The sequence below is a fragment of the Phyllobates terribilis genome, unplaced genomic scaffold (assembly GCF_046119375.1).
Source record: "Phyllobates terribilis strain yellow unplaced genomic scaffold, ASM4611937v1 Scaffold_99__1_contigs__length_5935540, whole genome shotgun sequence".
Taxonomy (NCBI): domain Eukaryota; kingdom Metazoa; phylum Chordata; class Amphibia; order Anura; family Dendrobatidae; genus Phyllobates; species Phyllobates terribilis.
In genome coordinates, this window is record NW_027362859.1 from 5638394 (window position 1) to 5710482 (window position 72089).

Consider the following 72089-nt stretch of genomic DNA (forward strand, 5'->3'; position numbering starts at 1 on the left):
TCGCTCATCACTATTATTTCATTTTAAATCCAGATTAGTGGCCTGCAGAGCTGAAATCATGAAGATTCACTGTCCAAATATTTCTGGACCTACCTGTATTCATATATTTACACTATATGGACAAATATTGCATCTCTTGCCCCCAAAGCAAATCCCAAAATGTGCTCCTGCCTCTTTTCCTAACTCCCAATCCCAAAATAGACAAGGACATTGGAAGTTTCCAATCCTCCCTCTATTGTAGACTTCTGGAGTTAAAGCATCTTCAGCCCCGACTCTTTACTTCTCCTACAACCAACATGGCGGGAAAACGAAACACTTTCTATAATCGGTTATTTTTTTATCACATTTTTTAAAGGTAAATTACAATAAAATGTCCCCAATCCCTTTTTCCCTTCTCCCAATCCATAATGCTGGGGTAAGATTATCTCTACAGAGACCCTTGTACAGGAATATTAGGGCTACAGCGACATCACATCTATTATACAGAGAATAGCGCTATCTCCATAGCTTTGTACACAAGGACATAGAGATCAGACAAGGTCCTCATATTCAGGCAGCTTCTATTTTACTCCAACCCTCTTTATAAGAACAAGATCAGAGTCTCATTATACCGAGCAGAGAAGCTCCAGGGACAAAGACCCCATCTGGTCCTAACACGGCGGGGGGCCCGGAGTATCCAGCCACGGGGCCCGGATTCTCTCATTTGTGGCCCCAGCATTTCTTGTAGAATAAATCCCTTTCTCATCCAGTCCTGTAGTAATGACTTTGTTATCAGGTTTTGTAGGAGGGTTCGTCTGACTCCATCTTATGTTATCAATATCTGTGCGAGAAACAGGAGACGTCTGAGCGCAGTTTTACCGAGTGTCCAGAGTCAGTTCTTCTACAGTCTGATAAAGAGCCGCATTGTCTCCGACCGAACCTGGGAATATACAGCTGTATACAGCGTACACACACGGCACTGTACACACACTGCTCCGTATGCACACGATGCTGTACACACAGGACTCCGCTTAGAACACACTCTGCTCCGCTCCATACATACATGACTCTGCTCCGTACACCTCGTACACACACGGCTAAGTACACACGAGGCTCCGCTCCGTACACACACCGCTCCGTACGCCTCGCACACGCGCGGCTCCGCTCCGTACGCCTCGCACACGCGCGGCTCCGCTCCGTACGCCTCGCACACGCGCGGCTCCGCTCCGTACGCCTCGCACACGCGCAGCGCGGCTCCGCTCCGTACGCCTCGCACACGCGCGGCTCCGCTCCGTACGCCTCGCACACGCGCGGCTCCGCTCCGTACGCCTCGTACACGCGCGGCTCCGCTCCGTACACCTCGTACACGCGCGGCTCCGCTCCGTACACCTCGTACACGCGCGGCTCCGCTCCGTACACCTCGTACACGCGCGGCTCCGCTCCGTACACCTCGTACACGCGCGGCTCCGCTCCGTACACCTCGTACACGCACGGCTCCGCCCAGTACACCTCGTACACGCACGGCTCCGCCCAGTACACCTCGTACACGCACGGCTCCGCCCAGTACACCTCGTACACGCACGGCTCCGCCCAGTACACCTCGTACACGCACGGCTCCGCCCAGTACACCTCGTACACGCACGGCTCCGCTCAGTACACCTCGTACACGCACGGCTCCGCTCAGTACACCTCGTACACGCACGGCTCCGCTCAGTACACCTCGTACACGCACGGCTCCGCTCAGTACACCTCGTACACACACGGCTCCGCTCCGTACACCTCGTACACACATGGCTCTGCTACATCCACACTGTAAACCCCTCCTGACCCCACACATAAACTTCAGCTCATCCAGCACCATGACAACCAGCACAGCAGAGTCCTGCATCCACTGAGGCCCCTGATCATGTGACCCCTGACTCCTCCCCTCCTGTGACCTCATCACAGCTCCTGTGCGCACAGAGCAGCCATATATGTGGTGGCGGCTCTGCAGGTGGAGGTATGTGGAGACCCCATTACTGGGCGCAGGGGGCATTAACCCCTTCAGCACCGAGACTCTTTTGGGGTCTTGTGTTGCCCCTTTATAAGAATCATAAGGTTTTTGTTCTGTTTCCTGTAATAGATACATACGACCCAACTATGGAGACAGGAAGGGAGGAAACGTATTGTTCTCATAGTACAGGACCCCTTTACTGGCCCCACAGTGTAATGCCCCCATTATGCCCCTTATGCAGGATGTATGATGCCCCCACACAGTGTAATGCCCCCATTATGCCCCTTATGCAGGATGTATGATGCCCCCACACAGTGTAATGCCCCCATTATGCCCCTTATGCAGGATGTATGATGCCCCACACAGTGTAATGCCCCCATTATGCCCCTTATACAGTATGTATGATGCCCCCACACAGTGTAATGCCCCCATTATGCCCCTTATGCAGGATGTATGATGCCCCCACACAGTGTAATGCCCCCATTATGCCCCTTATGCAGGATGTGTAATTCCCCCATTATGCCCTTTATGCAGGATGTGTGATGCCCCCCACACAGTGTAATGCCCCCATTATGCCCCTTATGCATGATGTATGATGCCCCCACACAGTGTAATGCCCCCATTATGCTCCTTATGCAGGATGTATGATGCCCCCACACAGTGTAATGCCCCCATTATGCCCCTTATGCAGGATGTATGATGCCCCCACACAGTGTAATGCCCCCATTATGCCCCTTATGCAGGATGTATGATGCCCCCACACAGTGTAATGCCCCCATTATGCCCCTTATGCAGGATGTATGATGCCCCCACACAGTGTAATGCCCCCATTATGCCCCTTATGCAGGATGTATGATGCCCCCACACAGTGTAATGCCCCCATTATGCCCCTTATGCAGTATGTATCATGCCCCACACAGTGTAATGCCCCCATTATGCCACTTATGCAGGATGTATCATGCCCCCACACAGTATAATGCCCCTTATGCAGTAGCTCTTGAAGCTCATCAAGAGAATGCCAAGAGTGTGCAAAGCAGTCATCAAAGCAAAAGGTGGCTTCTTTGAAGAACCTAGAATATAAGACATATTTTCAGTTGTTTCACACTTTTTTGTTAAGTATATAATTCCACATGTGTTAATTCATAGTTTTGATGCCTTCAGTGTGAATGTGAAATTTTCAGTCACGAAAATACAGAAAATTCTTTAAATTAGAAGGTGTGTCCAAACTTTTGGTCTGGACTGTATATATATTGTAATGCAGCAGCTTGCGGCATTACTGTAATGGTCCAGGGTGTGTTTTGGCCGACCATGTACCTCCCCCAGGTGACTGGTCAAATGACTGACATCGCACAGGTCCTGTGCACACAGAAGGTCTGATCACATGACTGACATCAGCACAGGTCCTGTGTGTGCACTAGAGGATATATAAACCCTGGTGTATTTTAGACAGGTGTGAAAGGCGTGAAGCCTGTTCCCTGTGTGGGACACCGTTAGAGTGTGAGGCCTGGTGAGGCCTGAAAGGCAGAGGCTGGATCGTTATGTGTAAGCAATAGCAGTAGCCTTGGAAGGCAAGAGTCCTGGAAGGCAGAGGCTGGATGTTAGGTGAGAAAACATACCAGTAGCCTTTGAAGGTACGAGGGTTGGAGACCCCCATCTGGGAAGCCATAAAGCCACAGTGGTGGCAAAACAAATCTGACTGAAGCAGCTAAAACCTGGCAAAGGTAAAACACTGCATTATATGGACGTTGATATAAGTGACTTTGTTGAAGGCTGTAACTGGAGCCAAGTGGGCATGACTGCCACTTGAAAGGCTCCTGGACATTATATGTGTATGTCGGCGAGCCACTGAGTTGGACTCGGTGATAAGCAGTAGTGAAGAGTAATAAACTGCTGGATTGTGAAATACTGGAAAACGTGGCTGGTGTGCTTTAATATATATTAGGAAGGCAGCACTAGTCATCATGCTGGGGGGACACTCGCTGCACCGGGTCAATTAAAGCACACTAGCCATGTTTTCCAGTATTTCACAATCCAGCAGTTTATTACTCTTCACTACTGCTTATCACCGAGTCCAACTCAGTGGCTCGCCGACATACACATATAATGTCCAGGAGCCTTTCAAGTGGCAGTCATGCCCACTTGGCTCCAGTTACAGCCTTCAACAAAGTCACTTATATCAACGTCCATATAATGCAGTGTTTTACCTTTGCCGGGTTTTAGCTGCTTCAGTCAGATTTGTTTTGCCACCACTGTGGCTTTATGGCTTCCCAGATGGGGGTCTCCAACCCTCGTACCTTCAAAGGCTACTGGTATGTTTTCTCACCTAACATCCAGCCTCTGCCTTCCAGGACTCTTGCCTTCCAAGCCTCTGGCCCTCCAAGGCTACTGATATTGTTTACACATAACGATCCAGCCTCTGCCTTTCACGCCTCACCAGGCCTCACACTCTAACGGTGTCCCACACGGGGAACAGGCTTCACGCCTTTCACACCTGTCTAAAATATACCAGGGTTTATATATCCTCTAGTGCACACACAGGACCTGTGCTGATGTCACAGTCATGTGATCAGACCTTCTGTGTGCACAGTGTTACGGGTCCAGGAGGTGGAACCTCTGAGCTGCAATACAAGGGGGAAGTCCTTGTAAGGAAGCGGGTGACTCCCAGGGAGGGCAAGCAGGTAGTCACAGCAAGTGACGGGGACAGTCTCTGGGTAAGCGGGCAGGTGTTGACGGGGACAGTCTCTGGGTAAGCGGGCAGGTGTTGACGGGGACAGTCTCTGGGTAGACAGGCAGGTGGTCACGGCAAGTGACCGGGACAGTCTCTGGGTAGACAGGCAGGTGGTCACGGCAAGTGACCGGGACAGTCTCTGGGTAGACAGGCAGGTGGTCACGGCAAGTGACCGGGACAGTCTCTGGGTAGACAGGCGAGGCGGATACCTGACAGGTAACTGGCGGGCGCTCCCAGGTGAGCGGGCTGACGGAGACAGCAGGTAACAAGCAGGTAACTGGTGGCCGCTCCAGGTGAGCGGGCTGACAGACGAGGCTGGAGACAGGCAGGTAACTGGTGGACGCTCCCAGGTGAGCAGTCTGGCAGACGAGGCAGGTAACAGGCAGTAACTGGTGGACGCTCCCAGGTGAGCGGTCTGACTGACGAGGCAGGTAACAGGCAGGTAACTGAAGGACGCTCCCAGGTGAGCGGTCTGGCGGACAAGGCAAGTAACAGGCTGGCAGGCAGGACGAGAAGTCAGGCTAGCAGCGGAACCTGAGGGCTGAAGCACAAGTGAGACACAGTGCAAACAACATTGCTCGGGCACCTCCATTTTGGAGGAGGTGCCTAATATATGGGAGGTCCAACGGCAATTGGCCGGGGACTCCTAAGGACGGCGCGCGCGGTCCCTTTAAGAGAGGGGGAGAGCGCGCGCGCGCGCGTGCCCTAAGCACACTGCTGGGGAGGAGCGCGTGCTGGAAGCAGCGGGGAGAGAAGCGCTGGAGGACGCCACGCCAGAAGCGGGGAGGTGAGAGGGACGGCGTCTCTGCCTAGCAAGGGGCAGAGACGCCGATGCTACACACAGGACCTGTGCGATGTCAGTCATTTGACCAGTCACCTGGGGGAGGTACATGGTCGGCCAAAACACACCCTGGACCATTACAGTAATGCCACAAGCTGCTGCATTACAATATATATATAGTCCAGACCAAAAGTTTGGACACACCTTCTCATTTAAAGATTTTTCTGTATTTTCGTGACTGAAAATTTCACATTCACACTGAAGGCATCAAAACTATGAATTAACACATGTGGAATTATATACAGTGCCTACAAGTAGTATTCAACCCCCTGCAGATTTAGCTGGTTGACACATGCGGAATTAACTTGGCATTGTGACATTTGTACTGTAGATCAGCCTGGAAGTGGGAAATGCACTGCAGCAACTTTTGTTTTTGTTTTTTTTTTTTTTTTTTTTTTTTATAACGTTAAAAGTTAATTCAGAGTGTCATTTATTATTCAACCCCTCAAACCACAAGAATTCTGTTTGGTCCCCCTAAAGTATTAAAAAGTAGTTCAGGCACCAAGAATAATGAGCTTCACATGTGTGGATTAAAGATCTCTTTTGCCAGCCTTTTCTGACTATTTAAGACCCTCCCCAAACTTGTGAACAGCACTCAGACATGGTCAACATGGGAAAGACAAAAGAGCATTCCAAGGCCATCTGAGACAAGATCGTGGAGGGTCACAAGGCTGGCAAAGGGTACAAAACCCTTTCCAAGGAGTTGGGCCTACCTGTCTCCACTGTTGGGAGCATCATCCGTAAGTGGAAGGCTTATGGAACTACTGTTAGCCTTCCACGGCCTGGACAGCCTTTGAAAGTGTCCTCCCGTGCCGAGGCCAGGCTTGTCCGAAGAGTCAAGGCTAACCCAAGGACAACAAGGAAGGAGCTCCGGGAAGATCTCATGGCAGTGGGGACATTGGTTTCAGTCAATACCATAAGTAACGTACTCCACCGCAATGGTCTCCGTTCCAGACGAGCCCGTAAGGTACCTTTACCATCAAAGCGTCATGTCAAGGCTCGTCTACAGTTTGCTCATGATCACTTGGAGGACTCTGAGACAGACTGGTTCAAGGTTCTATGGTCTGATGAGACCAAGATCGAGATCTTTGGTGTCAACCACACACGTGACGTTTGGAGACTGGATGGCACTGCATACGACCCCAAGAATACCATCCCTACAGTCAAGCATGGTGGTGGCAGCATCATGCTGTGGGGCTGTTTCTCTGCCAAGGGGCCTGGCCATCTGGTCCGCATCCATGGGAAGATGGATAGCACGGCCTACCTGGAGATTTTGGCCAAGAACCTCCGCTCCTCCATCAAGGATCTTAAGATGGGTCGTAATTTCATCTTCCAACACGACAACGATGCAAAGCACACAGCCAAGAAAACCAAGGCCTGGTTCAAGAGGGAAAAAGTCAAGGTGTTGGAGTGGCCTAGTCAGTCTCCTGACCTTAACCCAATTGAAAACTTGTGGAAGGAGCTCAAGAATAAAGTCCACATGAGACACCCAAAGAACCTAGATAACTTGGAGAAGATCTGCATGGAGGAGTGGGCCAAGATAACTCCACAGACCTGTGCCGGCCTGATCAGGTCTTATAAAAGACGATTATTAGCTGTAATTGCAAACAAGGGTTATTCCACAAAATATTAAACATAGGGGTTGAATAATAATTGACCCACACTTTTATGTTTAAAATTTAATAAAATTCAACTGAGCAACATAACTTTTTGGTTTGTAAGATTTATACTTCTGTTCATAAAACCTACTCCTGTTTGCAGTTTGAAGGCTCTAACTTATTTGCATCTTATCAAACCAGCTAAATCTGCAGGGGGTTGAATACTACTTGTAGGCACTGTACTTAACAAAAAAGTGTGAAACAACTGAAAATATGTCTTATATTCTAGGTTCTTCAAAGTAGCCACCTTTTGCTTTGATGACTGCTTTGCACACTCTTGGCATTCTCTTGATGAGCTGCAAAAGGTAGTCACCAGAAATGGTTTTCACTTCACAGGTGTGCCCTGTCAGGTTTAATAAGTGGGATTTCTTGCCTTTAAATGGGGTTGGGACCATCAGTTGTGTTGTGCAGAAGTCAGGTGGATACACAGCTGATAGTCCTTTCTGGTGACTACCTCTTGAAGCTCATCAAGAGAATGCCAAGAGTGTGCAAAGCAGTCATCAAAGCAAAAGGTGGCTTCTTTGAAGAACCTAGAATATAAGACATATTTTCAGTTGTTTCACACTTTTTTGTTAAGTATATAATTCCACATGTGTTAATTCATAGTTTTGATGCCTTCAATGTGAATGTACAATTTTCATAGTCATGAAAATACAGAAAAATCTTTAAATGAGAAGGAGTGTCCAAACTTTTGGTCTGTACTGTATATATATATTTATTATGAATTTTTGCCCTTTTGAGGTTGGGGGCCCAAGTACAGCTATTCCTGTGGGACCTGTGATTTCTGTTTACGTCAATGTGTATAGGATAATAGCGTATAATAAAGTTGTTATGGACGAGACTTAACTAAAATTGTGCAGTCAGCTCATTAACAACATTATGACAGCTGACACCCTGCAGTATCGGCCCCAGACGTTTTGGGGGCCAATTAACCCCTTAAATACCGCTGTCAATCGTGACAGCACTATTTAAATTGGTTCAAGGGAGTCACAAGACCCCCTTTGTAACCACCGGACCCCCGCAATGAGAATTGCTGGTCCCGATGGTTACCATGGTACCCTGACTTCATGTGATGACCCCAGGGTACAGTGGCCTGTGAGACCTAGCTATAAGCTGACTATTCTCATACACTGCAGTACACGAGTACTGCAGTGTATGAGACCAGTGATAAAAATAAAAATTATACATGTCCCAGAGTGAAAAAAGGTGAAACTAAGTATGACAAAAACACATCACGAAAAGCCGTTTCGCCATTTAAAACGCAGCGATTGTGATGCAACAAAAATAAACAAAAAAAAAAGTACACACAGTTGGTATCACTGGATCCGGAATGACCCGCTCTATAAAACTGGCATGTTATTTATTCTGTTTAGCGGACACCGTAAAAAAATAAAAATAAATGCACATCAAAACATCGCTTATTGATCATACTGATTAGCGATCAAAAAGTTATGTTAAAAAAAAAAATGGTAAAAATGAAACCACCAAACCGCAAAAAACTAGCCCTAATATAGCTAATAGCCCTAATATAGCTCATTCGGCAAAAAAAAAAAAAAATTTCAACTCTCAGAAAATGGCAATGCCAAAACAAATTCATTTTTGTAAAATATTATTTTTAGTCTGTAAAAATAGCAAAGCACAAAAATTATAAATCTGGTATTGCTGTAATCACACCGACCCGACGAACAAATCGGTCTGATCACTTTTACTGCACAGCGAATGGCGCAAAAAATATAGAAAAAATTACTGTATTGCTGGTTTGTGTTCATTTTATGTCTGAAAAATCTGCATAAAAAGCGATCAAAAAATATATGCAAAATGGTACCAAAAAAATCTGCCACTCGACCTGCAAACAATAATCGATCTTGCAGCTCTGTTTGCCAAAAAATAAAAAAGTTACGTGTGTTTTAGTCTAATGTGTTTGGAGGCGTTAAAAGGTAACTTATTGGACGCTGCCTTTGGCCCGGCCTAATAGACTTTTGTACATTGCAGGCCCAGACACCATTATTAGGCATTTAAGTATCGGAATAACTAGGCAGCCACATACTATCCAGTACTTGGGGGAGAAGGGGCATTGACCGAACTCTGTCAAACCTTCTTAGATGCCATGTTTGCATTTGACAGCAGTAAGTGGTTAGACTGCCAGGGTTGGTGTAGCAGCCGTACCTGTGCCATCCCTGCGGGGTACATCTGTTCTGGTGCTCAAAAGACTTAATTTCTTTTAAAACAAAATGTTTAAGTTGTTAAAAAGTAACAAAATTGTCTTGTGCTTTTTGCAGGTTTTTTTTTCTTATTTCAAGAATTATTGGTGCCAATTTTCTATTGAAACATTTTAATATCTGAGAAAAAAAGGTAAGTAAAGTCCGCTCACCTTTGGGGTGTGGTGCAGTCTCAGCCTCGCGCGGATCCAGCCAGAGCAGCCTGGTTCCTGAATCAGAAAATAGGAACGATCCAGCGTATCAGGGTTTGAACTTGAATAAAACAGAGCTTTTATTGAGCCATTAAAAAATGCTGCTACCACCATAATAAGTCTTAGTGCACACAAGGATCACAGCTGTCTCGACCTATGCGTTTCGATGTGCAGTCTTAATCATGGTCTGTCTGAACTGTGGCCCAGTGAGCATATAAAGGTAGGTTGTAATTAAAGATAATAGTTATCATGTGCTCACTAGTCTCTGTGGTCAGTATGATTAGCATAGACAAAAGTTTAATAAAAACGTTAGTGACACATATTATTACCCTCTAAAATTAATATCATTGACATGTAGAAAAAAATAAAAATATTTGTGATACAAATATAGAATAAATATAGAAACTAGCGATATACCATGTCCAAGGTGTGAACAAAACTGTCACTAATATTGTAGCATTAGATCCAGCCTGAGATTGAAAAATCTCAAGAATTAATAATCTGCTGGGATTTTACAACTCTGGAAATGTATGTGAAAAGGAGATGATACCAAGGGGATTAAGGCTAAAAAAAAAGTGGCCACAGCCCTGTATGATGAGACATTACAAGCAGAGTGGAACTGCATCCTTAACGATTGTTCATTGAAGTTGATGGGATTAATCCTGAAATATGAGGAGCTGGAACTTACAAAAAGTAAAACAGAAATAAAAAGTATCCAATCCTCATTGGAAACGTTTGTGCACAACAAGGATTTCACTAGCCATAATGACAAACTGAAAGCTAGTTTAGCGATGATAGAAGATTTTATTATCAACATTAAAAAAACAAAATTCAAACGTGATAGTGAGGATTACTCACAGAACAAAGTGTATGATTGGAATAAAGGTCCATTTTCTATTCTAAACAAACGTCCCTACAAACGTACAACAAAACCTGCCAAAGTCCGTTTCAATTTGTAAATGTTTTTCCCAGCAATATGCGCTCCTGAAAGATGATGATGGAACTTGATATTCAGATTCAAAGATAATTTTTATTTCAAACTAAAATACAACCGATTTAGACTTCTTTGAGTCTTCCTCAGGTATAATATCATGCATATAAACACACATTTTATAGCAGATATCCCTGCTTGTCATTTTGGGTGGGGACTGAAAGATCTGTTTTTCAGACACACCCAGATACTCAGATATGCAGGATTTTGCACTCTGAGGAATCTAACAAAACCCATATACTAAATGACTTTCATACAGTTTTTTTTCCACAACAAATTTTTTTCACACAGAAAGGCTATGTGCCCATGATGCAGAAATGAAGCAGAAAATTTCTGCAGCATTTCTGCATCTCCCTGGCAGAAAAAAACGCATGCAGATTGTGCATGCGTTTTTCCTGCAGAATACATGCGGATCCACATGCGGGTTCACATGCGTTTCCGCATGCAGATTGACAAGCGCTTTCCAGGCGATAGCATCACTTGGAAAGTGCTTGACAACTAGGTCACACTGTATAAATCCATGCAAACAGCATGGATTTATACAGTGTGAACCGTAAAAATTAAAACAAATAAAGCTATACTCACCCCTGAGGCCCCGGCGTGGCTGCAGCGCTCGTTCCTGTCTGGTTCCCGGCTGCCGGCATATCGCGAGACAGAGCGGTGAAGGGCCTGCGGTCACATGACTGTGACGTCACCGAAGGTCCTTCAGCGCTGCTGGCATTCAGAGAGAAGACGCCGGACAGGTGAGTATAAACTTTATTTGTTATTTTATTCTTTTTTTACAGGTACAATGGTACCCAGGTCTGGATGAGAGTCTCCTCTCCTCCAGAACTGGGTACCATCCGCACATAGAGACGCATAGAAGCTGCTTGTAAAAATGTACAGTCGCGGTTTCTATGCGTCTCAATGCAAGTCAATGGCGGGAGTTCCGCTGCGCTTCCGCAAAATTAAATGACATGCTGCGGATTTTTGTACGTAGCATAAACGCTGCGGAAAAATCCGCAGCATGTGCATAGAACATGCGGAATCCCCTTGGGGACCATGGGGTGCGGATTACCTAGCGTTTCACAAGCGTTTATGCTGCGGAAATTCCGCAGCATAAACGCTTGAAAAACGCTACGTGGGCACACAGCCAAAGTATTTTCTTTTCTAAAAACACTATAAATATAATTTTACCATATATAAAATGTCTTTTAAAATGTTATTAAACATACTAAAAGTGTGATTTCATACAGAAATGGAAAATCCTGCAAACATATACATTATGACAAAAATTAAAAACCCTTTCTTTCTTCATATTCTAGCCATTTTCAAATACAATTTTGTAAAAAAAAAAAAATAATAATAAAAATGTGTATATATATATACATGTCAATATTTATATGCCATATACCCTCTATAATATCATATAATTTAGTCCATCTGGGTATAATGTACCCAGACGGAAGATCCAATATGATTCTTTCCGGTTTAAATTTTGTACCCTATTAGTACAATTCTCAGGTATTTGCTCCAACAGGGTCACGGAAATATTGAATGTTTTATTATGCTTCAAACATAAGTGCCGAGATAAGCTCTGTTTTAAAAAAAAAACATTTTTGGTATTGTGCATGTAGCCATTCATACGGGATCGTAGGGAATGGATGGTCCGACCCACGTATTGCAGGCCACAGGCACAGGAAATGGCATGTATCACAAAATTACTATCACACGTTAATTTTTGTGTGTACGGCGTATACAGTGTTTTTGTGCGTGCGGTGCGTACGGCGTATACAGTGTGTGTCTGTGGTGCGTACGGCGTATACAGTGTGTGTGGTGCGTACTGCATATACAGTGTGTGGTGCTTGTGGTGTGTACGGCGTATACAATGTGTGGTGCGTATGGTGCATATACAGTGTGTGTGTGGCACGTACGGCGTATACAATGTGTGTGTTTCATGCGTATGGTGTATAGTGTGTGTGTTTGTGGTGCGTATGGCGTATACAGTGTGTGTGTCGTGCGTATGGCATATACAGTGTGTGTCGTGCGTACGGCGTATACAGTGTGTGTCGTACGTACGGCGTATAAAGTGTGTGTTTGGTGTGTAGAGCGTATACAGTGTGTGTGTCTGGTGCATACGTCTTATACAGTGTGTGTGTCGTGCGTACGCCGTATACAGTGTGTGTGTGTGTGTGTGTGTGTGTGGTGCGTCCGGCTTATACAATGTGTGTGTGGTGCGTATGGCGTATATAGTGTGGTGCGTACAGCGTATACAGTGTGGTGCGTACGGCGTATACAGTGTGCGTGTGGTGCGTACGGCGAATACAGTGTGTGTGTGGTGCTTACGGCGTATACAGTGTGTGTGTGGTGCGTACTGCGTATAAAGTGTGTGTGTGTGGTGCATACAGCGTATACAGTGTGTGTGTGGTGCATACGACATATACAGTCTATATGTATGGTGCGTACGGCATATACAGTGTGTGTGTTGTTTGTACGGCATATACAGTGTGTGTGTGGTGCGTACGGTGTATACAGTGTGTGTTGTGTATGCCGTATACAGTGTGTGTGGTGCGTACTGCATATACAGTGTGTGTATGTAATGCTTACTGCTTATACAGTGTCTGTGTATGTCGTATACAGTGTGTGGTGTGTACGGCGTATACAGTGTGTGTGTGGTGCGTACGGCGTTTACTGTGTGTGTGTGGTGCGTACGGCGTATACTGTGTGTATGGCGTATACAGTGTGTGTGCGGTGCATACGGCGTATACAGTGTGTGTGTATGTGGTGCGTACGGCGTATACAGTGTGTGTATGTGGTGCGCTTGGCATATACAGTGTGTGGTGTATACAGTGTGTGTGTATGTGGTGCATAGGGTGTATACAGTGTGTATGTGGTGTGTAGGGCATATACAGTGTGTGTGGTGCGTACGGCGTTTACAGTGTGTGTGGTGCATATGGCGTATACAGTGTGTGTGGTGCGTACGGAGTATACAGTGTGTGTGGTGCGTACGGCGTATACAGTGTGTGTGTGGTACATATGGCGTATACAGTGTGTGTGGTGCGTATGGAGTATACAGTGTGTGTGTGGTGCATATGGCGTATACAGTGTGTATTGTGCGTACGGCGTATACAGTGTGTGTGTGGTGCGTCCGGCTTATACAATGTGTGTGTGGTGCATATGGCGTATATAGTGTGTGGTACGTACTGCGTATAAAGTGTGTGTGTGTGTGGTACGTACTGCGTATAAAGTGTGTGTGTGTGGTACGTACTGCGTATAAAGTGTGTGTGTGTGGTACGTACTGCGTATAAAGTGTGTGTGTGGTACGTACTGCGTATAAAGTGTGTGTGTGTGTGGTGCGTACAGCGTATACAGTGTGTGTGGTGCATACGACATATACAGTCTATATGTATGGTGCGTACGGCATATACAGTGTGTGTGTTGTGTGTACGGCATATGCAGTGTGTGTGTAGTGCGTACGGCGAATACAGTGTGTGTGGTGCGTACTGCATATACAGTGTGTGTATGTGATGCTTACTGCGTATACAGTGTCTGTGTATGTCGTATACAGTGTGTGGTGCGTACGGTGTATACAGTGTGTGGTGCGTACGGTGTTTACAGTGTGTGTGTGTGGTGCGTACGATGTATACTGTGTGTGTGTGGTGCGTACGGCGTATACTGTGTGTGGTGCGTACGGCATGTACAGTGTGTGGTGGTGTGTATGGCGTATACAGTGTGTGTGCGGTGCATACGGCGTATACAGTGTGTGTGTGTATGTGGTGCGTACGGCGTATACAGTGTGTGTTGTATACAGTGTGTGTGTATGTGGTGCGTAGGGCATATACAGTGTGTCTGTGTGGTGCATATGGCGTATACAGTGTGTGTGGTGCGTACGGAGTATACAGTGTGTGTGGTGCGTACGGTGTATACAGTGTGTGTGTGGTGCGTGTCATGGTACATCGTTTTCCCTGTCCTGCATTTCTGTATAAAATGTCATGATGTGATGTAAATACCCATGCTCTTTCCCAGATCTTTGTTCCTCAACCATAATTTAACTTGGGCTTGTGTCAACACCGCTAGAGGACTCCCCCATTGTTCTCTTAAGCAGGGGGAGAACTCGCAGTACACACCTTTATAGACACATCGGAGCCATGCCATGGACTAAACCATCGACTAGGAGGGGGGAAACCTCTCCTCCCCTACCCTTGGGCTGTTCCCGGTAGCCCAAGACAATGGACTTATGTGTGACCAGTGTTGTGTTGGGAGATCTCTGGAGGAAGAAGTGTGGGGGCTCTTAGCTGCGGCAAGACCTCACGCCCGTCGGTGATTGTGGACTTATTATGAACCTTAGGAATAACATGGATTTTTGATTTGGTATGCTGCCTGCCTTAATAAATCCCATTGGATCGTTCTTAGTCCGGTGGTCTCTTCTTGCTCTGCCGCATACCCCGTCACAGTGCGTACGGAGTGTACAGTGTGTGTGTGGTGCGTACGGAGTATACAGTGTGTGTGGTGCGTACGACGTATACAGTGTGTGGTGCGTACGACGTATACAGTGTGTGGTGCGTACGACGTATACAGTGTGTGGTGCGTACAGAGTATACAGTGTGTGTGGTGCGTACGGCGTATACAGTGTGTGTGGTGTGTACGGCATATACAGTGTGTGGTGCGTACGTGTATAAAGTGTGTGTGGTGCGTACGTGTATAAAGTGTGTGTGGTGCGTACAGGGTATACAGTGTGTGTGGTGCGTACGGTGTATACAGAGTATGTGTGTGTGGTGCGTACGGCGCATACAGTGTGTGTGTGTGGTGCGTACGGCGTATACAGTGTGTGTGGTGGTGCGTACGGCGTAAACAGTGTGTGTGTGGTATGTACGGTGTATACAGTGTGTGTGTATGTGGTCTGTACGGCATATACAGTGTGTGTGGTGTATACAGTGTATGTGGTGCGTACAACGTATACAATGTGTGTGTGTGTGGTGCATATGGCAAGTACAGTGTGTGTGGCGTATACAGTGTGTGTGTTTCGTGCGTACGGCGTATACAGTGTGTGTGTGGTGTGTACGGTGTATACAGTGTGTGTGTGTGTGTGTGTGTGGTGCGTACGGCGTATACAGTGTGTGTGTGGTGCGTACGGCGTATACAGTGTGTGTGTGGTGCGTACGGCGTATACAGTGTGTGTGTGGTGCGTACGGCGTATACAGTGTGTGTGTGGTGCGTACGGCGTATACAGTGTGTGTGTGGTGCGTACGGCGTATACAGTGTGTGTGTGGTGTGTATGGCGTATACAGTGTGTGTGTTGCGTACGGCGTATACAGTGTGTGTGTGGTGTGTATGGCGTATACAGTGTGTGTGGTGCGTACGGCGTATACAGTGTGTGTGTGGTGCGTACGGCGTATACAGTGTGTGTGTGGTGCATACAGCGTATACAGTGTGTGTTGTGCATACAGCGTATAAAGTGTGTGTGGTGTGTACGGCGTATACAGTGCATGTTTGTGTGGGGGGCGTACGGCGTATACAGTGTGTGTGTGTATGTGGTGTGTACGGCTTATACAGTGTGTGTGGTGTATACCGTGTGTATGTGGTGCGTACAACGTATACAGTGTGTGTGGTGCGTACGGCGTTTACAGTGTGTGTGTGTGGTGCGTACGGGGCATACAGTGTGTGTGGTGCGTACGGCGTATACAGAGTGTGTGTGGTGCGTACGGCGCATGCAGTGTGTGTGTGTGGTGCGTACGGCGTACACAGTGTGTGGTGGTGCGTGCGGCGTAAACAGTGTGTGTATGGTGTGTACGGTGTATACAGTGCGTGGGGGGGCGTACGGCGTATACAGTGTGTGTGTATGTGGTCTGTACGGCATATACAGTGTGTGTGGTGTATACAGTGTATGTGGTGCGTACAACGTATACAGTGTGTGTGTGTGGTGCATATGGCGTGTACATTGTGTGTGGCGTATACAGTGTGTGTGGTGTGTACGGCGTATACAGTGTGTGTGTGGTGCGTACAGCTTATACAGTGTGTGTTTGTGTGTGGTGCGTATGGCATATACAGTGTGTGTGGTGCGTATACAGTGTGTGTGTGGTGCGTACGGCGTATACAGTGTGTGTGTGTGTTGCGTACGGCGTATACAGTGTGTGGTGCGTACGGCGTATACAGTGTGTGTGTGCGATGCGTACGCAGTGTGTGTGTGATGCGTCCGGCGTATACAGAGTGTGTGTGTGTGGTGTGCCCGGCGTATCCAGAGTGTGTGGTGGTGCGTACGGTGTATACAGAGTGTGTGGGTGGTGTGTACAGCGTATACAGTGTGTGTGTGTGTGGTGCATACGGCGTATACAGTGTGTGTGTGGTGCGTACGGCGTATACAGTGTGTGCATGTGGTGCGTATGGCGTATATATCGTGTTTGTAGTGCTTACGGCGTATACAGTGTGTGTGTTGCGTACGGTGTATACAGTGTGTGTGGTGGTGCGTATACAGTGTGTGTGGTGCGTATGGCATATACAGTATGTGGTGCTTACAGCGTATACAGTGTGTGTGTTGTGGTGCTTACGGCGTATATAGTGTGTGTGGTGTGTATGGCGTATACAGTGTGTGTTTGTGTAGTGCGTATATAGTGTGTGTGGTGTGTATGGCGTATACAGTGTGTGTGGTGCGTTCGGCGTATACAGTGGGTTTGTGTGTGCGTGTGGTGCGTATGGAGTATACAGTGTGTGTGTGGTGCGTACGGCGTATACAGTGTGTGTGGTGCGTATGGCGTATACAGTGTGTGTGTGGTGCGTACGGCGTATACAGTGTGTGTGTGGTGGTGCGTACGGCGTATACAGTGTGCTGTGCGTACGGCGTATATAGTGTGTGTGTGGTGGTGCGTACGGCGTATACAGAGTGTGTGTGGTGGTGCGTACGGCATATACAGTGTGTGTGGTGCGTACGGCATATACAGTGTGTGTGTGGTGCGTACGGCATATACAGTGTGTGTGGTGCGTACGGCTTATACAGTGTGTGTGTGGTGCGTACGGCGTATACAGTGTGTGTGGTGCGTATGGCATATACAGTGTGTGTGTGATGCGTACGGCGTATACAGTGTGTGTGTGGTGCGTACGGTGTATACAGTGTGTGTGTGTACGTGTGTGTGTGGTGCGACGGTGTTCAGCTGGTGGTACTGCGCAAGAGGCTGGTACCACTAGTGGTTTCCATATTGAGACACCCATCACTTGGGTGTCCCAATATGGCGGTCGGTGAACTTCCGCCGCTTGGAATTCTGCGATCTGGACACATCTGAACGGAACAGGATGTGAAGACATTACAAGGTAAGTATATATTAGATTTGAATCACAAATATTTTTATTTTTTCTACATGTCAATGATATTAATTTTAGAGGATAATAATATATGTGTGTCACTAATGGTTTTATTTCACTTTTGTCTATGCTAATTATACTGACCACAGAGACTAGTAAGCACATAACTATTATCTTTAATTACAACCTACCTTTATATGCTCACTAGTCCACAGTTCAGACAGACCATGATTAAGACTGCACGTTGAAACGCATAGGTCGAGACAGCTGTGATCCTTGTGTGCACTAAGACTTATTATGGTGGTAGCAGCATTTTTTCATGGCTCAATAAAAGCTATGTTTTATTCAAGTTTATATCCTGATACGATGGATCATTCCTCCTATTTTCTACTTTTAATATCTGCTTTTTTATGGAGTTTTTCTTGCAATATAGGAAAGCCTAAGGTCAGAAATAAACCCCATAAAACACTGTACATGGAGACTTTGGTATCAAATAACTCCTGTCTTTGTGTTCTTACAAACAAGCTTTTATAAATGCCTCAAACTTCTGAGTGTGAATCAGACCTGAGATCTAATGGGATAGAAGATGAAAGTCCGGTGAAGACGGGAAACATATAGACGGCCGGTGGTGATGTAGTCAGTGACGGACTCTGGCCAAATACGTTTATAGAGCCATAGTGGAAGATGAAGATTTCATCTTCATCATGAAGTAGTTATTTCTCATGTCACGTGTAATGAATATCTCCTGCAGTATTGCTAATGCTGATTACAGTGTTGGTAAATGAGATGAGAATTAGCAATAAGGAAGATGAGTCTATGAGAAAGGTATTCAGGTGCAGATTCTGAGGAAGAAACTTGCTTGTTGTCTGTGGCCTAAAATATATAGGTTTTATTAGTAGATGTAAAGAAGAAAACTAGATACTGTAAAACATAAATCTCCTCATATGTTTCCCTTATTATCTCCAGTAATTGTATTATTACACAAGGTTTTTGTGACGTTATATCTGCTCAACTTCTCATTCAGGTCCCTACAATATCGGATCCTCTCAGTGAATATCTTCTTTATTGAGAGAATTTTCCTGATTTACCCATTAAAGATGAATATAGACACAGACAAGATGGCTGAGAAAATATTACACCTCACCCTAGAGATCCTCTTCCGTCTTACTGGAGAGGTGAGAGATTCTGATGACGTCACATTACATCATTCTTATCTATGGAAATAACAGATGGACAGAACTGGAGAGGTGAGGACTCTGGAAATGTCTGGAGTGAGATTTATTACTGTCTCTCTCCATAACCAGGATTACACAGTAGTGAAGAAGACCTCTAGTGAGGGCTGTCAGGACCCTTTGTCTGAGGGATGGGGAAGAACCCTGAGCCCAATCACGGAGCTTCCACCTCACCCCCTGATACATGAGGACATCAATGACCAGAAGATCCTAGATCTCACCTACAAGATGATTGAGCTGCTGACTGGAGAGGTGACACTGCTAGGAATGAGGAATACTGGGACATTTTCTAGTAAAGCTATGAAGGGATTGGGGGTTAACTCTATCATTGTATGGGTCAGGTTCCTATAAGATGTCAGGATGTCGCTGTCTATTTCTCCATGGAGGAGTGGGAGTATTTAGAAGGACACAAAGATCTGTACAAGGACGTCATTATGGAGGTTCCTCAGCCCCTCACATCACCAGGTAATAGACAGGACTTAATACACACAGCCTATAATTGTCTATATGTAAAGAATGAATTCAGTCCCTGTATGTGCTTCCTCTAGATCTATCCGATAAGAAGACAACACCAGAGATATGTCCCCGTCCTCTTCTTCCACAGGACTATAAACAAGAAGATCCCAATATTCCTCAGGATCATCAGGTACATGGAGAGGAGGTGTCATGAGATCTCTCCTGTGATGTGTATACGGCTGTGAAGGTCTTGTGTTCGGTCTTATTTTATCCACCAGAATTATATGGTTTATACTTGTATAATGAGAATAGTGGAGATGGCTGGGTTAGAGCTGATCATTAGTGATGAGCGAGTGTATTCGTTGCTATTTGCTATTCGCATGGATAGTACGGTATTTATGTTACTCGTTATATTGCGAGTATTTGTGTACTCGCCTCGCTATATTCGGATGTCCCGCCCTGCAGTTTTGGCGCCTCTTTTGCAGCCACTAAACATGCTGGGCTTCATAACCAATCACAGTAATGCCGCAGACATCTTGGTTGTGGCATTACTGTGTTTAGCTGGCCGCCCAGCGTCATAGGATCTATTAAAGCCTTGCCGCCGCCATTTTGTGCACATTGCGTCTGAAGCCTGCATTCTATAAGCATAGGGAGAGATTGCTGAGCTGCTAGGGAGAGTGTTTAGGTCTCTTGATAAAACAAATGCCCTTTTAAGGGCTACCTGCAGTGTATACTAGTTATGTGTTGAAAGGAGCCGCTCACTAGCTCCATAATACCACCAAAAAATAGCTCTTTTCAGAGCTGAAGGCACACAACAAAGTCAGAGTACAAGGAGGGAGAGATTGTGTATTAGGTAGTGTTCTTCCAGTGTCCATATTAAAACAGCTCTTGTCAGAGGCAAAGTGTTACGGGTCCGGGTGGTGCAACCTCTGTGCTGCGGTGCAAGGAGGGACCCAGAGGGGCGTGGCTAAGTATCAACTCGAACCGACCCTGGTCGTACAGCGGCTAACGACTCCGTGACCAGGGAGGGACCGAGCAGAGGGACCAGGTGCTACTCTGGGGACGACCTTGTAAGAGAGCAGGTGACTCCCACGGGTCAGATGGCTGGGACTGACCGGTACAGCAGATGCGCACAGCAAGCAGGCAGAAGTCTCTAGGTTAGCAGACAGGCAGTCACGGCAAATGACAGCAGGAGCCTCCAGGCAGGCTATCAGGTGGTCACGGCAAGTGACGGCCAAGCAGGCTGAAGTCTCTAGGTTAGCAGACAGGTGGTCACGGCAAGTGACAGCAGGAGCCTCCAGGTAGGCTATCAGGTGGTCACGACAAGTGACGGCCAAGCCTCCAGGTAGGCTAGCAGGTAACAGGCGAGTGCTCCCAGGTGAGCGGGCTAGCAGGCACGGCAGGTAGCAGGCAGGTAACTGGCAGGTGCTTCCTGGTAAGCAGGCGGACTTGCCCATAGACAGACTGGCGGGTTGAACAGAATACAGACTGTCGGACTGGAGAGTAGTCAGGCTGGCAGACTGGAACAGTAGTCAGACTGGCAACGGGACCTGAGGGCTGAAGCAGAGGTAAGTACACTGTGTTCCAAATTATTATGCAAATAATATTTTCTCAGATTTTCCCAAATTACCTATATGAATTGCAGTCATTGTAATTTTCCAGTCAAATAACTATTAGAGTACAGTTGAAAGGTTTTTGTACAAACTGCCTATGATAACAGTATATTTTTAAAAAAATAAAATACTCAAACTGCACTCAAAATGCATGTTCCAAATTATTATGCACAGCAGAGTTTTCAACCTTTTCATTTGAATAAAGAACAAAAAAATGGTCATTTTTGCAATTATAAGCATTAGCAGGTTATTACTAACTGAAATCAAACAGTTTTCACCTCAAAACTTTATTCTAAGTGATGTTACATTTGCACATAGGACCGCTTGTTCGAAAGGAGCTTCTGAACTCTCTCGTCCATTGAATTTGTCAGGTTTTGGATGGTTTCTGCTTCAATTGTTTTGCATGAGGACAGAATACCCTCCCAGAGCTTTTGCTTAGATGTGAACTGCCTCCCGCCATCATAGACACTCCTTTTGATGATGCTCCAGAGGTTCTCAATGGGGTTAAGGTCAGGGGAGCATGGGGGCCACACCATAAGTTTGTCCCCTTTTATGCCCACTCCATCCATCTGGACCATCGAACTGTTTTGTTCACCGATGAGTGCCGTGCAGCGCTTGATGGTCCAGATGGATGGAGTGCAGGATGGCTGGTTGATGGACACCCCATGCAAACACGGCTACGGCGCCAACAAGGAGGAGGTGGAGTAATGTTTTGGGCTGGAATCATAGGGAGAGAGATTGTCGGCCCCTTTAGGATCCCTGAAGGGGTAAAGATGAACTCCATAATGTATGTGGAGTTTCTCAAACAGCACTTCCTGCCATGGTTCAAGAAGAAGAACCGTGCATTCCGCAGCAAGATCATTTTCATGTATGATAATGCACCGTCTCATGCTGCACATAACACATCTGCATCTCTGGCTGCTATGGGCATAAAAGGGGACAAACTTATGGTGTGGCCCCCATGCTCCCCTGACCTTAACCCCATTGAGAACCTCTGGAGCATCATCAAAAGGAGTGTCTATGATGGCGGGAGGCAGTTTACATCTAAGCAACAGCTCTGGGAGGGTATTCTGTCCTCATGCAAAACAATTAAAGCAGAAACCATCCAAAACCTGACAAATTCAATGGACGAGAGAGTTCAGAAGCTCCTTTCGGACAAGGGGTCCTATGTGCAAATGTGACATCACCTAGAATAAAGTTTTGAGGTGAAAACTGTTTGATTTCAGTTTGTAATAACCTGCTAATGCTTATAATTGCAAACATGACCATTTTTTTGTTCTTTATTAAAATGAAAAGGTTGAAAACTCTGCTGTGCATAATAATTTGGAACATGCATTTTGAGTGCAGTTTGCGTGTTTTATTTTTTTAAAAATATACTGTTATCATAGGCAGTTTGTACAAAAACCTTTCAATTGTACTCTAATAGTTATTTGACTGGAAAATTACAATGACTGCAATTCATATAGGTAATTTGGGAAAATCTGAGAAAATATTATTTGCATAATAATTTGGAACACAGTGTATACTGTGCATCGACTGTTGCTCGGGCACCTCCATTTTGGAGTAGGTGCCTTATATATGGGAGGTCCTCGGGCTATTGGCCGGGGACTCCTTAGGACGGCAGCAGGAAGAGGAGCGCTGGAGGACGCCGCTCGGGGAGCGAGGAGGTGAGAGGGACGGCATCTCTGCCTGGCAAAGGGCAGAGACGCCGTTGCTACACAAAGCAATATTTTTCCAGCACACACAGAAGTAGCATTTTGTGCTGCCTTTTTTTTTTTTTAGCACCGGTCTATTTTCCCTGCTGTTTTAGGGGTCAGAGCCTGGCTTCTGCTGTCCACATTAGTCCACTTAAAAAGGTGTTTGGCGCCCTACACAAAGCAGTAGTCCAAACATTTCCTACTGCCTGCTACAAAGCATGCACCAGGCCATTTTAACCACTATTTTGGCTGTGACAGCTTGGTTTGTGCCATCAACATCTGAAAATCTGTCAACAAAACCCAAAATGCCAAAAAAGTCTGCTATTAAGGGATGTGGACGTGGTGTTTTCAGTGGTGCGCGAGAAGGCACTCAGTCTGTGTCAGGTCAGAAGAAGCTTGATGCATCCACTATGTTCCTGGAAAAAAATTCCGGTCTGGAACGTAAACGTGTGTGGAAGCCACAAGAGCGAGAGCAGATTCTGTCTTGGATAGCAGACAAGGCCTCTATGCATTTGTCAAGCAGCAACAAATCTTCCACGACCACACAGTCTACTGTGGATACACAGAAGGCTGGCTCATCCAATCCTGAAGCTGGTTCTCCTTCCTCCCGCCACTATCGGTCACAGAAGACATATGACACCAAGCTTGGCCACTCCGAGGATCTGTTTGGTACGTATCCTTTGGTTGGCTCTGGCCTATCACCGTGCAGCATTGAAGAGGGACAAGAGGAGGTGGCGTGCGTTGATGCTCAAGTATTTGAGGACCTATGGCCAGAAGAAAGCCACTTGGCGGAACATCATTTTTTGTCTCCATAGGTGGAGGCTGATGATGATGAGACACAGTTGCTATCAGGTCAGCCTACAATGTTAACTAGGAAGGAGGATGAGATGGAAGATGAGGTGGTCGATGATGAGTCTACTGATCCAACCTGGACCGTTGGCATGCATAGCCATGACAGCAACACAGAGGAAGATGGATATGTAGCACCAACACAGGCACCAAGGGGTCGTGGTTTTCCCAGAGTGAGAGCTGGGTCAACTGTTCCCAAGAGCACTCCCGCTGTGCGCCAAGTCAGGGCAAGGGGGCATTCAGCTGCTGTGTGGAATTTTTTTTCTGAAAGTCCTTCAGAGAAAAACATTGTAGTCTGCCATACCAAGTTGAGCAGAGGCCAGGGCAAAGGCAACCTACATACCTATATATCCACTGGGCAGCATCCTGGTAACGATGACATGTATTCCAATTTCTTGTTGATGCCTCCAATGTATAGTTATATGTCTGTAAATCACACTAAATGTATTTAGCCATTTTCCTCCATATCATGAATTGCTCTCATCTATTATATATTTTTTTTGTATAGGCAATATGCACTTACTATACAAACTTGGATTCTTATATAAATTGATTATTATGTTGTATATTTTGAGAATGTGTTATATATTCACATTATATTTTGCTGATTAATTTACAGTTCTGATGAAGGCCGTATGAGGTCGATATGTCAAATTAATTTTGAAGAATCATGTAAATAAATTCCTAAAAAATCTTTTCACCGTATCTTGGAGTGCCAGGTACCTTCACCAAGTCACCTAGGATGTTCTTACAAACTTCATCTACACGGAGGATTTTACTCTGCGTCAAAATTAAAACTCGTGCATTCCATGTGAAATACTTGACCACTACACTTACTATGAATAAAGTGGTTCGGTCCCATCTCCCAAGGTCTCTGAACGCTCCATAGGCCCACTCGGCATAGGACAGAGTAGCAAGCCGCGGCCAACCAATGGAAGCTCCCACCCTGTTTTACACCTCTGTATTAAAAGGGACAATGAAGCAGGAAATGCTCCCATGCTTTCCAGCATGTTAGCACAAGCCTCTCGGGGCAATTCCTGTCCTCAGACCTCCTGTACTTCAAATTGCCCCTTACAGCTTACCTTGGAAGCAGCGCCAAGTTAAGTCCCAGTACTTCCTGGGGATCCTGCTAGAATTTAACAAACTCAACCCAACCTCCAGATCCCGACTTGGGCAGTCCTTGAGGACCAATGGACTCTGAAAATGAGAAAGCAAGACCCTTCTATCGAGGATTTTCCTCGGGAGGGACCTCACATTCCCAGACCCCACCGGTGGATCATTTTCAGAACCGGGGTAGCATAAGTCGGGAGATGCCCATGCGGTGTGCGAAGATCCTTCAATCTTCTCCTATTCCTGCAAGAAAGGCTGAAACCATCCTTTGCAGGATAATAACCACAGAGGAGCCCTCTCCTTCCAGAGGTTTGCCACGTTAACTTTCAAGAAGTTGTTTACTAGGAACACCACAGGGTTCACCATATACAACCACCCTAGTCTCATCGTGCGGTAAGTGACCTCCCACTTGACTAGGTTCAGTCTATTCCCCCATAACATCTGGAAGAACAGACTGTAGACCCGTGTCCAGAGACACTCTGGCAAGACACAGACACTGCCCAGGTAGATTAACAAGGGGAGCAGGAAAGCTTTGCACAGGCCAACCCTTTTCCTCAGGGTCAAAGACCAACCCTTCCATTGGTCCACTCTTTGGGCGACACCTTTGATTCTGCCTTCCCAGTTTCTCATAGGGTAAGCACCCTGGCCGAAAACGGTGCCCAGGACTTTGGTGTGTTCTTTGGGTTCGGGGAGGGTGTCCGGAAGATCAAACCCAGGATCTCCACCTCCCAGCTTGAGAGTTTCACACTTATCCTGGTTGACCTTGGACTTGGATGCCTCCGAGTAGTGCTCCACTTCTGACATCACCACCATTGCCTCCTCTTGCGAAGAAACAAAGACGGTGACATCGTCCGTGTAGGCCACTACTCTCAGGATAGCCTCCGGCGCCACCCTGCCCATCCGCACCCCTGCCAACGATCCACAATCGATCCTTCTGAGGAAGGGATCAATTGCAAAGGCGCAAAGCGCTAAGAGGACAGCCCTGACGGACACCAGATCCTACCCTGAAAGGTTGTCCAATCCAACCATTTACCAGAGGGAAAGTCTCAGCCCCTGCGTACAAGGTCTTAAGCCAGTCCACAAACCCTCCAGGCAGACCATACCTCAAAAGAGTGGACCAGGGGTACTCATGGTTAACCCGATCAAAGGCTTTTGCCTGATTCAGGGTCAGCAAGAACTCCTTCCAAAGGCCTTGCTCCACGGCCTCTCGGACAACAAGAACAGCACTAAAAGTGCTACGGCCAGGAACACAACAGTGCTGAGCCTCTGAAAGGAGCCGGGGTGCAAACTTCAAAAAGCCGGTTGAAAAGTATCTTAGCCAAAATCTTCCTGTCCACATCGAGAAGTGCTATGGGATGCCAATTCTCAATGCGTGACGGATCCTTAACCTTCGACAAAATGATCAAAGCTGACCTCCTTAATGATCTCGGCAGAGTGCCCGAGAGACACTCATTAAACACCTGAGTCAAGAGGGGGACTAAAGAGTCCCTAAAGGTCCTAAAGAACTCGGATGTTAAGCCATCCAGACCTGGAGACTTTTTGAGTCTAAGCCCATCGATCGCCAGTCTCACTTCCTCTTCAACTTGGAGTACTGCACCTCGTGAGTTGTGATCAGGCTATTATCAGCATAACCATCCCGCTGCTGTGTCTCTTGAAACAATCACTGCATAATCTCAAAGAGGAAGCTTTGAGTGCCCAGCATGTTGGTATGGAGCCAGATTTCCCAATGGGTGTTACTACCCAGCCCAGTCAATATTCTGAGGCAACAATGGGTGATGAAGAGGAAGATGAGGAGGGAGAAGACTTGTTTTTCTGTGCTACCGAGGGGACTCGTAATGCTACAGAGGGGACACCCAACCCAAGCTTCATGTCTGTCCAGGCTGTCATGTCTGTCCAGGCTGGATGGGCTGGAGAGGAGGAGGAGGAGGCGAATTAGTGTGAGGAGAAGATGGGTACTTTTTCTACTGTTGGGGACACAGAACATTTGCCTTTTTGCAGCTTGGCTCACATGGCGCAGTTCATGTGTGTCTGAGGCAAGACCCTCGCGTGATACACATTTTATCCAACAACCTATACTGTTTGGCCAGCTTTCTCGATCGATGGTACAAGGAGAAATTTCCTTCTCTCCTTTTGGAATCACCAAAGAGTTTTACAATGGAATCGTTCAAGAGGGCCATTGTAGATCAGTTGCTGAAAACATCACCCTCAGACAATGCTGGTGGCAGAGGTACCAGCTCATTTGAACACTAAGGGTTGATGGGGAGGTACACGAACACCAGCTCCAACGGAGGTGGGAGGAAAATGTGCACAAATTGGGCAATTTTCAATAAACCAGCACAACAGCAAGGGCTATCTGTGCCTGTAACAATGCCAAGGAGGGCTAAGTTGCAGAACATGGTCAACGACTACTTAAGTGATCATATGTGCGTCCTTTCTGATGTTTCAGTTCCCTTTAATTATTGGGTGTCTAAACTGAACACTTGGCCCAACCTCTCCTTATATGCCTTGGAGGTGCTGGCCTGTCCGGCTGCTAGTGTGGTGTCTGAGCGTGTTTTCAGTTCCGCTGGGGCAATCATCACTGATAGGTGCACACGCCTCTCCACGGAAAATGCAGAGAGACTTACTCTGATTAAATTAAACAAGAACTGGATATCTCCACAGTTTTTAATCCCTCCAGATGACAGCAAGCCAAACTAAATTCACCAAAAATGCAGATTAATGCTACTGCTGTTAACGTCACCCCCTTCCCATAAGAAACCGTTTCCTTCCTTCATCAACCATGACTCAGCCCATAGGGCTAATTTTTTCAAACCCTATGCAGATTGTGCAGTGGACAAACAAGGACAGTATTCCTACTCCAGCCTAACTACTATTTGTGATTGGAGGCGCTTGGGATGGTGGCTCCCTGCGTCAACCATGACTCAGCCCATAGGGCTAATTTTTACAAACCCTATGCAGATTGTGCCGTGGACAAACAAGGACAGTATTCCTACTCTAGCCTAACTACTATTTGTGATTGGAGGCCCTTGGGATGGTGGCTTCCTGCATCAACAATGACGCAAACCCTATGCACATTGTGCAGTGGACAAATCTGAAATGTACAGTGGTCCTACCAAACTAATATTTGTTATTGGAGGCCACAACTACTATAGTACTCCATCGTAGATAATGTTTGACAAGGGAGGCCCTTGTAAAGGAATCTCCCTGTGCCTATGACACAGCCCCCAGGAGTAATTTTTGGAAATACGATGCATATTCTGCAGTGGACCAAGTAGTACAGTATCAAGAAGTCTTCTCTTCCTATATAATCTGGGGAATATTGACAATCAAAATCTCTGAGCCATTTGGAGAAGCTTCTCCAACCCATCCTGGTGGGGGGCACCATATATCCTTTGTCCATTGACTTGCACAAGTGATATATTTGAGCTCGTCATCCAGTTGACTTGACTAGTGAAGCTTTATTTTTCCGGTTCAAAGAGTTCAGCCAAACCTGAGGACCGCAGGCCGCACTCACTGCTACCTTCTAGTACTCCATGTCTCTTGGCCTTTTTCTCTGTAGTCTCTGTCCTTAAATGAGTTAAATAATAGAGTGAGGGCCCTACAATATGAATAAGTTAGGGCACTCTCATGTACACAAGAGGGACCTCCAAAATCTCTAGAGGAGTGCACTTCAAAATGTATGTTACAGGGCTACACAAGGGCTCTCACAAAACTCAGCTTTCCTGCCTACTGCAGGGCCTCTGAACATTTGAATTTAGGGCCACAGTATCACATGGTGGTTGAGGAGGAGGAGAAGGGTCAAGCCCAACGCTACAATGGGCACATTGTAAACTGCTATTGAATATGTATTCCACTATCTGAGTGTCAATGATGGAGGGACCGCCCAAATGTCTAAGTAACAGCTGTCCCAGAGGCACCTGAGGCCTCTCAGGTCAAGGATCTACATACCTACTTTTGGTTTCTAGCTGTGCTTCTAAAGTGCTGGGGAATAGCGAACTAAAAATGATGTATGACGGAGGGACCTACAAAATTTATCAGTCAGGGCCCTCCCAATTGTAAAAGGCGAAAAAAAGCCACAACAGTATGTGTGAACAAAGGCTAAAAGGATATTTTTTAGGTTTCTCTGGTTTATTTAGCCTTATATACCAGTGATTGTGCAGGAAAAACAGTTTCTTAATCTTTTTGGCCTGTTAAATGCAATTTAGGTTAGGTTTGGTAGTTGTTCTTGTGTGTCTGTAAAAGTGGTGTAATACTGCAGCAAACTTATTCCCAGAAACCATATGTGAATCAGAAATGCATGCAGGCACATTCTCCAGGCTCTTCCCATTCTGTTTCATCACTTTCCCATCCATTTCAGCCTTTTCCTTAGGCCCCCAGAACCCTTTGTAGGGTCCAGCAGAAAATTACTCGCATTTCCCATTGACTTACATTGTACTCGATATTCGGAACGAATACGCGATTATTACAAAGTACTCGTTACTAGTATAGCGATTACGAATATTACGGTACTCGCTCATCACTACTGATCATAGATGTGACTTCTCCATCTGTCTGCGACTTGTACAATATTTCTTTCAGGGTGAAGATCTGACCCATATTAATACTACAGAGACATATGTGAGGGGTGATGAGCGGTGTAAAGAGGAGATTCCTACATATGACTACCCAGGTGAGTAGTAACCACTAAATGCAGAAAAGTCACAGATTCTTCTCAGTCACAGGCTGTGGCTGATTTACCGGTCATGTAGTCCAGCTGTATCACGATCGTGTGATCATCATTTTGCATCTAAAACAAAACATTGTCCTCCACCAAAAACTGTTCAAATGACTTTGGACATTGAAACTCCTTTTCTATAGAACTTACAACTTGGAAGATCCACCTACCAACTGAAATTAGAAGATCCTGACTCTTACCTTCCCAGATCTGTAAACTACCAATCCAAATGACAGCATATGTAGAAAGTGTTGACAAGTTAGAAAATCACTTGAAGAAAAATATTCTGATGGGCCTGTGAGAAAAAGCGGAGGGTAATGATGCTCTTGGCTTCATAGAACCCTGATATCTTATTGGATGAATCTACCTTCTCTCCCTTCTGTGCTGCTGAATGTGCTCATATGGTCCCTACAAGACCTGGTCCAGTCTTTCTGGCCAAACTTCACTTTTATGATCGGCAACATTAAACATGCAGTTAAAGCCATGTGTGAATTTTTGTATAATAACAACAGAGTTTCCCTTTACCCTGACTTTTCAATTTCTTTTTAAACTAAATAACTTCAAATAGATAAAGTATACAAAAAACATTACACCTGTGCCATGATATATCTCTAAGCTGTGAGTGGCTGATGGCTGTAAAAAAATGTATTCATGTCTGCAGGAGATATGTTGGCATGACTCGAGCCCTGGTTTCATGGATTCACTCCACGTCATGAATTATATTATCGATCCTAAAGAATTTAGATGCAATTTATCCTGAAATGGGGAGCACTAATACTTTCTCTACTCTTCTGGTCAGGACTTATAGTAGCTCCAACGGTCTAGCATAAATAAGTGCAACTCTAGTTTAGTGTTGGAGTTCTCCCCCCCCCCCACCCCCAAACATACATTCTTGTTGGGGATGTTACTTGTTTTTTTATTCGGTCTTTTTTTTTTTTTTTTACAGGTTCATTCTGTATGATAGTTTGATTGTGGTGGGATTGGCCTGCCTCACTTATGTGAGTCTGTAACTCCCTGGTAGTCTTTCAAAAAAGGTCTCCATTGCCTCTTTCAAATGCCCGAGTTCTAAATGTAAGACACCTCAGCTCTGCACTATTATAAAAAGTTCTCATTAAATGTATATTTCTTCTTGATACTCATCTGACAGAAAATATTGGCCCTTTCTATATTTTAAATTGCCAGGAGCTACCAGGTAGCATACTCTAATTATCCCAGAGAGGTTTCACCACTAGTTACTTTTTTTTTTTTTTTTGATCTTTTCATTAGATGTGTTATTGTCTATAGTCAAAGTTTTGCCCATCACCCTTTAACCCCTCTACATGGATCTGTACTTGCACAAAGACCCCTAGGCTTGGACTTGGTGTTGCCTGCTGTCCTGTGGTGTGAGATGACAAGAAGAATAGTCAGGTTGCAGGATCAGAACCAGGAGGGCAGAGAAAATACAAAATCAGAAAACACAATAGTAGTCAGTAAACGGGCTGGGATCACAAGAAGAAACTAAGAAGAAAATACACAACACGGGAGCTGAACACAGAGGACTTAACCAGCGGAGAACAAGGCTGTATCAGGCAGCTTCCAGCATTATGCATGAGCTTTAGTAGGGTGTGGTGCTTTGCATTTGAGTTAAGTAGGGAGCATATTTGACTTTGGAAGAGCGGATTTTGCTGGATTGGTTTATGGAAGCCATGTTGCTTTTCAAGAGTTTTTGAGCCACTAATGATGTGGAAACCTCTGTTTTTCCATTGACAGACGATGGACCTGAGTGGGGCTTGTTTTTTTGTGAGATGAGTAAAAAATTTTATTGGTATCATTTTCGCATATTTCATATTTGGGAAGCAGAATGAACAAACAGTTGAACACCAAGCTCTACTGGTTCATGCTATGAGGTTTTCTATTAGGCTGTGAACTGTCATTGTCTTGGTGAATGATTCAATATTTTTACATAACTTGCCATTTGTACCAACAGTTTAAGTAGAAATGTTAAAAAATATAAATTTCAAGAATATTTTATTCAAATATTTTTTTTTTTACTTAGATGACTGTACTAGGAGATCAGAGGGACAGCTGACATCTTCAATTTTCAAATCAGATGAGCTTGAGATCTCACAGGATACAATTGAAGTGAATGCCATTACTCCAAATATACCATCATCCCTTCACAGCAAAGATGTGTCATCTGATTCTTTGAAACAGGTCCTATCTTCAGATGCATTACCAACTACTAAGGAAAATCAAAGTCACAAAATAAGCATTAAAAAACCAACTGCTCCTAAAGCGAAGAAGCCAATTGCACAGTCAGAATATGGAAATAGTTTTCCCCTCAAAAAGTTTTTTCTTAAACATCAAAAAATTCACACAGCAAAGAATAGATTTTCTTGTTTCAAGTGTATGAAATGTTTTAACAAGAAAGCAAGTCTTCTTAGTCACCAAAGAACTCACACAGGGGAGAAGCCTTTTTCATGTTCAGAATGTGGGAAATGTTTTTTCCGGAAAGCGCATCTTGTTATACATCAGAGAACTCACACAGGGGAGAAGCCTTTTTCATGTTCAGAATGTGGGAAAGTTTTTACAGGGAAATCATGTCTTATCAAACATCAGAGAACTCACACAGGGGAGAAGCCTTTTTCCTGTTCAGAATGTGGGAAATGTTTTAAGCAGAAATCAGATCTTGTTGCACATCAGAGAACTCACACAGGAGAGAAGCCTTTTTCATGTTTAGAATGTGAGAAATGTTTTACTGTGAAATCAAATCTTGTTAAGCACCAGAGAACTCACACAGGAGAGAAGCCTTTTTCATGTTCAGAATGTGGGAAAGGTTTTGCAGGGAAATCAAGTCTTATCAACCATCAGAGAATTCACACAGGGGAGAAGCCTTTTTCATGTTCAGAATGTGGGAAATGTTTTAACAACAAATTAGCTCTTGTTAGACATCAGAGAACTCACACAGGGGATAAGCCTTAATCCTGTTCAGTATGTGTGAATTTTTTAACCGGAAAGCACATGTTGATAGACATCAGAGAAGTCACTGAGGGGAGACGCCTTTTTTATATCCTTAATGTGGAAAATGTTTTACTTGAAAAGACACACTTTTAGCAAGAAAAAATCTTGCTAAAGAATGAGTGTGTCCTATACACTGGAGGTAGCTTCCTGTGACCGAGAACAATGAGACAGTGTCCTTCCTGATCAGTGAGAGAACTGCTCTCTCCTCAAGCCCCACACTTATCTGATTGGTGCAGAGGAGGAGAGGAAAGTACCGGGACCTTTACAGAGGCTGCACATCCTGACTGAGCCGCTGAAGAACCTAGCTCATGGACCTTTCAGATCATGTAACATTTGTTTTACATATTTTTAAAAGTTGTCAGGTTCCGCTATGAACTGAGCCATTTCTTAATGAGTTTGACCTCCTGAATTCAAATTGTACAATGAGTTTTCCTTTTACTGCTACATATAATTAATAATAAAAGTTTCAGTACTTTGAAACATTATTATTTTTGTAAATATACAGATGCAGAATATTTTGTTATGCCAATTTTCTGATATTTATTTAGAGAAAACGTAGAAACAATTCAAATAACTAAAACCTGTCTAAACCCTATTGCGAATTTTAAACAGTTACAGAAATTGCACTACAAAATTAGTCCTCATTCAGTGACAACTGTTTTTTGCTTGTTTCTTGTACTCCTGTATCGGGTCCTCTCTTAAAATTATACAACAGTAATCTGCAAGCATTGATGGATTTCATTTTCCTTGATATCTTGTCTCCATATCTGCAATACCTTGGTTACATCTCTCACCATCCTCGTCTCTCACTACTCCACAGTTTGGTGTAAGAAAAGTCTAGAATGTCAGAAATTAATCATTAAGGACATGTTACAGCCAAGATCCTTATATGTTTTGAGGAGAAATAACACCAATTCTTCATAGTTACTGTATCTGCTCGAGTTTCCCAAAAAGTTAGTTACCACAAAAGCAAATGTAAACCATACAGCTTTTCCTTGCCCTGCAACAAATGAAGAAACTCCTCATCTTGAAGAAGCTTACGAATCTGAAGTCCAATAAAGACTCCTTCTTTTATATTTGCTTCACTTAACCTTGGAAAATTATCAATCAGATGCAGGAATGCTTTTACATTTTTATCCATAGCCTTTACAAAGTTCTTCACTAGGCCCAACTTGATAAGATTTTGTTACCACCATTGCCTAGGTGGGTCCTCAACTTCTGGATGCAGGACAGTTTACTCCCTTGCTGAAGTGAATGTCGGAGAGGCCAGTCCCTTTTTTTGTAGCAATATTCTCTTGCACGACTATCCCACTCACACAGAAAGCAGCAGTACTTTTGTGCAACAACCCTGATAACATATGTGAACAAGCAGACGTAAGAGCTCCTGCCGAGCATCTAGCTATTTATCCGATAAAGGACCTGACGACCATCCTGAAATTCGTCATCCATCTACCAGTTAACTTTCTGAATGTGGAGGTACTTTGCTCCAGGGGAAAAAAATGACCAGGAAAAGCCACATAAAGACTACGGGAGAAGCAGGCTCTCAGCTCCAAGATGACACCAGTCGTCATGCTGCAGACAGATTGAGCAGGGGAGACGAGGAAGTGGTGGCCAGGCTGTAGCAATTTGCCTGCACAGAAACACAGGTCTCAGCAGGTGCCAGTGGCCTTCTTATAGCAGCTACCCCACACCTGTGCACGGGCTCCAAGTGGAGGAGTTAGTTGTGCAGGAGATGGGAGAGGCAGCCGCGTTGAAGGGGATGAAAAGACCACAAAATTGCATGTGGCACAATACTCACTGCCTCACAGCTTAGTCTGCACCAGTGGGACATACAGGTACCTGAGGAACCTACTTTAAAAGACCTTTTCATTGCAGTAGTACATTGTAAATTCTCTCCATCTGCTTTCAATGTACATTTTGGTGGTCTTAAAGATGAGATAGCAGGTATACGACACAAACTGCAGAAAATAGAGCAGGGGCAGTGGAAGGCAGAGTCAGCGTCATTGAGGACCAGATAGCCGATACAAGCAATGAGAACAGGCTTGCAGAATAGCAAATATCAGCACTGCTGGCAGAAACAGATGATCTTGAAAATAGGTCAAGGCTCAATGATATACCACTTATTGGTGTGCCTGAAATAATAGAAGGCTCCTTTCCTACTGAATTCTTTGAAAACTGGCTGAAATTAATTATCAGGCTTAAAACCTTAACCCTCCTATAAGCTGTAGAATGAGCTCATAGGGTGCTCATCTTCCTCCTGGGCTTCCACAAAGAACTGTGCTGGCTAAAGTTTTACACTACCGGGACAGAGATATTATCCTGCAACAGCCAAGGGATCACCCAGATGTAACAATCAATGGGTCCAAAATCTAGATATTTCCAGATTATTCTATAGAAGTGCAGAAACAAAGAGCCAAATTCATTGACATCAAAAACATCTGAGAGATCTGCACGTTCCATATTCAATTATTATATTTAATAAACCTTTCTGAATTGACGTCTTCAATAAACCAGCAGCACGGGAATTATCCACAAATTTCTCCAGATCCTGATATTAATCGGTTTTGACAAACCCATGGATCCGCAGCAGCTGAACATCAAACTTAAAACGCCAAAGAAAAGAATACAGATCAGGTTAGCACAATCTGATACAAATACTCTTAAATGTTTGTTGGGTAAGACCCTATTTGCGCTACTTTCCCCCTAGTGTTTTTTCTTGGATACAGCAGCAGTACTTTGGAATCGTCTCCCAGTCTGGCAATTGTCAAAGGAGAGCCTGGCTGCAGAGGGAATTATCTATATAGCTACATCATGGAATACTTTTACAATCGACTAACATCAAGGGAACAGCTCATGTTACAAACTATTAGGCAAACAGGAGGATCAATTATGGACAGGGACAGTTCTAGAAACATTTCCTAATGACAATACGTTTACACTTGAATGGGACTCTAATTTAAATAATTGTCTGCACATTATGTTAACATGTTTACATAAAAAGAGAACACAATTGTGTGAAACTGCAACTGAAATAGTTCTTTCTTTAGCTAAAGACTGTGAAGACCTTGGGTCTTCCGTTGGCATACTACTCAGACAACACAGTGTGAGAGTAAAGCAGTGTGGCAATATTTTATTGAACCACCAAACGGACATTAAACAGAACAGTCCCATCAAACACCCAAGATGGTACAACATTACATAGTCTTGTCCTTCCGCTTACCCACCAGGGATAGAACTGTGATTTTGGGACTTCCAGGGCCAACTACCTCAACCAGTGGCCCCCGCTTTTGGCGGGCACCCATAGAGAGGAGGTAGCAGCAAGCTTTGGAAGCTGACAGTACATCGAGGTACAAGGCCAGAAGACCCAAGGGTCCCACTCTTGCCTCGCCAAGAGTTTCTATGAGTTCCAGGCGACCAGAGGGTCCCACCTGGCAACCCCAAACAACATATCCATGGGGCCAGGTGACTTCATCGTCCCAACCTGGTCTCCCCCAATGGAGCAGATCCGTATCCTTCCAGTCAGGGCCGTACATACTTAGGCTAGAATCATGTATAATCTAAATCTGTGTCTCTCTGGATTGAGCCATGCTACCAAGCTGATGCCCTGAAGACTCTGACTGATTTTTGATTCTCTCTTTCAATTCTCACTGCTACAGAGGCATATGTCCCTTAAATAGTTACAGTTGTCCTATCACGTACACATCCACAGGTCAAGGATTAGGGAGGGTATTATTCCACAGGGCTCATGTCTCATTGTTTGAGCATTTAATCAATTTATATAGTTGGTATAGCAGGGGGCTCTTGTAAATCAACATGTAGATGACGTTAGTACAATATGCAATTAGCATAGTAACAAACATCATTGTTTAAAAACCAAGAGACGTCAATATTCAGCTTTATACAAATAATCGTATGCCCTTCTTGACCAGCCACAGAAATACACATACATTCACAAGTCAACACAAACAGAATAGAGGATTTCTCTTGGCTTAACAAATGTAGACTTATGTCTGATTAAGATAAAAAGCTGTTTAAAAGGACCTATTAAGGTTTGAATCTCATCCATAATATAAAAAAAAAAATTCTAACACTATCACATCCATATTACAATTGGAACATGAGCCAATAATGAATAAATCGAAAAAAACTGCAACGAGACAGGGATGATTATCCTATTATAAAAAAAGAAAGAAACACAAAGTGTTCCCTGAGTGATCGAACAAAAATCTAAAATTTCTCTTCCTATACAACTAAAGGACAAGGCTAATGAATGTATTGATACAGATAAAAAAATGTTGAAAAAAATGAAAATAATAAGATTGAACCGAAGATAACAAATAACAAAATAATTGAGAAAGTCCTACCAAATAGAATTGAACCTTTATCAATTGCAACAGTTGAATCTGCAAAAAGTACTGTGAACAGGAGAACAAATTTGACAAACACTCCTCCTATACAAAATTCAAATACACTACTTCCATCTTCTGAATGGAAAACCTCTACCTTCATTTTGGTTCTTAATGCAAAAAAACATCTAGACAACATTAGACTACAAATAGAATAAATGAAGAAAGGGAAAGAGCATGTGTAAGTAAAAATAAAATGGAGACAACTAGAGGCAATAAATTTAAATAAAAGTCTAATTCCACCTAATGAAATTGAATCTCTTGCTCTAATCGAATTCTCAGATCCCATTTCCACTCCACTACTGGACCTCTCAATATATGACACTACATCAGACATTGTTTCCTCTACTAAAAAAACAAGCAATACTATTATAGTGGACAATACTGGTACTAAAGGTCTGGTACCTTTTTACCCTGGGCTGAGTCTCCCAAGAAAGGGCAATTAACCAAAACTTCTCCCCCAAACCAGGGGAAAGAAAAAACCTATTAGAGGAATGCGAAAAAAAAAAGAAAAGAGGGAAAATAAACCAACCCCAAGCCCCAAACAATAATACCCACAAATATTTTTAATCTGTCGGACTACCTTTTATCATAGAATCATAGAATCATAGAATGGTAGAGTTGGAAGGGACCTCCTGGGTCATCTGGTCCAACCCCCTGCTCAAAGCAGGATTCACTAAATCATCTCAGACAGATGTCTGTCCAGCCTCTGTTTGAAGACGTCCATTGAAGGGGAACTCACCACCTCTCGTGGCAGCCTGTTCCACTCATTAATCACCCTAACTGTCAAAAAGTTTTTTCTAATATCTAATCTGTGTCTCCTCCCATTTAGTTTCATCCCATTGCTTCTAGTCTTTCCTTGTGCAAATGAGAATAAAGATGATCCTTCTACAATGTGACAGCCCTTGACATATTTGTAGACAGCTATTAAGTCTCCTCTCAGTCTTCTTTTTTGCAAGCTAAACATTCCCAAATCCTGCAACCGTTCCTCATAGGACATGGTTTGCAGACCAGTCACCATTCTGGTCGCTCTTCTCTGAACTTGCTCCAGTTTGTCTATGTCTTTTTTAAAATGTGGTGCCCAAAACTGTACACAGTATTCCAGATGAGGTCTGACCAAAGAGGAGTAAAGACCGATAATGACTTCACGTGATCTAGACTGTATGCTTCTGTTAATACATCCCAGAATTGTATTTGCCTTTTTTGCTGCTGCATCACACTGTTGACTCATGTTCAGTCTATGATCTATTAGTATACCTAAGTCTTTTTCACATGTACTGTTGCTTAGCTCTATTCCTCCCATTCTGTATATGCTTTTTTCATTTTTATTGCCCAGATGTAGTACTTTGCATTTTTCCCTGTTAAAAACCATTCTGTTGGTTGCTGCCCACTGCTCCAGTTTATTTAGGTCTTTTTGAATCCTCTCTCTCTCTTCTCTAGTATTAGCTATCCCTCCTAGCTTTGTGTCATCAGCAAATTTAATCAGTTTACCCTCAATTCCTTCATCTAAATCATTGATAAAGATGTTGAACAATACAGGTCCCAGGACGGAGCCCTGTGGTACCCCACTTGAGACATTCATCCAGCTGGATGTGAAGCCATTTACAACCACCCTTTGAGTCCGATCACTAAGCCAGTTATGAATCCACCTAACAGTTGCCTGGTCCATTGCATACTTGGTCATTTTTTCAATAAGGATGGTGTGAGATACTTTGTCAAATGCTTTGCTGAAGTCAAGATATACTATATCTACAGCATTTCCCTGATCCACCCAGTCATTGATTCTGTCATAGAAGGAAATTAAGTTAGTCTGACATGACTTGTTAGTTACAAACCCATGCTGACTCTGGTTAATCACTTCATTCTTATCCATGTACTTACATACATGTTGTTTAATAATTTGTTCAAAGATCTTTCCTGGTATAGAAGTCAGACTCACCGGCCTATAGTTCCCTGGGTCCACCTTCTTCCCCTTTTTGAAGATAGGAACAACATTTGCTCTTCTCCAGTCTTCTGGGACTTCTCCTGTTCTCCAAGAATTTTCAAAGATTATGGAGAGTGGTTCTAAAATTTCTTCTATGATCTCCTTCAGTACTCTGGGGTGTAATTCATCTGGACCTGGAGACTTGAACTCATTTATGTTAGCTAAATATTCCCTCACAATCTTTCTGTTTACAGATAACTTGGATTCCTCTATTCCTCTAAAAGGACAGTGAAGATCAGTTGATGTTACATTTTCTTTCTGAGAGAAAACAGATGCAAAATAGGAATTAAAAAGTTCGGCCTTCTCAACATCCTCTCTTACCATTTCTCCATTTTCATCCTGTAAAAATCCTATAGCATCTTTGACTTTTCTTTTACTTTTGACATACCCCCAAAATCCTTTTTTATTGCTTTTGACATCTCTTGCAAGCCTTCAAATGATGAGAAATGAATGTTATCAAAATGACTTTCCTTTTGTCCCACAAACAAACCCAAAGACTTTGATCTTTTTTTCTTCAGGTATTTACAAGGAAAACGACCGACTGAAAAAACATTTTACAATAAATAAAGTGAGAGAACAGCCTGTTTTATCTTCATCACAAACTGATTTACAATTTCATGTGAACATAAAAACAAAATCCCATTTTTATCCGATCGAGAGTAAGGGACATCACATTAGCACCTTCCATGATATAGTTCTTGATAAATTGAAAGAACTTACAATTAAAGGAGGCCCACCACAAAAAATAAAAATAATCTTTCAATATCTGAGAAAAAAAGCCCTACAATCCTTATGTAATAACTAGATGGTGGCCCGATTCTAACGCATGGGGTATTCTAGAATATGTATGAGGCCGACCGGGCGCGACTAATCAGCGTAGCAGTGTTTAAATGGGTTGTGCACTACTTTAAATTAACCCCCCAATGTATCCCCCCGGGGCCCCTAATGAATTTTGTAATTGCGTCATGTTGTCAGTACTGCTTGTGACAACATCGCTGACGACTTATAGCCAGCACGTAATTCCCCCGGATGCCGCCGGCTCTTGCTTCCGCTTACATCACGACTATTTGCGCCTACAGCCAGGGGTCTCCTGTTCCGCGTACCACGGTGAATGAAACATGACAGAAGTACATCACACTGTGACTGACAGAACGTGTTCACTGAATGTGACAGAAGTACATCACACTCTGACTGACCGTGTTTAGTAAACATGACTGAACTATGTCGCACTGTGACTGACAGAACGTATTCATTAAACATGACAGAAGTACATCACACACTGTGACTGACAAAACATGTTCAGTACGTCATGGGCGGTTGGTGAGTCACATGACCACATAGGCGGAGTCAGCCCTGCTATCTCCCGACTTGTTCTGAAAGCCCGCGTCGCTGATTGGCCGTGGCCGGACCAATCAGCGACGCAGGATTTCCTGGACGGACAGACAGACTTGATAAGCCGATTATATATGTAATAATGACAACTTAGTCATTAGAGCTGCTGATAAAGAAGGGATATAGTAATACAAAACTGCACAGATTATTGCAGAGAAGCATACAGGATAATATCAGATGTGGAATACTATCAGACAATTCCCTCAGACCCTTTACCTAAAGTGATGCTAATAAATAATAGTTTGATCAACAGAGCAATGGAGGAAAATATATTAAATCTAAAAGAAAAAAAGTTTCTCTTAATCAAAAATCCCACTACTCCCTTCTGTTATCACCTTCCAAAAATCCATTAGCCTTGCCAATCCCCCTGAAAGACCTATAATATCAGGCATTGGATCTCTGACGAGCAATTTGTCAGAATATATTGACAACATAATGCAGGATCATGTGTCAAAATTACCTAACGATCTAAACGATTCTACACAACTAATTCAACTTCTACATGAGATACAATGGGAACCGAATTATGGTTTTCTCACATTAGATGTATCATCTTTATATTCTAATATATTAAATAATATCGGATTGACATGTTTCAAAAATATTTGACCGATGTCAGATTGTCCAGTAGACAAATCCTTCATCTACACAGGGCTATCCTTTATTTTAAAAAATAATTATTTTACATTTGAAGGTGAACATTACCATCAGGCGCGAGGCACTGCGATGGGTTCAAAGGTCGCACCAACCTACGCAAATCTATTCATAGGGGTATTTGAGGAGATTTTTATTCAAAATAATAAATGGAAAAAGTATATAACTTTATATAAAAGGTTCATTGATGACCCGTTCTTTATATGGGACAATTGTAACCATAACATGCAATCCTTTATTAGCTACATAATTTCTAATAATTGGGGTATTTCCTTCTTGGGATATTAATGTGTTTTTATTAAGGAATATTCCATATGTACGAAAACCTTTTTTTTTAAAGTTGACACAAACAGTTATATCCATTATAAAAGCGGACATTATGTGAAGTGGCTGTGAATTGTAGGGTTGATATTGATTTTATCCATACACTAGAAAAATCTGTTCAGAGGTCAGCTTAGGGTTTACTGAATACACACACAGATTGCCAAGGGCAAATAGAGATCCCGAATATAGACCTAAAAATAAAACATAACTTTTATTTCACTTATTAGATATAACGGAAGGACACACACACTTTAAAAACACACAGTACTGGATATTGGAATTCTTTCAGTGAAGGGTTACATAACCCATAACTACTAAAGTGCTTGTGCTTCTATATTGATGGTTGTATATCAATTAATTATTATAATTCTTGGGGACCAGTCCTCAGTCCAATCTTATTCCGTGCGTTCTGATCATTCAGTATTCAGATTTTTATTTGTCCTAGACTAGGATATAGGGAATTATGCTGTACATAACGGGGATATAGGGACTAGGATATAGGGAATTATGCTGTACATAACTAGGATATAGGGACTAGGATATAGGGAATTATACTGTACATAATTGGGATATAGGGACTAGGATGTAGGGAATTATGCAGTACATAACTGGGATATAGGGACTAGGATATAGGGAATTATGCTGTACATAACTGGGATATAGGTACTAGGATATAGGCAATTATGCTGTACATAACTAGGATATAGGGACTAGGATATAGGGAATTATGCTGTACATAACTGGGATATAGGTACTAGGATATAGGCAATTATGCTGTACATAACTAGGATATAGGGACTAGGATATAGGCAATTATGCTGTACATAACTGGGATATAGGGACTAGGATATAGGCAATTATGCTGTACATAACTGGGATATAGGGACTAGGATATAGGGAATTATGCTGTACATAACTGGGATATAGGGACTAGGATATAGGGAATTATGCTGTACATAACTGGTATATAGGGACTAGGATATAGGGAATTATGCAGTACATAATCAACAGGGACTGCTCAAATGGACCAATACTGATCGTATAGTAAATCAGCAGTCTACAGTCTCCATATGTAGGAAGCTATTTAGATCACAGTTGGTAATGGTTTATACCCTAGTTAGTCCTATAGGACTTCCACCATATCCTTCCTTAATCAACAGTTAGCATCGGCTTTTACTGTCACCACTACATCAGATCTCTTACACTTATGATCTGTAGCACTTATTGGTCATCCTGCTTTTCCATTGTCAGACGTCACTTGCCTCGGTTGTCTCGGAGGACGGCCGGACTATTCCTCGGTGCGTTTACGAGCATCATCCTATTCATATCGCTGTATTCACCTTCCAGACTGCGCTAAGCAAAAATAACAACTCCTAGCTATAACCAATATGTGGTAGAAGGACTCAGCCGCTGCACAGCAGAATTCATTCACATAGAGACAATATCGTAGGGGTTTCCTTAAACATGGTTTATCTCGACACTGAACAATAGAACGCAATAATGAGTATAAAAAATGAAAATTAGTCCAATTGAATATATTAGTGCTAATAGGCCGAACCACATTCAGAAACTGAACAGGAAGGAGATTTACTGGATATAGAGACTGAACAGTATGAAACCCCATGGATTAAATGAAGTCTCTGAAATGTTCCTTTAGATGGTAAGAAATCTACATCTATGGTCATTTTGGAGATAGAAAGCCTGATGTGGAAGCTCCCTTAACATTAGTATTAATTGTAATAATTTAGATGATCTTTTAATAAGATATTTTATTGTAATATCTATTTACAACAATATTATCCATGATCTGTGACATGGTTTTATTAACCAACTGATATAAAGTAATTCTTTTAGATAAAACCCTCGACCTTTCAGATTTTAATATTTAATTCTTTTATATATATTTCCTATGATTTATTAAGACATATAACTATGGTACAATGATAATCTTTTAATATCCTATGTAGATTTTTTAGATGTCACAATTTTATCAAACCCCCGGACCATCAAGCATTTAGATCTCCATGAAGTGATTGTCTTTTTTTCTCAGAGTATAAAACTCCACTCATTGTAATTCCAGTCACTACTGTTTTACCTTCCGAGAGAATCCATGTAGCGAGCACGGGATTCCTCTGATGTTCCCCGTCCTCTATTACCTACAGTCCCTGATAACGAAGGCTTGTAGTAAAAAGAAAGATCTCCCTGACCGGATCCCCCCGTGACGTCACCGCTGCCCTAGGTGACCCCTCAGCAGATGAAATCCTTCCAAGTTAAGCACATGGCCATATATTTACTCCAGCGGCCATATTCATGGACAGAGGTAAACCACGCTCTCTCCCCATATTTCACCATCACATTGTATGAGAAACTAATTAATTAAAAAAGGAAGCGTGGAATTAATTTATAATGATATTTATTTTCCCTCTAAAAAAATTATACAGGAATTGATAAAACACACTGATATCAGTATAATGACACAAAATAATATTCTGAGATATGAAACACGACAAATGGACTGTAACAAATATAATAAACTAAAATAACATTTAGAGGAATTCGGATAAGAGCATTTTAGCTCATCAAAAAGACATTAAATAAAATAAATACAACAAGAATTTTTTGACATACAATGAATTACAAGTTTTTTACAAACTTTTCTCCGACCCTTGGATTTGCTTTTCTTTTTAATCTTCTGTTAATTCCTAAATACACATAGTGGCTTAACGAGTAAAGAACACAGGACACAGTGGTTTTCCCTATAGAGACATAGGTTCTAGCCCAACTCCTGCTATTAGAATAAGTGAATAAATACATTTATTTTATTTGAACTTATATATATACAATTCTTAAATAATGTCGAATAGGTTTATAGTATATGAATTGTGATGCATTTTTTAGGAGGAATTTCTTTGTATAACTGACATACACACAATTTTGTTATTTTCCGATGTAATCGTGTGCCAATCCAGTGAATTTTGACACAACTCAGACAGTCATATGTTGATTTGGAGCCTTAATTCAAAACTCAAGCCTTAAACTGTCTTGCACGATTTTGTCTGTATGTGGTTGTGTGAAGCCCAGCTGTGCTTGGCAACACAGACCCTGAAGGGTGTACTGAAGGATTCCTCCACAAGAGGCCCCCATAACCATTCACACATCTCCACCTTCCACCTCAGACCACCAGAGGGAGCTCCTTAGGGAGATATATAAGGGAAGGTGGAGCCAGGCAGCCGTTAGTCTTGAGACTACAGTCTGTGTGAGTTGCAGACAGTCTATTCTGGTTTAGCAGTGAGTCCAGTGCAGTCTGAGACGTGTTACCTCAGAGGACAACAGCCTGTTCCAGCTCCTGCATCCTACCCTGCAGTGGAGCTTATCCAGATCAAGACTCGGTGTAGCTCAGTGAGGTGAGCTGTAGGTGTGCCGGCACCATAAGATCGGTGAGCCGCGGCTCGCTGCCGTTAGTGTGAGTGGCCTATTGAGGGTCTGAGTAGGCCGAAGGCGAAGGAGTAGAGAGTTAGTACATAGGGGACAGAGGAGCTTAACTAGCTCACCCCAGAAGGAGAATCAGTTACCGGACACCGGGTCCGAAGCTTGCCGGGATCTCCACGACCCAGCAAGATAAACCGGAATCCCTGGAGAACTACAGGTTCCAGGATCGCTAAAGTACTGATACGTAACAGAGCCAGGAGACACATAGGCCCCGTAAGTCGGGAGCGTGCACTCCAAGAGAAGGCCCTACCACAAGGTCAGCCAGCGCAGGACAGAGACAAAGTTAGGCCTAGCTCCAGGCAGGTCAGAACTTATTACGCAGCAGCAAGAACCAGGAGGCCCAAAACCTGCTCATTGGGGAGGATCCGGACATACACCCTTCACCCTACAGTGCTCTGGGGAGTGCCTGAAATTCCACCAGTAAAAGGTACTGAAGCGATTATCGTGTCCGTCCCTGTTCTTGCTCTGGCCCGGCGTAGTCTCTTTGTCCTGCATCCCCGTTCCTATACTGCCCTGAGGCCCAGCTCTACCTGTGGAGAGCAATACCATCAAGCTGCCCTATCATCAGCCTCAGTGGACCGCGCAGCGCTGGTGATCCTCACCAGAAACCACAGGTGGCGTCACGAACTCTTTCTTTTATAAACTTAACCCAAAACATCAACCCCTTTTTAAAGAGAGGCCCAGGGTACGGGCCCGGGAGCCGACCACCGCGACATCCCTAAAGGCCAGGCTAAAGGCCCGGGTACCGAGTTACCCCCCATCTTCCTCTGGGCTAGTCAGTTGTTTCCTGAAGAAGAAGTGCTTGTCACTTTGAAATGCATCGAATAAAAACAGCAATTTAATAAACCTTTCTGAATTGACGTCTTCAATAAACCAGCAGCCTGGGAAGTATCCACAAATATCTCCAGATCCTGATATTCAATGATATACCCTGCCAAGTTAAGGGTGGTAGCCCGAGGTACTGTGCACTTTATTCAAGATTCATAAACCCTTCACTGGCTCGATATGAATGAGGGGATCATATATGAAATACACTGGGATCACATTCGGGATGTTACAAGTTGAAGATTCTGTGGTCCAAACCCTAATTCTTCAAAAACATGGTGATCCGTGAGTGTATGGGAAGAAGTGTGTCCCTGCTTGTTGGACAGTTCTTTACAAATGTTGCTTTTTCTTCAGGTTCTATTATGATTATATCACAGTCCTTATGTATAATTGGGGTTGAATTATCCCCCAAGGAGACTTAAGTTCTAGGGGGGATTTTCCCATATGTTCAACAGTGACTGAGCCGCCATTTTTTCTACTTTAAAAGCGACAGCTATGGAAATACTTCACCCAGTCTCTCACCCGGAGAAAGGTGTTTTATATCTGCCTATTATGGTTGGGGTGTTATGGGTGGAGGTCTTTTTTATTTTTTTGGATATGTTTTATATTGCTGACAACCTTGTAATATGCGCTTAACTAGCTATGTAAAACGGAAATGCTCTGCTGATAGGATATTGGAAACGACATATCTAATACATTAAATATGGTGGGATCAGTGGCAATAGTTATCTGGAATGTAAGGGGTCTTTCTTCTAGTGTTAAAAGACAGGTGATCTTTCAGTATCTTCAAATGGAAAAACCTGCCTTGATTTGTCTGCAAGAAACACATCTTACCTCTGAAAAACTTCATCTACTAAACAAGAAGTGGTTACAGCCGACTATCACTCCACGCAGTCTACATACTGTCGGGGAGTTGGTATATTAGTACACCCTAGTGCACAATGTGAGCGTCTCACAATGATAATAGATACAGAGGGTCAGTACGGATGTTTGTTCTGTAAGTTATTACTAAATCTCTATTAATAATCTCTACATACCACCACATTCCAGGAAAATTATACATAAATCATACGTAAATTCTCGCTATTATTGCCTCTTCTTTAATAATATACCGGACTCTCACTGGGATAGAGGGAGGCATGACGCTAGGAGGGTAGACGGCAATTGTATCCCTTTTGGTCAGTTACTTAAGGAGTCTTTAATTGCTCTTTGGAGAGCCCGTGATCCTAATGTATACCAATACTCCTGCTTCTCGTCCACGTTCTCCTCTTTGTGGAGAATGGATTTGGCTCTTGTAAATGAACGGATGCCGGGTCTTATATCTGACATCAGCTCCTGCCCAGAGCGCTATCCCATCATTCTCCTCTGTGTCTCCCTAAGCTTAATCTCCAAATGCCGTATGGAGCAATATATGGGGTCCATTTTTCTGTATGGAGCATTATATCAGGCTCATTATTCGGTACGGAGCATTATATAAGGCCTATTATTCTGTATGGGGCATTATATGGGGTCCATTATTCTGTATGGAGAATTATATGGGGCTCATGATACCCTATGGAGCATTATAATGGAGTCCATTATTCTGTATGGAGTATTATATGGGGTCCATTATTCTATATGGAGCATTATACGGAGTCTATTACTCTGTATAGAGTAGCATGTGGTGACTATATTGTCCGATTTAAGATGAAAACGTTTGACCACCCACAGCATGCACTGTAAGGATTCAGTGGTTTCTGAGCTATTGTAGAATTTACAATAGCTATCACTCATGTAATGTAAGAAGTGAAATCATTGCATTGTACTATATATATATTTCTTATCTGTGCATCAGGAATTGTGGTATGTGTTAAAGGGGCTCACCGAGACTCCTTTGCCCAGAGCCCACTACTATGAAAACAGACTATGAAAAGTAATCTCAATAATACACCCCGATCAGTCTGGGTTTATGCCAAATATGTCCACCACGATCAATCTCAGGAAGCTTTATATTAATATACAAGCAAGGACTGATAATATTGGTCATAGGGTGATCCTGTCTTTGGACCCCACTAAGGCCTTTGACAGTGTAGAATGACAATATTTGTGGGCACGGTTGCGGCAGATAGGCTTTGACAAATTTATATAATGGGTGTAATTGCTTTATTCTGACCCAAAGGCCAAAATAAGAGCAAGTGGCTCTATGGCTAATCAATTTTTGTTGCACAGAGGTACAAGACAAGGATGGCCCCCTGTCCCTCTTATTCTTTGAAATAGCAATTGAAACTCATGTGGCAGTAATTAATAAAACGTCTTAGACAGATTTAAATATGGGACCTAGGAAGAAAAGGAGGCATTGTATGCTGATGATATACTCTTATACCTAGGGTATGCTCGGGGGTCTCTGGACAGCGCGATGGTGACTATCTCTAGCTCACTTATTTCTTCCAAAGATGCTAAGGACTAGTGGGCAGTGGCACTCATTACGGGTGGCAGGATGATCATTCCGGCAAACAGGAAAGGGCTCTTTACAGTTAGAGCAGTCAGACTGTGGAACGCTTTACTATAAGAGGTAGTAATGGCAGACTCTATAACAACTTTTGAAAAATGGCTGGATGATTTCCTCAGTACACATAACATTGTGGGTTATAGATAACTTAGTAACAACAAATGTATAATTGGTGGAGGAAGGTTGAACCTGATGGACTAAGGTCTTTTTTCAACCTATGTAAATTTGTAACATCCCCCATGTTTCTGTATGGTGACCTCCACCCCAGGACATTCAGAACTTATCTTAGGAAATTCATCAAAATGGGGATGAAAACCATAATTACAAAAAACAGTGAGTTTCCAGTGGACTGATTGATCTGTCTAAAGGCAAAACCAGCAAGAGGTAAGAATGAGCTTCTACTGAGCTGCAAAAAAATACCTTAAAATTTGTCCCAAAGATTGATTTATCCTTTCTGTCTGACCATTGGTTTCAGGGTGGCAGGCGCAAAGAAATGACATCATCTCCAGAATTTGGAGACAAATTGCACTCCCATGTCAGACACAATGTTAGGCTATGTGCGCACGATGCGTAGTTGTAGCAGAAATTTTCTGTGCATTTCTGCTTCTCCTTGGCAGGGAAACGCATGTGTTTTTACATGCATTTTTGACGCGTTTTGATTCATTTTTTAAGCGTTTTGTACATCAATGAATGATTTTTGTAGCTAAATAAAGTTATTTGGTGGGACATTGCTTAAACCTTGGATTACCATCAGAACTGGGGTGAGTATATTGGTTAATTAGAATTATTAAAGAATGTGTCTGTTGTAATTCAAATAAAGTGTTTGCTCTGTGTCTGTGTGTTTGTTTATCTCTTTACTTTAATTAAGTTTGGTCATGAAAAGGTCTGATTGACACCTTGTCATAACCAAACAAAAGAGCTGGGTGTCAGCTAGTCCCATTCACCCAATCTTCATTAGCATTTCTATTTACGTAATTGCTGTGAGCTACTATTTTTAGCCTGGGAAGGTGCCATTAGGCAAACATGGTCCATGGTCATTAATAACACCTCACAGCTGGTTCGTTAGCCGCTACGTCCCCCCGATCAGCACTCAGCAGCGCTTTGGACACAGCTTATTTTTGCTCCGTCCAAAACGCTGTGTTCTACTGCCGCACTTTTGTTGTTGATAAATGTGAATCCACCGCATATAATGACACTTCAATCAGTCAAAATCGGGAGCGGAGACAGGCATGTCCGCTACAGAAATTGACATGCTGCGGGTGAGTTTGGGTACGTGGACATGATCAGGAGCCGCTGCAGGTCTGACGCTGCGTGTTTATACAGCGTCAAACCTGCAGCATTCAGATGTTACAGCATAGTGCATGGGATCTCTAGAAATCCCATGTCCACTATGCGTGCATCAGAGGCTGCGAATCACCCGTGGACACTGACATGCGGTGCGTCTTTCAGGACCACAGCATGTCAAATTCTCTTGGGGAGTCGCTAGTCTCCACAACTGAAATTTGACCACTAGAAAGTATTGAATGCGGTAAATCTGTATGGTTCAGTGAACACATGTGGATTTATCTTCATTCAATAGAATGCAACATTTCGGATGCAGCTAAAAATATGTGTCCAAAGCTCTGCTACGTCCGGATTCTGGGCAGAGTCGAAAATGTAAAAAAAAATGGCGTGGGCTCCTGCGTCATTTTTATAACCAGCAGATGGAAACTCGACTGCTGGGGGCTGATATTAGTAGCCGGGGAAGAGGCCATTAACCAACAATGTTCATTGGCTACTAATATCAGCCCATTGCTGTTTGTTTAGCCTTTACTGGCTAGATTACAGGGGGACCCCAGAAAAATATTGACATAGGTCCCCCTATAAAATCTAACCAGCAAAGGCTAAACTAGACAGCTGCTGGCTGATATTAATAGCCAGGGAAGGGGCCATGAATACTAGCCCCCTCCGCAGCTATTAATATCACGCCTCAGCAGTCCCAGAAATGGCGCATCCACAAGATGGGCCAAATCTGGCGCTTAGCCTCCGCTCTTCCCACTGCCCTGTAGCGGTGGTGAGTGGGGTAATGGGGTTGGGGTTCACGTCAGCCTTGTATTGGCGGCTGACGTGAAGCCCAGGTTAGTAATGGAGGGCGTCTATAAGACCCCCCCATTATTAAATGCGTAGTAAAATGGTCGCCACTTTTTCAATAAAAGACATGGCCAGAATAAAGTATTTTAATGAAATAAAAAACACACGGTTCTACAATTTTTTTTATTACACGGGTCCGCGAAGCCATTGATCTCCTGAAAAAAACATAAAATAAAAAACAACCATATTCCTCACCTGTCCGCCGTCAATGACGCAGTCCACGTGCCACCGAGTGTCCCATGACGATTCGTGTCACTTCTACAGCAGTGACATCACTGATGTCACTGCTGTAGAATACAGCAATGTATACTGACAGGGGTGTAAAATCACCCCGTCAGTATACATGCTGCAGGTCACTGGGGTTGATCAGCTGAAGATCAGCTGATCAGCCCCGGTGAGCTTACGATCACCTGATTGTCATGTACCATCAGCTGATCTGTGACATCAGCACAGGTCCGGACGTCATGTGACCATCAGGACCTGTGCTGACGTCACCGCTCAGCTGAGCGGTCAGGTGACCATCAGCTGATCTGTGACGTCAGCTCAGGTCCTGTAAGTATCGCCGGCCCTCGGCAGGAGAAGATTGCCGCCGGACAGGTGACTATAGAGGTTTATTTTTTATTTTTAACATTTTTATTTATTTTTTTTACCGCACATGGTAGCTGGCTTGGCTGGGAAGGCTACTTCTACTCCCATCCAAGGCTGCTCCAGCTGTTATCAGCAGGAGCAGCGGTCAGGATGAGAGGAGTTGTAGTCTCCACTTCATCTCAGGTACCACACGCACCACGTTTTTCACCGCAAATTCACAGCCATTGAATTTAAATGAAACGCAGCAAATTCACATTTACCTGCGGGTTTGCTGCGTTTCAATGTAACGCAATGGCCACAAATTTGTGGCGTGATCACGCTATAAATGGCCATGCTTTGCAACGCAATGCAAATTTGGCATGTTAATTAACGCATCATGTGCAGAGTACATCCGAATTCGCACTGCTATGCATGGCAGACCGATTAACAAGCGTTTTTGCGGCCGCAAAAATGCTACGTGTGAACTTAACCTTAAGAGGAGTTCCATGCAATCTCACCACATGACAAATAAACAACTTGGAGAATGTATCAGCATTAGGTAACCCTGACAAAGGAACAAAATGAGCCTGCTTACTGAATCAGTCAACCACCACACAAATAACAGTCTTCCCACCATGATAAAATCAATGGACAGATGAGTCCACTGTCTTTCTGGAATTGGCAATGGAGCCAATTACCGGCCAGTTTTGACAGACTTTAGCGTGTGCACAAACTTCACAAGCGGATATAAAATCTTTAATATCATTATTCATAGACGGCCACAAAAAAAGCCTAGTAATAGCTACTAGCATAGTTGTGACCTCAGGATGATCACTCAAGATGGAATCATGAAACTCCTGCAACAGAAGCAATCTTAGGTACATAACTACAAGTAATGTGGACCCAGAAGTGGTGGAAGGGGCCAATGACTGGACTTTACAGATCTCAGCTTCCAACTCCAAGGATACCACAGAAACAACAATGCCTTTAGGTAGAATGGAGGATGTAAGTTCTGGAGGAGAAACACAGACATGTTCCTGGTGAGAATCCAAATCACGAGAAAAAATTCTATATCATCAAAATCACAAGAAATCTCCCAATGTAATCAGAGACATATCATTCAGAAAGTGGTGAAATCCTGTTGGTGCATTGGAGAATCCGAATGGCAGAACGAGATTATCGAGTAAACCCTCAGACGACAAAGACGCCTATTCCCACTCATCACTCGTCATGATGGGAATCAAATTGTAATAAGCCCCTCTAAGGGCAAGGCTAGAAAACCATTTTGCCCCCCAAAAGCTGATTATAGTCACGGCTCTGCTCCTTAAACGTTATACACACATGACTCTGCTCCATAGACCTTGTACATACACAGCTCTGCTCCGCACACGCGCGGCTCCGCTCCGTACACCTCGCACACGCACGGCTCCGCTCTGTACACCTCGTACACACGCGGCTCCGCTCTGTACACCTCGTACACACGCGGCTCCGCTCCGTACACCTCGTACACACGCGGCTCCGCTCCGTACACCTGGTACACGCGCGGCTCCGCTCCATACACCTCGTACACACACGGCTCCGCTCTGTACACCTCGTACACACGGCTCCGCTCCATACACCTCGCACATGCACGGCTCCGCTCTGTAGACCTCGTACACACGCGGCTCCGCTCCGTACACCTGGTACACGCGCGGCTCCGCTCCGTACACCTCGTACACGCGCGGCTCCGCTCCGTACACCTCGTACACACACGGCTCCGCTCCGTACACCTCGTACATGCGTGGCTCCGCTCCATACACCTCGTGCACACGCGGCTCCGCTCCATACACACGGCTCCGCTCCGTACTCCTCGTACACACGCGGCTCCGCTCCGTACACCTCGTACACACGCGGCTCTGCTCCGTACACCTCGTACATAGGCGGCTCTGCTACATCCACACTGTAAACCGCCCCTGACGCCACACATAAACTTCAGCTCATCCAGCACCAGGGGCATATGCCCCCCGGGCCGATCCCTCAGCCGCTTGCTGCTTTAGTCTGGGATGCACTGAGCTATTACATTTTGCAGCCTGTGCGCAGTCGCGTCCTGTCTGGCAGGGCCTGGTGAGGAGGATTCCCGGCTCCTCCCCTGTGCCATGCTCTGTGTTTGCCTGGTGAGGAGGATTCCCGGCTCCTCCCCTGTGCCATGCTCTGTGTTTGCCTGGTGAGGAGGATTCCCAGCTCCTCCCCTGTGCCTTGCTCTGTGTTTGCCTGGTGAGGAGGATTCCCGGCTCCTCCCCTGTGCCATGCTCTGTGTTTGCCTGGTGAGGAGGATTCCCGGCTCCTCCCCTGTGCCATGCTCTGTGTTTGCCTGGTGAGGAGGATTCCCAGCTCCTCCCCTGTGCCTTGCTCTGTGTTTGCCTGGTGAGGAGGATTCCCAGCTCCTCCCCTGTGCCATGCTCTGTGTTTGCCTGGTGAGGAGGATTCCCGGCTCCTCCCCTGTGCCTTGCTCTGTGTTTGCCTGGTGAGGAGGATTTCCGGATCCTCCCCTGCGCCATGCTCTGTGTTTGCCTGGTGAGGAGGATTCCCGGCTCCTCCCCTGCGCCTTGCTCTGTGTTTGCCTGGTGAGGAGGATTTCCGGCTCCTCCCCTGCGCCATGCTCTGTGTTTGCCTGGTGAGGAGGATTCCCGGCTCCTCCCCTGCGCCATGCTCTGTGTTTGACTGGTGAGGATTCCCGGCTCCTCCCCTGCGCCATGCTCAGTGTTTGCCTGATGAGGAGGATTCCCGCCTCCTCCCCTGCGCCATGCTCTGTGTTTGCCTGGTGAGGAGGATTCCCGCCTCCTCCCCTGCGCCATGCTCTGTGTTTGCCTGGTGAGGAGGATTCCCGGCTCCTCCCCTGCGCCATGCTCTGTGTTTGCCTGGCGAGGAGGATTCCCGGCTCCTCCCCTGTGCCATGCTCTGTTTGCCTGGTGAGGAGGATTCCCAGCTCCTCCCCTGTGCCATGCTCTGTGTTTGCCTGGTGAGGAGGATTCCCGCCTCCTCCCCTGCGCCATGCTCTGTGTTTGCCTGGTGAGGAGGATTCCCGGCTCCTCCCCTGCGCCATGCTCTGTGTTTGCCTGGTGAGGAGGATTCCCGGCTCCTCCCCTGCGCCATGCTCTGTGTTTGCCTGGTGAGGAGGATTCCCGGCTCCTCCCCTGCGCCATGCTCTGTGTTTGCCTGGTGAGGAGGATTCCCGGCTCCTCCCCTGCGCCATGCTCTGTGTTTGCCTGGTGAGGAGGATTCCCGGCTCCTCCCCTGCGCCATGCTCTGTGTTTGCCTGGTGAGGAGGATTCCCGGCTCCTCACCAGGTGCAGTGTTACTGTGTGGTGTCAGAGTGTGCATCACTGTGCACTGTGGTGGGCTAGGTGGAGGGCTATAAGAAGGGTCTGCTAACATGTATTATGAGGTGATTGGTGCATGTTACCATGTATGTTATGAGGTGCTGGGGGTCTACTACACTTTACACTGTATATGTTATGGCCTGGGGAATGCTACACTGTATGTGGGGGATGGGGAATGTGACACTCTAATGTTATGGCCTGGGGAATTCTACACTGTATGTGTGGGGGATTTGACACTCTAATGTTATGGCCTGGGGAATTCTACACTGTATGTGTGGGGGATGGGGGTTGCTGCTAACATGTATTATGAGGTGATTGGTGTATGTTACTATGTATATTATGGGGGGCTGTGGGTCTACTACACTTTACACTGTGTGTGTGTGGGGGAGGGTATGTTTCACTGTACTGTTATGGCCTGGGGAATATACTGTATGTGGGGGATGTGGCACTGTACTGTTATGGCCTGGGGAATACTACACTGTATGTGGGGGAGGGGATGTGACATTGTACTGTTATGGAAATAGAAAAAACTGGCTGGCACTTCCAAAACAAGAATTAGGTGTGAACAGGTGCTTACTAGGAGCAGATACCTCCATATACAAAAAAAAAGAAAGCAGCACACTGTAATGCTAAGTATGCCAACATGAAATAGATGAAATATGAATAACATTACTGCTGTAGAAAATAGAAATAAATGAGAAATCTTAGCGCATAAATTGGCCAATTCATGTGTACCCGGTAGCCACGGTAAGGCATGGAGGTAGCTTCTCCTAGTAAGCACCTGTTCACACCTATTTCTTGTTTTGAAAGTGTCAGACAGTTTTTTCTGTTTCTACGTATTAGCTGTGACTGAGCACTCCGTCTCTAGGCCACAGGCGATTTTAATTGCAGCAGGATCTTATTATCGCACACACAAGCAGACATAGTCACTTAGAGAGGAGTTCACATTGATGGGGTCCTGGTATTATGAGAGACGCCTTATCGTGGCTACCAGGTACACATGAATTGGCCAATTTATGTGCTAAGATTTCTCATTTATTTCTAATTTCTACAGCAGTAATGCTATTCATATTTCATATATTTCATGTTCGCATACTTAACGTTACAGTGTGCTGCTTTCTTTTTTTTTTGCCAGATGGGTATACAACTAAACATTAGGTTGGTGATTCACAGGATGCTAAATCCTTACAAAAAAAAAAAAGAAGAAGAGTACATATTGTGAGTTTGTAAAGACAAATGCAGACACTGCTATTTTTTAGAACGGCCCAATGTTAATTTTTTGTTATTTTTTGTGAAGTAGTTGAAAATTATGTACATTTCTCTTCATGTTTGTATTAGAAAACAGAGTGCAATGTTCCCAATGCATGGGAATAACAACTAGTATTAAAGATTTTCCCTCACCAAGTATACTCCAGTATAATGCGTTGGATCAATTCTTACTCCTTATAGTTTAGTTTAATGTAAATTGATCTGGTTCTCTTGAACTGTAAAATCGGATGACTGCTCACTCGTCTCTCATATTCTCCTAGTCAGATAGAACTCTTGCGACATGATGAGAGATAGAGGGGTTAATCTAGAGTATACAATACAATGAAGATTGATGGTGAGGTGTAACCTTTTATTACCAAGATATTTGTAAAAGACAATTGTACATTTAGTACATTTTTTATTTTTGATGTTCACCTGTTTAGTTACATTTATAAATGTTGTTGTGTTAATGTAAGAGGAAAATGTTTAATAAAAATTAACCTGATTTAAAAAAAAAAATCCCCTAGGGGTGCTGCCTACCTGCTGGTATCTCTCTAACGATGTCACCTCCCAGAGATCCCTCATTTCAACCATAAGGATCTGAGAAGATCCCTGGCCATGACAATTTCACAAATGGATGCATTAGTCCGGTTTGGTTGTTTGAAAAATTGGTGGACAAAACTTATGCGATTATCCATCTTGCCGGAGATTGTTGGTGGCCTTAGGGGAGCTGCAGACAGTGTAACACTAAAAGCCGAAATAATAAATACAAATAAACACTGATGATCTTCCCGAAAATTGAAAGGTAATAGTCACTGGTAGAAAGCAGGTTGTGTGCGAATGCCTGCCAGAAATGAAACAGCTAATTGTATAAAGGCAAATGCAATATGACCAATTAGCGCTGGAGGTAGAGGGCACATAAGGGTTACAGAAAGCAGATGTGCGGTAGATTTCTGTGCCGCTTTTTATCTTAGCTATCAGCATTTTTTATTTAAATGAACCAGCAGATATCACAAAGTGTGTTCCCATACACATTTATATTTGTCTGCATCAATCAGCTATCTGAATGTTTAGGTATCAGACGTACATGTCAGATGCGCTAAGAGGAGTTGTAGTTCCTTCCCCCTCTTTCTGGCTTCCGTAGAGTATAGATACAGAAGGCACTTTGTGATATCTGCTGGTTCATTTAAATAAAAAATGCTGATAGCTAAGATAAAAAGTGGTACAGAAATCTACCGCACATCTGCTTTCTGTAACCCTTATGTGCCCTCTACCTCCAGCGCTAATTGGTTATATTGAATTTACTCTTTTTTAGCAAAGTGTGGAGGTTGCCAAACCAATGAGCAGCAGGGGATCGTTTCGAAAACAAATTTTTACACTAAGCGCCAGCGCTGCCACTTTAATAATAATAATAATTTTTATTTATATAGCACCAACATATTCCGCAGCACTTTACAATTAAGTAGGGACATGTACAGGCAATAAAAACTACAATGTATGACATTTCAACAGTTACAGGAGGAGTGAGGGTCCTGCTCGCAAGTTTACAATCTATATGGAAATGGGGGGACACAATAGGTAGAACATGGTCATCAGCCAGTATCTGTCTAAGTGCAGTTACCGTGTGCCATTTGGTGCATAGAGGATTTGGAGACAGATGAATAGGCAGGAGCAGATTAAGATTAACATTTAGGAGGGAACAGGGGAGGATTAGGTTGGTGAGTTGAGGTGATAGGCTTGTCTAAACAGAAGTGTTTTTAAAACACGTTTGAAGACACGGGGGCTAGATATTAGTCGGATCGTATAGGGCAGTGCATTCTAGAAAACTGGTGCGGCACGAGAGAAGTCTTGGAGACAGAGGTGTGAGGTTCGGATTAAGGAGAATGTTAGTCTAAAGCCCCCGTCTCACATAGCGAGATCACTAGCGAGATCGCTGCTGTGTCACGGTTTTGGTGATGCAACAGCGACCTCACCAGCGATGTCGCTATGTGTGACACTTTGCAGCGATCAGGCCCCTGCTGTGATCCCTGACAGGTCGTATCGTTGTCGGGATCGTTGCAGCGTCGCTAAGTGTGACGGGGCCTTTAGATCAGTTGGAGAACGGAGGGCATGGGAGGGGTGATAGACAGAAATATGGGATGAGATATAGGGTGGGGCAAAAATGTGGAGAGCTTTGTGGGTGAAAGAGATGAGTTTGTATTGTATTCTGTGGTGAATAGGTAACAAGTGCAATGACTGGCACAGGGTAGAGGCGTCAGTGAATCGGCCTGATAGAAATACGACCCTGGCTGCTGTATTCAGAATGGATTGGAGAGAAGAGAGTTTGTTTAGAGGAAGACCAATTAGAGGAGAGTTGCAGTAGTCCAGACGAGAGTGAATAAAAGCGACTAAGTTTTTGCAGTATCAAAGGTGAGAAAAAGTTGAATTCTGGAGATGTTTTTAAGGTGCAGGTGACATTAGCGAGTGAGTGATTGTATATGGGTAATAAAGGAAAGTTGTGTGTCAAATATGACTCCCAGACAGCGAGCTTGCTGCTTGGGAGTTATGCCAAGGAAATTGAAAAGTCAGGTATAGGTAGGTTAGTAGAGGGAGGAAAAATAAGGAGTTCAGTTTTGGAGACATTCATTTTCAGATAGAGGGAAGACATGATGTTAGAGACAGCAGACAGACAATCACTGGTATTTTGTATTAGAGTGGGGGTGATGTCAGGTGAAGGAGTGTATAGTTAGGTGTCATCAGCATTGAGATGGTACTGGAAACCAAATCTGCTGATGGTTTGTCCAATGGGGCAGTATACAAGGAGAAGAGGAGGGGACCTAGGACTGATCCTTGTGGAACACAGATAGTGAGGGAAAGATTAGAGGAAGAAGAGCCGGCAAAAGATACCGTGAAGGAGCGGTCAGGGATATGGGAGGAAAACCAAGAGAGAACGGTGTCCTTGAGGTCTATAGAGCGGAGCATAGTGATTAGGAGCTGGTGATCCACAGTGTCAAAAGCGGCAGAGAGATCCAGGAGAAACAGCAGGGAGTAGTGACCATTAGATTTAGCTGTTAGTACATAATCAGAGACTTTAGTGAGGGCAGTTTCAGTACAGTGTGAGGAGCGGAAACTGGATTGTAAAGGGTCAAGAAGAGAGTTACCTGAGATATAGCGGATTTGACGGGAGTGGACCAAGCGTTCCAGGAGTTTAGAGATGAAGTGAATATTAGAGACCGATCTGTAGTTAGCAGTGCAGTTCTGGTCTAGGGATGGCTTTTTAAGTAAAAGGGTTATGATTGCATGTTTAAATGAAGTGGGAAAGATACCCGAAGAAAGAGAGAGGTTAAATATTTTAGTTAGGTAGGTAGTGACAGCTGGGGAAAGGGACTGAAGGAGATGTGAGGGAATAGGGTCACTGTTGTAGGTTGTAGGGCGAGATGAAGCAAAGAGTCTGGTCACTTCTTCTGTGACCGGTTTGAAGATGGAAAGTAAACTTGAGGTGCGGGAGGGAAGGGGATCCAGATTCTGAGGGGATTGTGCAAAAATGTCTTGATGGATATGATTGATTTTTTGAGGGAAATAAGTAGCCAGACTATCAGCACATAGGTTGGTCACGGGGGTCTGTACTTTAGGGCTCAGGAGGGAGTGGAAAGTTTCAAAGAGTCATTTAGGAATGTTGGCTAGAGTTGTGATGAGAGTGGTAAAGTAGACTTGTTTATGTTAGAACTCTCCTGTTAGGTTTTTTCTATTTTGCTGGTCACATGACCTTTTTTGCCTATTTAATCCTGCTCCGCCCTTCTGGCCATGCTGGACTTCATTGTAATTTCTACTCTTAAGCTAGCCAGGTGCTTTGTTACTTTTCTCAGTCAGTTTAGCTAGGTCTTTGGACCTCTATGTTCTATGTTGCTTGTTTGTCTTTTTACTGCTACAATTTCTGCTAGGAGGTGTCCATCTTTCTCCCAGTCCCTAGTTCTTGTAGGGATCCCTCCCTCACATCTATAGGTCTTCGTTCAGACTAGCTGAGTACTTTAGCGGGTCTGATCGCAGGATCAGGTTCCCCGTTACATCGTAGGGATCTAGCTTAGTTATATTGTAGGGACAGATCTCCTGTCTTTCCTTAGTGCTTGTAGCAGATCATAACAGTTTAGACAGATGGAGAGCAGAGTTATAAGTTTTGAGAATGAACTTATAGTGGATGAAGCCTTCTGCCAAAAGTGATTTTCTCTACAGATGCTCAGTGCACCTTGAGCATCGCTGGAAAAAACGTGTTTGTATCGTGTGCCAGGGCTGTCGTCTATGCTGGGTCATTTTGCGTGTAGAAGGTGCTGCTTCATCCAGGACACTCTGCAATGTGTGGGTATAGCGTGACAATGCTGAGTCTGGACAGGAGAGGGAGAGGATGGGAGCTAAAGATGACTGTAGATTGTTCATAAGCTGCTGGATATTAATGGCATGTAGATTTTTGTGTGTATGATAAGTGGGGGTGTCCCGGGTAAGAAGACCGTTCTTGACAGAGAAGGAAAGAAGGTTATGGTCAGAGAGTGGTAGAGTGGAGTTAGTAAAGTCATGCAGCGAGCAAAGTCGTGAGAAGACCAGGTCCAGAGTATTCCCGTCTTCATGCGTAGGAGAGTTAGTAAGCTGTGAGAGGCCGAATGAGGCTGTTAGAGAAAGAAGAAGAGATGCAGATGGGGAAAGCAGCTTATCAATGGGTATGTTAAAATCCCCCATGATGAGAGTGGGAATATCATAAGATAGGAAGTGTGGAAGCCAGGTGGCAAAGTGATCCAGAAACCGATGGGAGGGGCCTGGAGGGCAATACACAACCGCCACCCGGAGGGGAGGGAGAAGGGTTTAAAGAGTCTAATGGTGTGGACTCCGAAGGAAGGAAACATAAGTGAGGGAACCGGGTGGATGACCTGGAAAGCACATTGTGGTGAAAGAGCAATTTCTACTTGTATAAAAGCTACTGTGCTAGGAACCTAGAAATGCCCGTATTGGGCTAACACATATAGAAAATGCAGCAATCAGGGCTGCGGAGTCGGTAAACCAAACCTCCGAGTCCTCAATTTCCATGACTCTGACTCCCTCATACATGGCTCATGTTTAAGTAATAAATTTACTGTAGCACAGATTCATCTCAGCTAAAAGTCTAGACCCTTAGATCAGAAATAGGACAGACCTTTATAGGACATTTCATAACTTTCCCAAATTCTTATGAAAAAAATATTCCCCACAAACTCCATTGAACTACTGTACCCAATCTACTATATAATTGTCTTATCCCATCTGTCTGTCTGTCTGTCTGTCCAGGAAATCCCGCGTCGCTCATTGGTCCGGCAGCGGCCAATTAACGCCGCGGGATTTCTGAAAAAAGATGGCGGCCGTTAGCGGCTCATCTGGCGGACGGAGGTCAGCGGCGATACAGCCGGGAGATGACCGGCGCGAGGCACTCATCTCCCGGCCGGTACCAGCAGAAGGACCTCGACCGCCGGACCCATCTGCGGGACGGAGATGCAGCCGGGAGATGAGCGGCGCGAGGCGCTCATCTCCCGGCCGGTAGCAGCGGAAGGACCGCCGGCGTTGCTGACTTCCATGCGGAAGGGAGGACCGGGGAGCGGCGCTGCGGGTCGGGATACATCTGTTGCGAGCGCCCGCTCATGTCCCGGGCTTTCGCTGCGGAAGTACCCGCACAGGCAGCACCGCTCCCCGGTCCTCACCAAGACGATTCGATGATTGGTCGCGGTCTTCGGACCCGACCAATCACTGATCTTGCCGCAAAAGTTAAACACTACTGTGCTGATTGGTCGCGGATGCCGCCCGCGACCAATCACCGATTTGGGCGCCAAATTTAAATATCGGCCGCGACCAATCACTGGTCTTGGCTCCACATTTAAACATCGCTGTGCTGATTGGTCGCCGACGCTGGGCGCGACCAATCACCGATTTTGGCGCCACATTTAAATAGCGTCCGCGACCAATCAGCACCGCGGTGTTTAAATGTGGAGCCAAGATCGGTGATTGGTCGCGGCCGATATTTAAATTTGGCGCCCAAATCGGTGATTGGTCGCAGGCGGCGTCCGCGACCAATCAGCACAGTAGTGTTTAACTTTTGCGGCAAGATCAGTGATTGGTCGGGTCCGAAGACCGCGACCAATCATCGAATTGTCTTGGTGAGGCCCGGGGAGCGCCGCTGCCTGTGCGGATACTTCCGCAGCGAGAACCCGGGACATGAGCGGGCGCTCGCAGCAGAAGTATCCCGACCCACAGCGCCGCTCCCCGGTCCTCCCTTGACACCCTAGCCGCTGATGTCCCCACAGTATTCGCATGGTGTTACAAAGGTCCGGACATTTGTGTTAAAAATCGCTGATTGGTCGCGGGCGCTGCCCGCGACCAATCACTGATTTGGGCGCTAAATTTAAATATCGGCCTCGACCAATCACCGATCTTGGCTCCACATTTAAACACCGCTGTACTGATTGGTCGCGGACGCTATTTAAATGGTGCGCCAAAATCGGTGATTGGTCACGCCCAGCGTCGGCGACCAATCAGCACAGTGGTGTTTAAATGTGGCGCCAAAATCGGCGATTGGTCGCGGCCGATATTTAAATTTGGCGCCCAAATTAGCGATTTTTAACACAAATGTCCGGACCTTTGTAACACCATGCGGATACTGTGGGGACATCAGCGGCTAGCGTGTCAAGGGAGGACCGGGGAGTGGCGCTGCGGGTCGGGATACTTCTGCTGCGAGCAGTCGCTCATGTCCCGACTTCTCGCAGCGGAAGTATCCGCACAGGCAGCGGCGCTCCCCGGTCCTCACTAATAGGATTCCGCTCTCCGCACCTCACCAATATGATTCGCTGATTGGTCGCGCTCTCCGCACGCGACCAATCAGTGATCTTGGCGCTAAAGTTAAATACCGCTCTGCTGATTGGTCGAGGCCGCCGGCCGCGACCAATCAGCGATTTTGGCCCCAAATTTAAACACCGCTCTGCTGATTGATCGCGGTCGCTGGCCGAGATCAATCAGCAGTATTGGCGCAAAATTTAAACACCGCTCTGCTGATTGGTCACGGCCGACAACCGCGACCAATCAGCAGTATTGGCGCCAAATTTAAACCCCGCTCTGCTGATTAGCGCGTCCGCCGGGTGCGAACAATCAGCAATTTTGGCGCCAAATGTAAACCCCGCTCTGCTGATTGGTCACGGTCGCCGGCCGCGACCAATCAGCAGTATTGGCGCAAAATTTAAACCCCGCTCTGCTGATTGGTCGCAGTGGCCGGCCGCTACCAATCAGCGATTTTGGTGCCAAATTTAAACAACGCTCCGCTGACTGGTCGCGGTCACCGGCCGCGACCAATCAGCAGTATTGGCGCCAAATTTAAACCCCGCTCTGCTGATTAGTCACGGTCGCCGGCCGCGACCAATCAGCAATATTGGCGCTAAATTTAAACACCGCCCTGCTGATTGGTCGCGGTCGCCGGCCGTGACCAATCAGCAGTATTGGCGCCAAATTTAAACCCCGCTCTGCTGATTAGTAGCAACCACCGGCCGTGACCAATCAGCCATATTGGTGCCAAATTTAAACACCGCTCTGCTGATTGGTCGTGGTTACCGGTCACGAATAATCAGCATTATTAGTGCCAAATTTAAACACCGCTCTGCTGATTGGTCGCGGCCGTGACCAATCACCATTATTGGCGCCAAATTTAAATACCGCTCTGCTGATTGGTCACGTTCGCTGGCCACGACCAATCAGCATTATTGGCGCCAAATTTAAACCCCGCTCTGCTGATTAGTCTCGACCGCCGGGCGTGACCAATCTGCGATATAGGCGCCAAATTTAAACACCGCTCTGCTGATTGGTCGTGGTTACCGGTCACGAATAATCAGCATTATTAGTGCCAAATTTAAACACCGCTCTGCTGATTGGTCGCGGCCGTGACCAATCACCATTATTGGCGCCAAATTTAAATACCGCTCTGCTGATTGGTCACGTTCGCTGGCCGCGACCAATCAGCATTATTGGCGCCAAATTTAAACCCCGCTCTGCTGATTAGTCTCGACCGCCAGGCGTGACCAATCTGCGATATAGGCGCCAAATTTAAACACAGCTCTGCTGATTGCTCCCGGTTGGCCGCATACCTATTCCAGAATACCTGATGCATTAGAATCGGGCCACCATCTAGTTTATTATATATTTTAGTAGTCTGAGTCAGTCCATTTTATACTGACTCCGACTCCACCAAAATGGACTCCGACTCCACAGCCCTGGCAGCGATTGTAGAGAAAAAAAAAAAAAAATCTGGTTAACTAAATATGGTGAATAAAAATAAATAAATACAATGTATAGTACTGGAGAACTATACTAGATATTGTTTTTTAAAAATATCCTACTAGGTGAGGCATAAAAAAAAAGTTGTTTTTAGTAGTTTAAGTACTGAGTGATGACAATAATATCAATGATAACAACGACAACCATATAGTGACACAGAGTACTGGGAATAGAGGTCGTAAATGACATGGAGTCCATGCTGTAGAAATCCTTTGCAATATTAAAGTAACAGAGTGCAGGGAATAAAGGCAGTCAATCAGAATCCATGCTGTAAAAATCCTTCGCAGCTTAATGCTTGTGCTACGGTTGGCGTGCCCTTTATATAATCTCTACAGTTTACCTTACGGCTGCAGTCAGAGCAAGATCCAAAGAAAATTGAAATTGTCCGAAACCTGGTTGTGGCCGGTTTATGGTGAATTGATTTTCTTTTAGCTACCGGATTGTTGCCACAACAATACTCACTGGGACCTACAGTAGTTTAGAAATTCTTTTGTAAAAGATGCCATCAGGATGTTTTGCAACAATAAGTTTGTAAAGGTTTTGAGACAGTTCACTGGCTTTACCCATCATGAGATGTTTCTTGTGTGACATTCTGGTGAAAATTTCATGTCAAAAGCACCTTTAAAAATATACTTACTTAGAAAATTAGTGAGGTGTTCAATACTTATTTCCCCTGCTGTATAACAATGTGAAATATTGATTGCACATTGAATATTGCTTTTTATTGTTGTTTGGATAAAGGTATTGCATATATTTTTTAATTCTAATACATTGTATTTTTCTGACTATAAAACACACCTAACAATATCCAAGGTTTATGCAGCAGAAAAAAACAAAACATTTTTTCTACTAATTAAATCATCCCTGATCGTGTAAAGTGGAGGGATGAATATTCCATATTTTACCCTAGTGCCTTGAAAAAGTAATAAATCTATTGTTAGTGTTTCTCTGCACCATGTGTTTTATTCACATATGGCTTCATAACATAAACTTTAATGAACACTCTACAGCGCACATATACAGTACAGACCAAAAGTTTGGACACACCTTTTCATTTAAAGATTTTTCTGTATTTTCATGACTATGAAAATTGTACATTCACACTGAAGGCATCAAAACTATGAATTAACACATGTGGAATTATATACTTAACAAAAAAGTGTGAAACAACTGAAAATATGTCTTATATTCTAGGTTCTTCAAAGTAGCCACCTTTTGCTTTGATGACTGCTTTACACACTCTTGGCATTCTCTTGAGGAGCTTCAAGAGGTAGTCACCGGAAATGGTCTTCCAACAATCTTGAAGGAGTTCCCAGAGATGCTTAGCATTTGTTGGCCCTTTTACCTTCACTCTGCGGTCCAGCTCACCCCAAACCATCTCGATTGGGTTCAGGTCTGGTGACTGTGGAGGCCAGGTCATCTGGCGTAGCACCCCATCACTCTCCTGCTTGGTCAAATAGCCCTTACACAGCCTGGAGGTGTGTTTGGGGTCACTGTCCTGTTGAAAAATAAATGATGGTCCAACTAAACGCAAACCGGATGGAATAGCATGCCGCTGCAAGATGCTGTGGTAGCCATGCTGGTTCAGTATGCCTTCAATTTTGAATAAATCCCCAACAGTGTCACCAGCAAAGCACCCCATACTATCACACCTCCTCCTCCATGCTTCACGGTGGGAACCAGGCATGTAGAGTCCATCCATTCTCCTTTTCTGCGTCGCACAAAGACACGGTGGTTGGAACCAAAGATCTCAAATTTGGACTTATCAGACCAAAGCACAGATTTTCACTGGTCTAATGTCCATTCCTTGTGTTCTTTAGCCCAAACAAGTCTCTTCTGCTTGTTGCCTGTCCTTAGCAGTGGTTTTCTGGCAGCTATTTTACCATGAAGGCCTGCTGCACAAAGTCTCCTCTTAACAGTTGTTGAAGAGATGTGTCTGCTGCTAGAACTCTGTGTGGCATTGACCTGGTCTCTAATCTGAGCTGCTGTTAACCTGCAATTTCTGAGGCTGGTGACTCGGATAAACTTATCCTCAGAAGCAGAGGTGACTCTTGGTCTTCCTTTCCTGGGGCGGTCCTCATGTGAGCCAGTTTCTTTGTAGCGCTTGATGGTTTTTGCAACTGCACTTGGGGACACTTTCAAAGCTTTCCCAATTTTTCGGACTGACTGACCTTCATTTCTTAAAGTAATGATGGCCACTCGTTTTTCTTTACCTAGCTGCTTTTTTCTTGCCATAATACAAATTCTAACAGTCTATTCAGTAGGACTATCAGCTGTGTGTCCACCAGACTTCTGCACAAGACTGATGGTCCCAACCCCATTTATAAGGCAAGAAATCCCACTTATTAAACCTGATAGGGCACACCTGTGAAGTGAAAACCATTTCCGGTGACTACCTCTTGAAGCTCATCAAGAGAATGCCAAGAGTGTGCAAAGCAGTCATCAAAGCAAAAGGTGGCTACTTTGAAGAACCTAGAATATAAGACATATTTTCAGTTGTTTCACACTTTTTTGTTGAGTAAATAATTCCACATGAGTTAATTCATAGTTTTGATGCCTTCAGTGCGAATGTACAATTTTCATACTCATGAAAATACAGAAAAATCTTTAAATTAGAAGGTATGTCCAAACTTTTGGTCTGTACTGTATACAGTTATGCTCAAAAGTTTACATACCCCGGCAGAATTTTCTTGGCCTTGTTTCAGAGAATATGAATGATAACAAAAAACTTTTTCTCCACTCAAGGATAATTGGTTGGGGGAAGCCATCTACTGTCAAACTACTGTGTTTTCTCTTTTTAAATCTTAATGACAACCAAAAAAAACATCCAAAGGACCCTGATTTTGACCAATCAGTTAGATACATGTGGGGCTGGAGGAGAGAGAACAGTTCTCTCAGTAATCAGGAAGGACACTGTCTCAGAGTTCTCCTGTCACAGGAAGTTGCCTCCAGGCTATAAGATGCACTCACTTATTAGAAAGATTTTTTTCTTGCTAAATTTGTGCCTTATACTCCAAAAAATATGGTAAGTTCTGAAGTAATAGCCCTTTCTCATTTAATTATACGACTGTGTTATATGTTTTTGTACAATTTGTCAATAACTTATATAGTTATTTTTGATGGTCAACAAAATTCGATTTTCCAGTAATTAATTTTTCACACTCTAGGTATCATAATTACTTCTCTCTGTGTGGGATGTTTGATGTTTAAAAGGGTTGTCCACTACTTGGACAACCCCTTCTCATCACTGATGTTTGATCCTGTTATAATAAAAACAGTTATGCTCACCTCCCGTGCCAGGGCCATTCCAGCAGAGTCAACATTTGTGTTTCGGGGCTCATGTGAGGTTGTTACGTCATGTGAGCCCTGCGCTCAGTGCTGACGTCACTGTCTCCACCTTCTGACAAATCCAACATTAAGAGAAGGTCAAAGAGCAACCACAGCCCTGGCTTCCTGTTAATGTTCAACACGTCCGAAGGCGGGGACAGTAAAACTGGCACTAATTGGGTGCAGGGCTCATATGATGTAACAACCTTACATCAGTCTTGGGAACGTGAGTGCCAATGCCGCTGGAACGGCCCTACCATGGGAGGTGAGTGTTTATATTTTAACAAGGCTAAGTATGAGGAATGAGAAGTGTGACGAAACAGGTTGTTACCTTAATCAGACAGATGTTTAGATTTGTTAAGCCAAGAGAAATACACCATTGGGTTTGTGTTGACTTGTGAATGTATGTGTATTTCTGTGGCTGGTCAAGGAGGACATACTATTATGTGTATAAACCTGAATGTTGACTTCTCTTGGTTTTGAAACAATAATGTTTGTTAATATGCTAATTATATATTATGCTAAAGCCAGCTAGATGTTGATTTGCAAGAGCTCCCTGCTATACCAACTATGTAAATTGATTAAATGCTCAAACAATGAGACCTGAGCCCTGTGGAATAATACCCTCCCTAATCCTTGACCTGTGGATGTGTACTTGAAAGGACGATTGTAACTATTTAAGAGACATATGCCTCTGTAGCAGTCAGAATTGAAAGAATCAAAGATCAGTCAGACTCTTCAGAACATCAGTTTGGTAGCATGGCTTCATCCAGAAAGACACAGATTTCGATTCTACATGATTCCGGCCTAAGGGTACATGGCCCTGACTGGAAGGATACGGATCTGCTCCATTGACCATCAGAGAGCTCATGGATACAGTTGGGGAGACTAGGTTGGGACAATGAAGTCACCTGGCCCTATGGATATGTTGTTTGGGGTTGCAGGTGGGACCCTCCGGTCTCCTGGAACCCATTGAGACATTCGAAGAAACCAGATTGGGACCAGCCGGTCATCTGGCCCCATGGATACTCTCGGAGAGGTCAGTGTGCCACCCTAGGGGCTCTTGGCCTTTTTCCTCGATGGACTGTCAGCTTTCTAAGCTTGCCGCTACATTCTCTCTGTGGGGGCCCGCAAAAAGGAGGGGTGGGGGGGTACTGTTTGAGGTCGTTGGCTCTGGAAGTTCCAAAGTCGCAGCTTTTCTATTCTTGGCGGGCCAGCGGAAGGGTGAGACTGTGTAATGTTGCACCATCTTGGGTATTTGCTGGGACTGTTCTATGTATTTATTGTCTGTTTGGTGGTTCAATAAAATATTGCTACACTGTTTTACCCTCACCCTGTGTTGTCTGAGTAGTACTAAGCCCAGGGAAGATGTCGGGTCTTCATAACAAGGGTTTGTCCTAGTATTGTACAACCAATTTAAGAAGATACAATTTTTGGTTAAAAAGATGTCCAACATTCTGAAAATGAAAAAATGCTTGTCCCGTGTGTGACTTCTATAATGTGTATTTAAAGTTGATTTCCGTGTAAAAGATTTCCCACATTAAGAACATCAAAAAGGCTTCTACCCTCTGTGTATTCTCTGGTGCTTAACCAAAGTTGATTTAAGGCTAAAACATTTCCCACATTTTGAACAGTAAAATGGCTTCTCCCCTGTGTGGGTTCTCTGATGCCTAACAAAATTACATTTTTTTGTAAAATATTTCCCACATTCTGAACAGGAAAAAGGCTTTTCCCCTGTGTGAATTCTCTGGTGGCTATCAAGATGCCCTTTCTTGTTAAAACATTTCCCACATTCTGAACATGAAAAAGGCTTCTCCCCAGTGTGAGTTCTCTGATGTGCGATAAGATTAGATTGATCAGTAAAACATTTCCCACATTCTGAACATGAAAAAAGTTTCCCCCTAGTGTGAGTTCTCTGATGTGTGATAAGATTTGATTTATCTGTAAAACATTTCTCGCATTCTGAACATGAAAAAGGCTTCTCCCCCGTGTGAATTCTCTGATGCTTAACAAAATTTGAATTAAAGTTAAAACATTTCCCGCATTCTGAACATGAAAACGGCTTCTCCCCCGTGTGAATTCTCTGGTGTTTAACAAAATTTGAATTCAAGTTAAAACATTTGCCACATTCTGAACAGGAAAATGGCTTCTCCCCTGTGTGAGTTCTCTGATGACTAACAAGATCTGATTTCTGGTTAAAACATTTGCCACAATCTGAACAGGAAAATGGCTTCTCCCCTGTGTGAATTCTCTGGTGTCTAACAAGATTTGATTTCTGGTTAAAAAATTTCCCACACTTAGAACACGAAAATCTATTCTCCACTGTATGAATTTTTTGATGTTTAAGAAAAGATATTTCAAGGGGAAAACTGTTTCCATATTCTGAACGTGAAAATGGCTTATTTGCTTTAGGAGCAGTTCGTTTTTTAATGATTATTTTGTGAGTTTGATTTTCCTTAGTAGTCGGTAATGAATCAGAAGACTGGACCTGTTTCATAGGATCAGATGACAGATCTTTGCTGTGAAGGGATGATGGTATATCTGCAGTAATGGCATTCAGTTCAATTGTATGTTGTGGGATCTCAAGCTCATCTGATTGAAAAACTGAAGATGACGGCTGTCCCTCTGATCTCCTGGTACAGTCATCTGCCAAGAAAAAAACAATTATTATTTTTGAATAAAATATCCTTGAATTTTATATTGTGTAATATTTCTACTTAAACCGTCTGTAAAAATGGCAAGTTATATAAAAAGCACTAAATTACTTACCGGTAATGTGATTTTCCTGAGCCCATGACAGCACCACAACGAGAGAGGCGATCCACCCTACCAGGACAGGAAACCTACAGAATAAAATGGTGGCGCCTCTCCACCACCTCAGTTGTTTACAGAGCGTGAGAGGACACTACTTAATAGTTATATATCCCATGATTTTTGCTTCTACACGCCGCGTGAATCAAACATCACGAAGAGAATGAAGTGATCAACTTCTACCAGTGATGGGAGGGAATATAAGGGTGCTGTCATGGGCTCAGGAAAATCACATTACCATAAGTAATTTAGTGCTTTCCTATCACCCATGACAGCACCACAACGAGAGATTTACAGAGAAAAAACTTTAAAGTTAGGGTGGGACCACAGCCTGTAGAACAGTTTTCCTAAAGGAAAGGACAGCAGAAGATCCCCGATCAAGTCTATAGTGTCTATAGAAGGTGCAAGGTGAAGACTGAATCGCAACCTTACAAAATGCTTTATGGGGACATCCGCTTTCTTATTGATCTGCCATGGATTCCCCGGATTAGCACAGAAAGTAGGGTGCACAATTTCCTGACTTCTATGGAAATTGGAAGCCATCTTCGAAAGTTGGGTAGCTCCGGAACTGGCCCATCTTTTAGGATCTGTATAAACAAAGGATTAACCGACAAAGCTTGAATGTCATTAACTTACCATGCTGAGGTGCTCAGGGCCACCGGGATAATAGTCTTTAATGTGAAGACGCTGAATCCATGGGTTCAAGCGAAGGCTTGGATTCAGATCCCAGGGTGCCATCTTTGGACTGAAAAAGGGCCTAGATCCAAAACTCACTTTCACATTCCTTGCTTATTCAATGCAGGTTGAACACTGTTCCAGTAGTCTATGGCTAAAAAGGTCCACTGGTAATTCTCTTCCTCTTTATATGAGGTGCTGTTAAAGATAAAAGGTGAGACTTCGCCATCTGAACTGATTAGACATAAGTGTCATTAGGGATCTTGGCAGAGTTCCTCCATAATAATTTACGTAAGCTAAAGCTACTCTGCTGTATGAGAAGACCTTTACATGGTGACCATGTATAGATGAATGGAGCTTTCTTATATACTGTCTAAAGCTTCTTTAGGTTAGAGGAACCGGGTCTTTAGAGGCAACACATGGGTATATACCTGTAACCATGCTACTACAGGAATGTAGGAGATTAAAGTTATTAACAGCAATATTGCCTTGTTCAGAGTTGCGGCCAGACTGCTTATTAATTTTGACATATAGCAGGACTCCTTATTCTACCTTGGGAGACCACAACTCTTACTCACTGCCCAGTGAGTTCTGTAGCGCTCGACGGATCTGCCCATAATCCCGAAATACTTGAGGTAAACTATTGTCAATGCCTCTTCCTTCAATATGAGAGTTGTCCTAACTACTATAATTCTCCATAAAGCCTTAAGGCTCATTAACATCTGAATGGAAGGTCACAAACTGAAAGCCTAAATCCTCATTTTATGCCAAGAAGTATTCTCAGGAAATTTGATGTTTCATGTGAATTGAAACCTGATTGTATACCTCCTTAAATGCCTATACTACTATATAGCAATTAGGAACTGCAGATTTACTAGCAGGTCTTATAGAGTCCATTTCCAATTATCTAACTCTCAGGAATCTGTACAGCCCATTCAGGTTGTAGCAAACCCAGGTAGGCCTGGGTTAAATAATAGCTTTACAGGTCTTGATTAGGGCACCTGGAGAGCTAAGCACCAGAGCAGGCTAGGCATTCACCTTAGTAAGACTGCTGGAAAGCAGAGCAGACGGTATGTGTCTTGGAGATAATCAGAGACACAGGCCAGACTTCACAAGTATCAGTGGTTGCCCTGGATAAATATTGTTGTTGTTTTTTTTAAATCAAATATTTTTTATTGTTAAAACTTTTTTGTAACACAACAGTAAAACAAATAAAACAACCCAACCAAAGAAAGGACCCAGTCCCTATTCTATCCCTCCTCCCACAACACATCGCTCTTTCAAACAAAACATTTTGAGTTAAATGTTCCACAGTTCTGTCCACAGCATATTAACAATCTTACAGTATGAATAGTCACAATTGTATTAAGGGGTATCGATAAATATTGTTTTGTTTGATCAAGCTGGGTTAGCTGAACTGATTATGAGTAGTCAGGGTCTGTCCTATTTAGTCAGAGCTTGGACAAGACCAGAAATATTAATGTTTATGACTTCTGCGCAACCTGTAAAAAGCAATAAAACTGCACTCGATTGGACCAAACACACAATGGCTGTATG

The 72089-nt window shown here is 44.1% G+C and overlaps 1 protein-coding gene across 1 annotated transcript; it reads left to right on the plus strand.

Moving 5' to 3' along the window:
- The first annotated feature begins 1916 nt into the window (after positions 1–1916).
- On the plus strand, positions 1917–33232 carry LOC141198721 (gastrula zinc finger protein XlCGF66.1-like). Its single transcript, XM_073663138.1, has 8 exons — positions 1917–1978; positions 9479–9551; positions 18897–19047; positions 19177–19356; positions 19446–19569; positions 19653–19750; positions 29408–29498; positions 31579–33232. Exons 3-8 carry the CDS (start codon positions 18970–18972, stop codon positions 32502–32504), a joined length of 1497 nt encoding a protein of 498 aa, XP_073519239.1. The 5' UTR covers positions 1917–1978; positions 9479–9551; positions 18897–18969; the 3' UTR covers positions 32505–33232.
- The last annotated feature ends 38857 nt before the right edge of the window (positions 33233–72089 follow it).

What these genes read in the sequence shown, in the direction of transcription:
- LOC141198721 (XM_073663138.1), top strand. Translation starts at nt 18,970, where the DNA reads ATGAATATAGACACAGACAAGATGGCTGAGAAAATATTACACCTCACC. An exon ending in TCAGCCCCTCACATCACCAG is followed by an intron (nt 19,570 to 19,652) that starts GTAATAGACAGG and finishes TGCTTCCTCTAG; the next exon opens with ATCTATCCGATAAGAAGACA. An exon ending in TCCTACATATGACTACCCAG is followed by an intron (nt 29,499 to 31,578) that starts GTGAGTAGTAAC and finishes TTTTTTACTTAG; the next exon opens with ATGACTGTACTAGGAGATCA.